Genomic DNA, 50,757 nt, shown 5'->3' on the forward strand with positions numbered 1-50,757 from the left:
AGGGACAGTGAGGGTGGGGCCACAAGCCTTCGGGTCATGGAAGAGGCAGAAGCTCTCAGCAATTCTGCCTTCTCTGTCCTCACCTCCCCACCCCCCCGCTGCTCTCCCTCCACCTCCCACCCCCCTGCACTACTCCCACACTACCCTGGGGCCACCGATCCGTGCCTGGGCCGGCCAAGCCAGCGCGCAGGGCGGGAGGCCCTTTCTCCTTGTGCCTTTGCCCCACAACTTCATAACCTGAACGACAGGTTGCCACAATCCCACAGGAACAAGGAGGAAAGAAACTTCCAGTTTGCGTGGCTGCAGAGGCAGCTCTTGCCCCACCCTGCTTATCTGTCCCCAGTGCCTTTCTCCCTCGGGCCCCACCCCAGCCAGCCAGTCCCGGGCTCCAGCTCCAGAGTGCACATGGGCTGCCGCAGGGAGCCGGTGGGGACTCGGACCCGGGAGCCTGGCAGGGGCCGCGTGCGGGTGCTGAGCAGATAGCCGGGCACTGGGCCTGCAGGGATATCAGGCTGCAAGAGCCCTTGCTGTCCCTGCTCCTCCTCACCCCCCCGCCCTGAGGCCAGAGCCCTGCTGGGCGTAGGCGGACAGCCAGGGTCAAGCCCCTACCAGGTATGTGCGCCACCCTCTCCGTCCCGTCTGTCTCCTCTCTCTCCTCTTCCTCTCTCTCTCTCTCTGAATGCCACTGTCTCCCTACCTCTGAATCTGGGTGCATGCACATTGTATTCTTGTCACCCTCTCCCCCTTGTCCTACGCACGTCTGTGGCACACTATCTCTATGAATATCCCATCTGTCCATGCATCTGTCCACCCCCGTCTGTCTGACCCTGTCCCTGTCCTTCCACTTCATCCAGCCCCCAGCTTTCCTGGAACCTCCACACACAGGGGAACCCCTTCCCCAGAAGCCCCTTCGAACCTCATCCAGGGCCCTGGTCTCCTGCACTGGAGGTCACAAACCCAAGAACATTCAAAAGCATAATATATTTTTATATCTGGGGGTAAAAACAAACGTTTGTAATTTGCATTTCAGGAAGTTAAAAGTTCTACAAAATCTCTGTGGGTGGGACCAGGTGACAGCTCAGCTTTTTCACCTGGAAGGCCTGAGAGGGCAGGGTGGGGATTTCTGCCCCAGCCCAGCCACCTCGGTGCTGGGCGGTAAGTCCGGCTCTCCTGTGTCGCCGGGGTCCTGGGCAGTTGGGCTTCCAAGGTGGCCTGGTCCACATCCTGCCTCTGACCCTCGTCAGCTGACTAGCCCTGGGCTAACCCGTGTGAGTCTGAGCTTACTCACCCCTAAAACGGGGGGCTGTTAGGATGAAAGGAGATAATAAATACACAGCACTCGGCACAACCTTGCGTGCAATATGCAAGCTCTGATTACTATTGATTTTGGGGCATCAGCAAAGATCACTTGAGTCGCTGTCCCCTGATGGTTCCACGGAGGCTAGCTAGCTCGGTGCCTCTCAGCTGGCTGGCGAACCACCAGGGTGGGTGGACGGCCGGCCGGCCGGGTGAGTGAGTCAATCCTCCGAGAGACAGCCTCTGGCCGACCGCAGCTCCCCCCACCCTCTAAGCTCTGCACTCAGAAAAAGACATGTGGCACTGAATGTAAAATTCCAGGGGCAAAAGGCAAGGAGAGGTGGAGGCAGAGGGAGAGCAGACGGCAGGTGGCGAGGAGCGACCCTGAAAGGATATGATCTGTGCCGTTAAAGAAACCTGTCCCTGATCTTCAGTCTTGTTCACTCTCAGACCCCAGATGCCAGTTTCCAAATGGATTTTTCTTCTCCCCACAGGCTATCACTGACCCCAAGCTGCCCCTCAGCTGGACAGGATGCGAGTCTCAGGTAGGGTCAGGCCCTGGGGATGCTAAGGCTCAAGGCTCAGTCTGAAACTGGCTTTGGAATCAGTCGACCTGGCCTCGGAGGTCGATTGGCTGCCTCTGTTCTCAAATGGTCAGGCCAGAATTCCAGGAGGAAACCGGCCCAGGGGCGCCACTTCCTGCCTCTTGGCTAAAGGGCTGGACACGCTTGGCATAGTGGCCACCCCTGGCTGGGAGCGTGAGGCCTGGCCCCGTCTCGGGAACACCCGTACCTGGATGGAAATCAGGGAGAAGATATTTGCCTCCAGGAGGGCTATTAGAATTGTCACACCACAGGGCTGGACACAAGGAGAGGCCTTTGTCTTCTGACCCACACCCTCACGCTGAACCTTCTTTGTGCACATAGAGAAACTGAACACCAAACAGGAAGTGGGCACAATTCATTTGCATTCCCAAACAGCTGTGAGGGGGTTAAGAGCACGAGTTTTAGAGTCGGCTTATGTCCCTGGGTTCAAACCCCACCTCTGTCACTCACTAGCCAAGCAACCACCTCTCTGAGCCTCAGTTTTCTCATCTGTAAAATGGGGACTATTGATAGCATCCAACATGAAGGGTTACTGAGAGGATGAACTGAGCTAATGTGTGTAAATGCTGTTTGCCCAGTGCCTGGCACAAGGGGCTGTACAATGTGCGCTGATACCCAAGAGGACCTCTGGGTGCCTACGGCTGCACTGGGCCCTAGAAGATGAGGGCACCCAAGGGCCCAGGAGGCCTTCCACCCCAGGTAGCCAGAGGCCAGCACAAGGCCACAGCACTGAATCTGGGGCTGAGGAGAAAGGTGACACTCTGTGAAAGGCAGGGGAGCAGCGAGGGGATGTGGCCTGATGGCTGGATTTGACCCCAAGGCATCAGGGGCCCCTAGTGTCCTTGAACCAGTGGGTCAAGTGCAACCGCCTGCTCTGGCCTCACAGAAGAGAGGAAAGGGAGTGGGACAGGGAGCTCTGGGCGCTCATCCCAGGCGTGGGCTTGCTCCCCAGGGATGCACGGGGACTCAGGAAGCAGCCTGGCTGCGAGACAGGGCAGGCCGCGTCGGCAGGGCTGCTGAGTGTTCCTACTGACAGCACTGTGTGGTTATGTGGGGTGGCTTTCTCTGGGAGTTGGTGGACAATGTGGGAGTCCAGCCCAACCCCCCAAGCCACCCTAGAGGCTGCCTACTGGTGACAGTTATAACATCCCCCCGACAAGCCACGGGCTCAGGAGCAAGGGTGCTGCTGTATCCACTCTGTGACTGAGGGCCTCCAGCTCAGAGAAGCTGAGCTCCTGCCCGAGGTCACACAGCGGCAGCTGGCTGCCCAAGCAGTAGGTGCAGCCCCCCCTCCCCGACTCCCATGACAGGGCTCGCCTCCCAAGGCTGGCTGGCTTTCCTGCCACACTTCTCAGCCCTTACCTGTGGGCTGGCTAATGGTGCAGATTCCCAGGCCTCATACTGGAGTTGCTCTCTCTGGGGGGTGAAGTGGGGTCCAGGAAGGGGCATTTCTAACGTTCTCTCCCAGTGGGCCCAGCTTGGGAGATGCTGCCGTGTAATTCTGCAGTGTGATATCTCCCCCCGGTCATCACACGGCGTCCACCGATACGGTCCCGTGACCCGGACACCACATGGGGCTCCGCCGTGGGCATTCAGTAGGTCTCACCTGCAGCCCCGCTGCGCGGCCTCGGGGTGCGCTGCTTGACCTGGGCCCTCGCTCTGCAGGACTGCTTCGCATCCTGGCCCTCATCTTCGCCATGGTCACTATGTGGATCTTCATCCGCAGCTTTGGCAGCTTCAACGTGAGAACCGTCCGCCTGCCGCGCTGGCTGGGTGAGTGGGGCTCAGGGCTGGGAGCTGGGCTTGCACCCCAGAGCCAGGGCCAAGCCCTGCGTGGTCCTCCCTTCATCCCTGGGGGACCCAAGAGATGGCCGGACATGGCGGTGTGTGGGCCTGCCTTTGGGCCCCCAGGAAGGAGGAAAGGAAGGACAGGGGGAAGGGAAGGAGGGAGGGAGAAAACCCTCTCCGCACGGGGTGGCTTCAGCTGCAACTGCCGTGCCTGCTCCTGGAACCTGCTCGCGCACCCCTCCCTATCGCCAGCCGCCCCGTAGCCTTCAGGTCTCCACTCAGAGGTCACCCCCTCAGAGGGGCCTTCCCTGACCACCCGGCTACAGCCACGCCCTTCCTCCTACCTCAGCCTCCTTCCTTCTGAGCGGCAGCAGCAGCGTCGCTGTGTTGTTCATTTACTGCCTTGCTTGGTTGTTGCCTATCTGCGCCCCCGAGAACGTGAGCCACCTGAAGGCAAGGGTCTTACCTTGCATGCATCCAGCTCTCTAATACCTGGGGCAGAGCAGATGCTCAGCAAACATTGATGAATGAAAGAAAGATGGATGGATGGTGGATGGATGGGTGGGTGGATGGATGGACAGATGGATGATGGATGGACTGATGGATGGATGGATGACAGGTGGGTGGATAATGGACAGATGATGGGTGGATGATGGATGTTGCTTACATGCATAGTCTATTTAATCTGCACAAGTGCCCCACGGGGTGATCCACGGTGTGGTTGCAGAGCGGACTCATTCATGAGCTCATGCTGTGATTTTGTGTAGTCTGAGAAAAGAGAAGCTCAGAGAGATTAAGAAACTAGCCTAAATTTCTCTTGTAGATGCCAATAGGAATGGGAACCCAAGTCTCCCACATTCAGATACTTTCAGAGGAAGGAGGGAAACGGCAGGGCTTTATACCTCTGGATCTGTCCTTGAATTCAAAGAACCGCCACCAGTGACACTCAAACACGGTAACCTGTGTGGCCTCCAGCCAGCTCACAGCTTCCCAGCAGCAAGAAGCCAGTCGCCCCATCTTTGACACAAATCCCCATAGTGAGGTCTCAGATCCCTCATCTCATCCACTTCTTGTCAGGCATGGCCCCCACCCAAGTCAGGATGGTTTATATAGATGCATGGTGGCCCCCATGTCCCCAGCCCCAGGACACTGCTTTTATGGATAAAGGTGGACTTGGCTGTGCTGATGGCCTTGGAGGAGATGGTCCTTCAGTGGGGGAGGCTCACAGCAGGTGTGGAGCTCAGGGGTGTCCTCTAGAGGTGACAGAGTGTGTAGTGTTTGAAAGGAAACCCCACAAGTTGTTTCCCTCCCAGATCTCAACTACCTGTGTTTTGATGAATCAATACCTGCAACCATCACTGAATGACTACCCTGTGTTAGGTCCTAGGGACCCCGAAATGAGGAACACTTGGCCACATCTCATCCTCTGAGTCAAAGGAGACAGACAGACTTGATTACAGAATATACAAAAACAGAAGTGCATTAACATGATCCGGAGTCTCGGGAAATGTTTGCAGCGGTGGAAAATGGAACCAGTGGGAAAAGCAGCTGTCAAGGCCTGTCAGTGTCCAGGCCAGGGGAACATTCGTTTGTGTCAGAAGTTCCTAACCTTACTGCACAAGTCACCACCTCATTATTTAATGCATTAATATAGAAGCACTATAATTACTACAGCACAAATTTGTTTTTTAATGTTCTTAGTATTATATTGATTATATAGTTGGTTTCCTTTCTAATCAAATCTGTTTTATTTTATGCCTTTAATAACATGGACTCGGTTAGAGTAGGAAGCGCTAAATGTCTCAAGAGAAATGGGAATAAATTTATTCTAAGGGGAGTTCACGGGCTTTTCCAAGCCACCAAAGGGATTCATGGCACAGAAATCAGGAGACTAAGAACTCCTGATTTACCTGACAAATGAGGCAGGGTTCTTCCAGATGGCCTGACAAACCTACCACTAACTGGTTTAAATACTCTAGGAAGTCCATGGGCATCAGGCTTCAGGTATGGCTGGATCTAGGGGCCCTCATGGCACCCCTAGAGTCTTTCCTTCTATGTCTCTTGGCTGTACTTGTTGCTAATCAAGCTCATTCATGGGCAGCTTTCTCTCCAAGGCAGCCGTCTGGATGCTCATCTCCCAGCTTAGCTGAAAGAGGCCCTCCTCTCTTCCCCAGAAGCCATATATCACCCCAGGGAAGGGCTCTGTCTCCCGAAGAATGTAACGTTACGACCGGCCCAGTCTGGGTCACATACTACTCCTAGGGTCTTGGAGGCAGGAGGTAGGAGCCCTCCAGGATGGACAGACCCCTGAGGACCAAATGGAAAGTGTGTAAGTGTGAGGGACCCCCAAAAAGGGAGAATGCTCTCCCCTGGCATTCCTTGGTCACTGGGGGCCCTGTGCTCTAGGACTTACTGCCCCCTGTGGTAGGGGACTTGACACAGAACTGCAGAAACAAGCGGTTATAGTGTAAAGAAGACGGCAGGAAGTGACCAAGGGCCATAAAGCCCAGTGCAGGCAGCCATTGCTGCAGTAAGTCAGGAAAGGCACTCCCACCCAGCCGAACACCATCAGCTGCATGGGGCCTGGGCACCGGACCCTCTCACAGCCTGTGAGGGGGGGTGTGATGGCCTCCCCTGTGCAGCCAACCAGACTCAGTCTCCAGGAGGCTAAAACTCACATGCGGGTACACAGCCAGGAGTCAGGCTCAGACCCCAGTGGGTCTCACAACAGAGCCCTGCTTCTTTTTAACCAGGAGAGTATCGTGTGTGTGTGTGTGTGTGTGTGTGTGTGTGTGTGTGTGTGTGTGTCTGTGTCTGTGTCTGTGTCTGTCTGCGTGTGCATGTGTGTAAGTGTATCTGCATGTGTGTGGCGGGGTGTTGTGAAGCAAGTGAAGTGAGGGAGGAATCCCAGATGAGGTGGGGCTGTCAGAGCTCATTTCAACCCCCTGCGTAGGTGGGGGACGCTGCTTAGCCAGGCCCATGCCACCCTAAAGTCCCTTCCTCCCACTCCCAAGCCCCCAACCTCCATCCCGCGGGCGCCCAAATCACTTCCCTGCTAACCAAATTCTGTCTTCTCTCCAACAGGTTCAGTCACCAAGCAGACCCGTGAGTACCCCCCAACCCCCTTTGCCTTAGGATGACATGTCCCAGGGTCTCTGCTCCCAGCTCTGCCAGTCTAGCACGTGCCCGGCTCTCCCTTCCCAGGGCCTCATGGGGCCTTCAGAAGCCCCGAGCCCAGCAGCAGGGGTGGACCCCTCAGCCATTCAGACTGATAGGGACAGCGCAACTGTCCCCCTTTCCCAGTCCTGCAACTCCCTGCTCTGGCCTGAGCCCCACCCCTGCCTCCCCTCTCTGCCTCCCCCACCCAACTGGGAGCCCTGAGAACCGGGAACTCTGCTATTATCGTCACTGCCACGACCCCCTGCTTGGCTCATGGCTCCTACTCCAAAGTACCAGAGGCCACGTCAGGCTGAGCAGAGGCCCCCAGGGACAACGAAAGGGGTGCAGATTGTCTGCTGGGGTGGAAGTGCCAAATGTGCCAAGAGAAGGTGGACAGTGGCTGAGGGCCTACTATGTTCCAGACATGGTATTTGGAACTTCACAGGCATCCCGTGCAATCCTCATCACAACCCTATGTGGGTGCTATAATTATCCCCATTTTATTGATGAGGAAACTGAGGCTCAGAGAAGTGAAATCTTTTGGCCAGATCAATGTAGTCATAAGTGGTGGAGCAGGAATCAACTTCCTGTCTGGTCCAAAGCCCAGCCTCTCAGCACCTCCTTGAAAGAGGAACATCTCCAAGCCTTCCTCTCCCACCCTGACAGGGCAGTGACTGAAGAAGGATGTAGTTCCAGGCACAGGGTTTTACTTGACTGAAAAGGGCATGGGGGCCCTGGTGCACTGCAGGATTACAGCAAGCAAAGACTGCGTGAATCAGTACGAACCATTCAGCCCCCATCTTCAAACCCATCTCCCTGAAGCCTTCTGAGTAATATTCTGAGGTGACAGAGTTGTGGCCGAACAGCATCTTGGTGCTGAACACACACGCAGACATCATCTGCTGGGGCTGGCAAATCCAGGCACGCATAGTGCACTCCACCCTGCCTGCTCCCGTGGCAGACATTACCAATCTGTCCCGGCACACCTCCAAGTCCGCAGGTCACTTCCTAAGCCTCTAATACTAGATGCATTGGTGTTCAAGAGGAAGCCCATTGACAACCCTGATCCAAACCAACTCCATCATTTTACCGTTGGGAAAGGTAAAGGGAGAGATTTTTTGAGGCAAGTCACATAGCAGATTACTGATGAACAGCCCAAGTTTCCTGACTGCACCCCGCTCCAGCACTCGGCTTCATGCCCTGAGCAACAGCACTAGGGCTTCCCAGCAGGCTTGTTTTGAGACAGCTGCGGTGGCAGCCCCCAAGCCCAAACCCAGAGAGCAAACCCCCTGCTTCTCTGTGGCTGAGACCCCTGGGCATCATCCCCTTCATCCAGTGGCCTGACCGTGAAGGCTGAATGGTCAGAAAATCAATTCTGGAAAAGCCTGCTTCGTGGCGTGTTGACAAGGGGTTTATCAGACTTGGCTGCAGTTCAATAGGCTCTGGGCAAACTCCAGGGTGGCCCCCAAGGCCTGGAAGTACCCCTCCAGACTAGGTGAGAACTCTCATGAGTGACCTGGCCTCTCTGCGAGGGGGCGGGTGACCAGAGGTGGGGCTCCAAGCCAGCCGCGTCGGCAGGCGCTGGGCCCCTTTGTGGGGGGTCCCGTCCAGAGGGTGGGGAAGGGAGTTGGGTCCACATCCCTAGCCCTCGCTCTCCTGAGCCACAGGCCTGGACACCCTCTCAATCCTGAGCAGCCCCCTGTGGATGTCTTCACCCCCTGGTGATAATGCCCCCTTTTGAACTCGGTTGCACCCATCAGGTGGGTGTGCTGACAACGGGGCGGGAGAGGAGGCCGAACGCCTCAGACAGGCATTCTGCTCAGATCCCCGGGGCAGGCCACTCAGCCAGTGAGCCCATGTCCAGCAGGGTGCCCTGGTGCGGGCCTGCCAAGCCCTGCACGGTGGGTTATATCCCCCAAGGGCACTTTGTCCCGATTCACAGAAAGGCTCCCTATAGGCTGGCGAGGGCCCTGGACCCCCTAATCACCTTGACGACTTCATCCCTCTCAGCCTTGGGCTCAGTCGTGCCCAGATGCTCTAGGTGCTCATCCAGTGAATATTTATTGAGTGCCCACTATGCCAGGCACAGGAGTCACTGGAACCATATAACCAGATAATACATACAAAGTGCTTGCCACAGCGCCTAGCACACGGCAAGCCCTTGGCATGCGCCAGCCTCTCTCAGGAAGCCTGTGGTTTGCTCCAAGCATGCACTGGCATAGCTCAGCCAGACGCCTGGCATGGGCTGGAGAATAGAGGGGCTGCCCAGTCTCCCTTTTCCTCTGCAAGAGAACTTTCTCTAATTCCGTGTTTACCCAGTCCTCCCTAGTGGTACTTTCTAAACTGTCAGAGGGTGTTAAAAAACACACGTTAGTATAAATTAGAACCTGCCAGGCTGAATGTACATGAGACATCCCGGAGCCTGCGGAGGGCTGAGCGGCTCAGCAGCTGTACTGGGGGGCCCCAGCTACATCCCCTGCATTCAGAGTCCTGGGCTTGCCCAGTGAGGGCCGCGTGGAGAGGATGCAGGTCTCAGTGGCGGCCACAGTAATCAGAGGGGCTGCATACTGAGTCCTCGGTGGGTTCTACACACCAGGTGGAAGGGCTAGGGCCGCCTGCCTGTCCCCTGCTGTATCCCAAGGTCGAGCCCATAGTAGGTACTTAGTAAATATGAGGGATGAATGAATGACTGGTAAGAATGGCCAGTGTGTGCTGGGCATTAACCTGCCCTCACGTATTCCTCAAAGAACCCAGTGGGGAAGACACCCTTTCATGGGCAGTTAGCCCACTTCACAGAGAGGAAGTGAAGGAGAAAGGAGGGGAAAGACCTGCCCAAGAGCCTCACCCACACAGGCTAGCACCCCACTTGGAGCTGAGGGCTTGTGAGAGGCGCCCCCCACCCACCAGGCCAGGGTCCCCAGGAGGCTGTCAACAGGGGTCTCTGGGAGCTCCGAAGGCGGCTGTGGCCCAAGCGAAAGGCTCCCAGGAGAACACCGTAATCACGGGAGCTCTGGCTGCTAACCGCCACGTTACTCCACTCCGTTTAAGGGCACGGTGCCCACACTGCGCCGCGCACTGTGCTGGAGAGCCCAGAAACAAATTCTGGAGTGGGGTGGGGGGCCAGACACAAAGCCGGCGTCCTGTGTCTTTGATGGGGATGGGGGGGCCCTGTGGGAACACAGAGCAGGGGGGGGGGCCGTCAGCGCCGGGAGGAGGCCTCGGAGCCGGGAACTGAGCCTGCTCGCAGGCCCTGCCCCTCCCCTCCTTCCGGGCCCCTTTCTGGGCTGCTGCCACCAAGGCTGACCTGTCCCCTCCCCTAGCGGTCGTGAAGAACAAATGTGGCCTCAGCAAGCCCTGCCCAGGCAACTTCTTTGCATTTAAAATCTGCAGTGGGGCCGCCAACGTCGTGGGCCCCTCCATGTGCTTCGAGAACCACATGTAAGTTTCCTGTTTCATTTCTTTTCTTTTCTTTCCTTATTCTTTATTCACAAATTCAGAGGCTGCAGGGGCAGACCCTGACACCAGCCCACCCCTTCCACAGACTCCCTTTACCTCTGGCGGGTGAGTCACCAATAACACGAACTCTAACAGCTTCCCTTTCCAGCACGTTGCTAACTGCTTTGTGGCATCACCTTGTGGGGTCGTCAGCACTCCCAGGGGTGGGGCCACAATGCTCACTTTTGTAATGATGAGGAAATTGAGACTAAGACCGACCCCGATCCCCAGCTAAGCAGTGGTGGAGCCAGGATTGGAACTCAGGTCTGTCTGCCAGCCAGGCTGCAGGGCTTCCTACAAAGGGTCATGCCCGTGAGGAGGGTTCAAGGTCAAGATCAAGACCCAGGTATCAAAGCCCAGAGGCAGCAGGTGCAGGAAAAAGACTGTGTACCCATTATCCAGACCAGGTAGTAAGGCCCGGGGATGGCAAGCCCATCCTACAGAAGAAACTGGACATGGGTGTTTGAGTCAGGATTCTGAACCTGACTCCAACTCGCCTGGCAAAATAAGGAAGCGGGCGGTTCACATACCTGAAAGGCCTGAGGCATCCATTTCCAGGGCCAGCTGGATTCGGGGGTTCAGACCGTGCTGTCAGGGCTCCCTCTCACAGCATCTTCATCGCTGCTCTCCTCTATCCGTTAGATTCCATTTTCTCTACTGAAAATGGGCTTCTTGGTGTGGCGAAGGAGGGAGGCCACCAGCTGGACAGACATACTAGCCCGGGCTAGCACCCCGCCGGGAAGGGAGCTTCCCCAGATGAAGTACCCCGAAGTCCCAAGACTGGGTCCCACTGTCTGGCCTGGGTCACATGCCCCCACCTGGCCAGTCACTGCGGCCACAGGAGCTCTGCTCACCCAGGTCGGGACGAACGGTCTCTCGCCGAGAACTAGCTGGTCTGAGAGTGGAGGGCAGGGACACAGCCCGGCTCCCCCTGGCAATCCCAGCCTCTGCAGGATGGCAGCCACTTCTGCGCTCTGCCTTCTGGCCAGCAGCGAGCCTCGTGGCCTAGAGAGACGGCTGCCCCACCTCCACCACCTCGGAGCCCGGCCAGGGGCCTTTCCTCTTTCCTGCGCAGACTGTTCTGGTCCAGACGAGCCCTGAGAGACGCCTCGGGGAATCCAGCCCACCGCTCACTTCCAGGAGAAAGCAGGCGGCCCAGATGATTCTGCGGGTGTCCTGACGCTCCTGCATCGCGCTGTGGGGGCCCTCTTGGAGCTCTAGGGCTGCGAAAGCAGAGTGTTCGTCCCACACCCGGGACTGACTGTGGTGTTTTGTTTTTCTTCTTCTTCTTCAGGATCATGAGTCCTGTGAAAAACAACGTGGGCAGAGGCCTGAACATCGCCCTGGTGAATGGTGAGTTGCTGACCCTCCCCAGACGGCCCCCACCATGATCTTAGTCCTGGTGGGCAGGAGGGGGTGTGGTTGGGCATTCATCCAGCCAACATTGGCTCAGCCCTTATCATGTGTCCAGGGTAATCCTGGAGCGCTCAGAGGGGAGGCCTGGGTGGCCGGTGGGAGCAAAAGGCCTAAAAGACCTGGTCCTGCCTGCTGGCATCCCAGCCAGGCCCCTGCCATGTGCGCCTATCCCAGGAGGATACACGTCTTCTATGACGCATGACCCCATCCTCAGGGCCACCCTGCCTTAAACCAGCGCACATGAAGCCACAGGGAAAGCCAACAAGGCCGTGAGCTGAGTGCACGCCTTCATTCACTCATTCAACAGATATGGCCAGCAGCTCCTGCGGGCCAGGGTGTGCACCGAGCCCTGGGGGTTGGCTGTGACCTAGAAGGACAGGCCCTGGCTTCACCACCCCTGTGGGTGTCCATGAAGTTTACAAGCCATGACAATGTGCTGGGCATCTATGAAGAGGAGGAGACACAGCTCCCAGAGCAGGGGGAAAAAGTAGTCAGGGGATGTTTCCAGGGGGAAGTGATGGTCAGCTGAGGCCTGAAAGACAGTAGGGGTTGGCCAGGACAAAAGATGGAGAGGCTCCTTGGAGGCAGAGGCGGCACTGTGCAGGGAGGGGGAAGGGAGCAGGGAAGAGAGGAGGTTGGAGTCCATGTGGGGTCTTCCTGAGTGCAGTGTGGGAGCAGGCAATGGTGAGAGGCGTGGCTGGGGAGATTAAGGGGCTAAATGTCCAGCTAAGACATGTGGCTTGAGGCTGAGGGTAGCAGGGAGCCTCAGAAAGGCTTTGAGCAGGGCAAGAGGGTACAGTGCTGTATTCCAGAAACTTCCTTCCAGCCTGGAATAGGAAGGCTGGAGGCAGGGAGACCCAGCAGGAGGCCCACAGTCTCACTAACCCTGTACCTCCAGCAAGGAGACTGACTACAGGCCAAGCCTGAAACAGACACAGTTCAGGAGGGGGTGGGTTTGCAGGGATGTAGTAAAGACTGGGTGGTCTGGCCACAGCCAAGACCCTCCATTTCCTGGAAATCCATCTCCCTGGATCTAAGAGCCACTTCCTGGGTCAAAAGTCAAAGCAGATGGAAAAAAGGCAAAACAGGTGCTCAGGAGGGAAAAGGTCAAGCTTGTACATGGTGGGACCACATGACCACACTTGTAGGTAACGGAGTGGGCTGGAACCCTGGCCTTTTGCTCCTGGGGTGCCAAGAAATCCTGCTGGGTCAGGGCAAAGGTCAAGGCCTGGAGCAAAAACGGAGCCTTGCCCTAGTAGGGGTCAGAGGGCAGCCCAGGAAGGGTGGGGGCTGAGAAGGGTCGGCGGCTGAGGCCTGCCGAACCCCAGCGGACTGAAGTCTCCACTCACATTGGCGGCGCCACCCAGTCTCCACAAACCCCCATGCGGAGGGCAGGAAACCTGCTCCACCGCAGCAGATTTGACTGAAACCTGCTGGTTTTCTCTTCCCCAAAATGGGTCGCTGTGGAAGAGGACCTCTTCAAGCAGTCTTATGAGAATGGTCTCAGACTGGGGCCTCCTCCTCCACATTGCATAAGCCTAAAGTTAAAAATAACCATCCCTCACACTGAAAGCAAGCTAACATTTACTGAACGCTCACTGTGTGCTGTTTCATTTACACTCATGCTAGAAGGGACCTGTGCTCATCTCCTCATGTTGCAGGTAAGAAATGGAGGCTCGGAAGATTAGGCAACCTGCCCAGGTTACACAGCCAGCGGAATCATGTAGATCTGAATCTGGATCTGGCTGACTCCGGGTGTCACCACCCAGCTGACCTCCCTCGACTAGAAACCTCTCCAAGCCTACTGCCTGCCTGCCGGTTGTGGGAAGTTCAACAAATCACTCTCGGGCCCTCAGGGTCCTCCCCTGTATAATGAGCCAGAACAAAGGGTTGCTAAAAATTAGTGGTGCTTAACCTTTTAGGGGGCAGAGATTGCTTTGAGAAACTGCTGAAACTACACCTTCTCCCTGATTCTCAAAAAATGTACAAATGCCTATGATCACAGTTTTAGGGATCACAGATCCCTTCCAAACGCCCCAGGTGAAGTGCCCTGGGGACTTGGACACTAGTGGCTCGGAGAATCCGGAAGGGGCTGCAGTGTGAGCTCCCCAACCCCGCAGAACTGCTACCGCCCAGGCCCCGGTCCCCACCCTCTGCAGGGATCCACAAGCTGCCCCAGCGGGGATGGGTCGGGCGGCGAGAGCGCCGCGCTGCCATCCCTTCGGCAACACCCCCATCTGGTGGCAGAGAGTGAGAACTGCTACTTCCTTGCGGAACACCTGCTTCCTGTAGGAAGGAAGGACTTGGACCGTCTGTAAAAGCCACAAACACAACAGATTACTGGACTCAGGATATCAAGTACAGTTCAGCCCACTGCAGATCCCTTGTGTTCAAGAGCTGGAGGAATCAAATTACAGGTTTCCTATTTAGGCAGGAATAATGATAATGACTGTAGTTATTTGTATTACTATTTTGCACCTTATATTTTATCTTGAATGCTTACTATTGATTTTAAACACACCTCATTTAGTTCCCACAGCCCATTGTACAGATGCAAAAATTGAGGCCAAAATGGTAAGTTGTGCATTAGGAAGTGGCAAGGCAGAATGCAGACTCAGATTCGGACCCCATTCAATTCCAGAGATCCTCCACCACTATGTTCTTGGACCTCTCCAATTAGCCCAAAAGCATTAGGCGCTTACTCAGTCCTGCATGCTTTCCACAGGACCTGTCTTTATTCCATTATTGTTCTATTTTTACACCTTAGCCTAAAGAGTAGTCATTTTCTGAAAAATGACATGTTACAGGAAATAATACTGCTCTCTCACCCCTTAGGAAGCACAGGAATGGTGTACAGACAGAGCTCTTTCGACATGTACTCTGGAGGTAGGCGCCTGTTGGCACTGACATCACAGGGTGGACTGGGTTCCTCCCTGCCGAACCGCAAGGGAACTATCGGGGTGCTGGGGTGCTCTTGCTTCCACAGAAGGCAGCCAGAAAGAGGCTGGTGGGTGCTGAAGATCAGGGGCTCATGTGTTCAGGTGGGTACAGTAAGGCAAGCTCTCCCAGGAGGTGGAGGCAAAGATGGGGCCTTCAGGGTTCCTCTCTGCCGGGGGCTTCCTGGGGTGCATGGGCTGCTTTCTACTGTCTCAGCTGGGCTCTCCGAGACGCAGGTCGTGGGACAAGGATTCAAATGCCCTGGTTCCTGTGGGAGGAGGTGATCTCAGGGCTATCAGTGAGGGAGAGACAGGGAAAGGAAGGCAGCCTGTCCAGTGCGTTATCAAGGCATCGAACATGCAGGCAGCTGGAACTCAGGAGCAAGCGTTGACCACATGCCTCAGAGATGTCGCAGAGTGGCAAGAGAGCCGAGGGGCCCCCTGGTGCCCTGGCGCTTCCCACACTTCTGGCCTGCCCCCAGGTGCAGAGGAGGACCGCAGGCCAAGCATGTGTGCACCGAAGCGCTAGGGGCGAGATCAGATGGTCCAGCTTGCTCTGCCAGGTTAAGGGTATTTTATTTTGAGGCCATAGGGGTGTCTCCTGGACCCAAGAACAGCACAGGCCTCCCAAGGCCCAGAAAGGCTGCTCTGGGGCTCCAAGCTCTCTGCATCTTTCTGCAGTGTTTTCTCCTGTCCACACAGACATGCTACCTGAGCTTCTCAGGGCACAGGGCCACCCCCCTAGGAAATTGCTGTCCTCCTTGTCCTTAGCACAGCCTGTGACAGGGCTCTGACCCACCTGGGCTGGAGGCCCAGGCATCTAAGTTCCCACCAGCAGCCTCCTCCTCACAGGCTGCCCGGCAAAGCTGGGACAGGACTTGCCCAACACTCCCAACACCTTCCAGATCGTGGTGGAGTCAGTCCTAGACCCGTGTGCCACCAACTTTCCTGCTGGCAAACCAGCCTTCCTCCAACACAGGAACCTCATCGAGGAGTGAAAAGGCAGCAGGGCAGCCGTGCAGATGGCAGAGTCGGGGCCCCACGAGGACAGTTTCCACTGGGTAGATGAACTGAGCTCAGGCCCCTTCTTGGAGCCCAGCTTGACTCAGTTTCCCTCCCACCTCCCTGCAACCACAGGGTGCTGACCATGTGACCACCACCCCAGGAAGCCCCTGGCAGAGTGGAAGAGGCCCGTGGCTGCCGATCAGCCGGCTTCTTCTCTCCTGATCCCCCTTCTTTGCCTCCACCTCCGGGAAAGCCTACCTTACTGCTCCCACCTAAACTCATGAGCCCAAGAGGGGAGAAAGTCACCAGGAAGCAGAGAGCAGGGAGCCCTCTGGGCTTTGCAAACAAAGGAGAGGCTGAAATATAGGCAGTGGGAATCCGCTGCCCAGAAGTCCCAGCTGGAGAGTGTTTGGAAGTGATCTGCAGCATCCCCCTTAGAGACAGGAACGAGGGCCCAGGGCTTCAGAGGGTCCCATGGTGGCCATCCCCCAGCCAAGTCCCACTTCATGGGCAGGGTCTGCAGGGCCAAAGGATGTGCAGGCCCCCTCACATTCTTCCAGGTGTGCCCCCAAGGCTGCAGACACACCCCCTAGGACCAAGATAGCCAGGACATGGCTGTTGCTGAAGGGGAAGGTGGTGTGGATGGAGCTTAGACTGGAGTGCCTATATGCAGGCATGCAAGGCCTCTCCTGGTGCAGGATGGAGCTGGTGATGAGGTGAGAAGAGAGTGGAACAGGCCATGGGCATGGGACCAGAGGCCTTCATTGCTTGTCTGTCCAGGACTCTGGAAATTATGTAGCTGATGCTGCTGATAATTATAATTCCATTGCAGTGCACTTACTGTATGCTCAGAGCCACTGTCACATTTGATCTTTACAAAAATGCTATGAGCAGGGCTATTAATCATCCTCATTTGACAGATGTAGCCCTACTTTTCCCAGGAGGTCAGTCTCACCCATACTTCTTCAATCAGTCAAGAAGACCCCCTGCACAAGCTACACCTATTCCTGAGCACCGTCTGAATCATGAGTATTTTCCTTTAAATTGGCTCACTTTTTTTTAACCTAAATAAATGCATCTTAAAAGGAAATTATATCACTGTCCTAAGTAGAAAGCTATTATCTTTTTTATGCAGGCAGGATGACCACAAAATAAACACAATAGAAACAAATCAGTGTCCTTGAAACAACCTAGATGTTGATGGCTCACTTACCGGCTCTCCGTTAAATTCAGAGATTCCACAAGTGTAGGGAGGCATTAATGATGCACAGGGAACCCTGCTTCTTGACGGAGGCTGGAGAGTTGTAAGAGACTAATGTTCTCCCTTGGTGACCCAGGCTGCCTGTGGCCCAGTGGGCGTACCCTCTAAAGTCAGCACAGACAAGACGGGTTCTTAACCAACACAGATGAGGGCAGCAGGAGCATGCAAAGACCCAGAGCACCGAGAGGTGACTGTGCTCTGTCTCCTGGGGGTAGGCCCCCAAGCGCCCTTAGCCCAGTGGTTCTCACCTCCTGCTATACATCAGCATCACCTGGGGAACTTTCAAACCCCAGTGCCACCCCAGACCACCTGAATGAGGATGCCCACACTCTGTGCACTTTGCTCTCCCGCAGGACCGGGCTGCAGGTAGGGCAGGGCCTCCTGTTGGCCCCTGAGCTTCAGATGGGTCATAAAGGCAGTCAGAGAGAATGAGCATGACCAGGTCTTTGCCCCTAAATGACAGGCACTTCATTTTCCTCCTTTCTCCAGATACGAAGTTCCTAGTAAGATTCCTTAGAGAAATTCCAGATGGCACACTGGTGCTGTTGGCCTCCTATGATGACCCAGGGACCAAGTAAGTGGGGACCTCCCCCTGCCAAGTGATGGGTGAAGTGAACCAATGCTTCTAAGCCCTGCGTGCCTCTCTCCTGCCAGCTCCTCATCTGGCAACTTCTCCTAAGGAAATAACCAGGCATGTGCCCAGAGAGATGTTCTAGAAGGCTCATTACAGCTTTGGTTACAACAGTGAAAAACTGGACACATTCTCCCTGTTTCATAATAACTGACTGGTTATAGAAATCAGGACATACTGTAATATATGATATGCACACATAAAAGAGGATGTACTGCATCTAAAATGATGGTGATGAAAACATTTATGGACATGGGAGAATGCTTACCCTTTATCATTATGCAACAAAAAAAAAAGTTATAAAAGCATTGGTGTGATCCCATGCATAGGGGAAAAGACATGAAAGAAATGTATTAAATTTTTACAATGATTAGGTCAAGGGGGGGTGAGACTACTAATTATTAGTAGTAATAATGTCCCGCATTTTCCAGATGAACATGTACATTTGTAAACCGAAGCAAAGCTGTTCTAACACCTCTCCGCCCACCTTCAAGAGGTTTCAGGAGAGAAGTCCTGGCCCCTCTGCCCTGCTCCTCCCCAGTGTGACCCTGTGCGGCGAGGTGACTGGGCAGGCTGGGGCAGGGCGGGGCGGGGCCCTCCTCCCGTTCAGCACCTCACTGTCCTCTCTGGTCCTCTGCAGAATGAATGCTGAAATCAGGACGCTCCTCTCCAACTTGGGCAGTTCCTATGCAAAGCAAGTGGGCTTCCGAGACAGCTGGGTCTTCTTAGGGGCCAGAGACCTCAAAAGTAAAAGCCCCTTTGAGCAGGTGGGTGCCTGGTGGCCTCCCCATCCCAGTGAAGGGGGGAGGGAGGTGCCAGGATGGATGGACAAGGACACAGGCAGATTGAGAGGGACACGAGGGCCATGTGGGGACAGCCACCTGGCTGTCATCCACCCCAGAGGTCACCCAAATGATCCCCCAGCAGGGTCAGTGGCCTTGACCATTTTGCAAGGAGGTGGGTCACATATAAAAGCATAGATACATAGATAAGCACCACCAAAGGAGAAGGAAAAGGAGAAAGGAAGACAGGAAAGTGAGGCATGGAAGCAAGAGGAAGGCGTGTGGAGGTAAGCCTGTGCGACGGGAGGACGGGGTGCCCAGGGCGGGACGCCTGGCTTCTGGTCCCAGCTGCAGCCTTACCGAGCCCCGTCTCCCTCCAGGCCCCAGTGTCGCCATCTGTAAAGGGGAAGGCATGGACCGGGGAGCCCCGAGGCCCCTTCCAAGCTCCCTGTGCAGAGGGTGAACTGGCACCAAGGGGAGGACACAGGAGAGCGCCCCAAGTATGTGGAAGGAGTCGGGGGCTCTGTGACATGGGGTCCCATGGTCAGCACCCACGTGCCCCAAGCAGACAGGCCGGCAGCACAGAGGAGTGGGAGCTGAGGAACACTCACAGGAAGAGGGAGTCAGTGGGGAGCTGGGGTCCCTGGAGAATGCTGGGACTTCTTCCCCTGGCCAGGGCAGCCCCCAGCTGTGCATCCCCAGCTGAGAGCAATTCCAAAACCCGGGATAACTGGCCAGGACATGAAGTAGGCCTCTGGGGGTGAGAACCCTCAGCTCTGCCCAGATCCTAGATGGGGAGCCGGGGCCGATGATTCGGACACACGGGACCACTGGGGAGAGTGGATCTGTCCTGAAGGCAGTGGGGAGCCACGGCAGGCTTAGGCGGGAGAGTGCCAAGAACAAACAGATAACAAGCCTCGCATCCAGCAAGCGCGTGCTCTGCGCGGGTGTGGCTGGGCCGGTTGCCTGTGGGTCTTATTTCACATCGGCGGTGAAGTAGGCATGACCGCCTCCCATCTCCCAGACAAGGATCCCGAGTGTTGGAGAGGCTTTAACCCGCTTGCTTGAGTCTCAGAACTGCTCGGTGGTGGGGAAGCCCCGCTCATCCAGCTCTGTCCAGCTCCACAGAGATCTCCTGTCCTCACGTGCTGAGGACGGCCTCCCCGGCTGAGCACAGGAACGCTGTGAAGGCAGGGAGGAGGCCGAGGCACCAGCCGGAGGAGACATGCGGCAGCCTGCAGCGGGAAGGGCTTCAGGAGGCAGGGAAGGGAAGAGGCGGGGAGCTGAACTCCAGGGTGCGGGGACACAGTGGGCTGCAGCGGGTTAGCTCTGCCTGGAGAACGCTGGCTGGGTTTGTATGTGTGTGTTTCTAAGAGAATTCAGGTGGTTGGAAATTATTTTTTTAAAATAACGGATAGTACAGAGCGGTTTGTGTGAGAGAAGGCGAGGAGAGGAGCTTGTGTTCAGACGGCAGGGAGGGCCAGGCAGCAGAACGTCGCTGAGGGAGGTGCCAGGGCAGGACCCAGACAGAGGCTGGAGGCTGTGCAGGCAGGGCGGGCGCCGCCCTTCCTAAGGCGTAGCTTCCAGACCCACCAGAACCAGGCCGAACGGCACAGAGGAAGCACATAGTCAGTGAGGAGTCAGCCCATCTTTCACCTGATTTTATGATCGACTGACCCGGACCCATCACCCAGAAATGAACCAAAAAACAGGTCGTTAGTAGAAACATCATGGCCTTTGTTCCCACACAAGGGAAACTGGGTGGCCATAGTTACTGTGGCCCTCTGTGCCTCGGTTTCCCCATCTCCAGAATGGGATGATGATTACAGGCACTTCTTAGGGGCTACTGTAAGGATTACATGCATAGGGCACTTTGGGCCTGGCACAGAGCAGGTGCTCATGCAAATGCTAGGATGCACCCTTTAATTGTTGTTGTTATTGTTAGTTTTTAATTTTTATTATTATTTAAATTATTTAGAATGTCCTGGGAGTGCTGACGCAGAATTTGGGAGAGGGGCTAAGGTTCTCCACCCCCATCGCTCAGTGCCTCCCCAAGGCATGCCAGGCAGTGGCTGGGCTCTGATCCCATCTCTGAAACCTTGGGCAAGCTGCATTCCCTGCGCACCTCGGTTTCCCCATCTGTGAAATGGGCTAGTCGTACCCCACACTGCGCCACGTCCACGGGGCTAAAGCCAGGATGAAGGGAATGGAGGCATTCAGGTTTTCAAGCCCAGGGAATATGCAGGTGTGACTCCTAAACGGCCCCCCAACTGATGGCGTTTCTCTCTTCTGTCTCTCTAGTACTTAAAGAACAACCCAAACACAAACAAATACGAGGGCTGGCCGGAGCTGCTGGAGCTGGAGGGCTGTGTGCCCCGGAGGGTGTTCTAGGGCGCTGCGGCTCCCCTGGGCTGGGGCCTCAAGAAGCTCGGGCCTGACTTAGGGGTCAGGGCCCAGGTGCTGGAGGCCGGCTGGCAGGAGCCGCCAGGCGGCAGAGCGGGGCGCAGGAACGGCAGTGGCAGCACGGAAGGTGCTGAGAGGGGCCTCTGTGCTCCGCGGCCTCCGCTCTTCACACAAACCCTCCTGTGGGCTGAGGCGGCCTGCCTGGGTGGCCAGCCCCCGAGGGTCCTCAGGGGCTGCTGTCTGTGCAGAGGACAGGACTGCTTCCCCTTGAGAGTGCTGACTGCCTCCGGGGGAGCCATGCACCACCCCCACACCTGAGCACAATTACATTTTATTTTGGCTGGTTTTGAATGAACTCTGGACCACTCACTGGACAATACCTCCCTGCCATCAAATTGGTCTAGGCTGGGTTTGCCTGGGCCACAGGTTTGGGCAGGTGGGTGACAGCTTCGGGCACAGGGATAGGCAGCCTGAAAGGGGGCTGATTTCCCAGGGATCTTGTCGAGGTGTGAAAGATCCTGGCCCCCTGTGTAGGGCCTAAGTCCGGCGGGAGCAGAGCCAGAGGACGGATGCGGAGGACACTGTCTTCCCCTGCCGTCTGCAGGCGACTGCAGGAAGCCCAGAGCTGCGGAGGCGGGGAGCCGGAGGTCTGAGAACGGCTGGAAAGAAGAGCCAGACTGGGAGGCAGGCTCCAGGGAAACTGTCCTGGCTTCTCGGGCTGGGCTCCCCAGGGGCAGCCCCTAAGATTTATTGCGGGGAGGAATTCTAGAAGGGTGCAGAAGTAAGACAGCGAGCAGAAGGCAGCCAATGGAGGGCGTGCTGTTGACTCTTGCTGTGGGTGAGTGGAGACCCTAGGAATCAGTGTAAAACACACCCCAGAGATCTCCTAGTGTGCGGAGCTGAGAGGCTCCTGCCCCGACCCCCGTCAGGCCCTGCGGGGGCACTGCTAGTGCCGGGGCGATGGGATTCCTGGGTACGTCTCGTGTGTCCCGCACAGGAGAGAGGGGCCACCGTGCTCTCAGTGATAGCAGCCGCCGGGGCCCCTGGAGTGGTGAGGCCCAAGGGCTACAGAGCTAAGACTACACCTGGGGTCTCTGAGGAGGGCTGGGGTGCGGGCCTAAAACGAAATCCTGGAGGGTGGGGCATGGTACCCGGGCTCCTACAGGAGCTGCCCAGGCCTCAAGGACAAATACCCCGAGCAGGAGAACAGTGGGAGCTCATGTGCTTGCCAGTGGAGTGGGCTCACAGTTCCCAAGCCCTGGAGACAAATGGGCCAAGAGGGCCTGGGATACAAAGGAGGACAGCACGTGGAACCCTTCGACCAAGGGCTGTGGGGGACTGGGACACGGGCTGCAGTCACTGTGGGATCAAGATCAGTGTGCAAAGCCTGATGGGACAGCTTGGAGCAGGCTTGGCCAAGGAAGTCAGCAGAAGGCAGCCAGCCAGCCACCCCCAATTCCATAGCCCCTCCTCCCAGCCCACCATAGATTACTCAGAGGGTAAAGGGGGAGTTTGCTGATAGCCTCAGCTAACCACTTGCACACACACCCCAGTCAGTGCAATGCTTGGCAGCTTTACATAAGCAAATGAACCGGCTCCATTCCTCCCATTTTGTTCCAAGGGGCAGGGCCCCCTGCCCACACCTGACAGCAGGTGCTGACAACGGGTGGCCACTGAAGCCCAGCTCCCTGCCTGCCCAACCCCAGCACTCAGTGAGGCAAGCTGGGGGAGGGAGCTTCCGCAGGCCCTGGACCCTGACTGAACCACCCTTTCCCGTACCTGGCTCACTCCTACTCTGAGCAGTAGTTACCTACTGCAGGCAGCAGAGCTGAGCAGAAAAACCAGCAGGCCTGGCTCTGAGCACTGGCTTGGCCACTTGCTAGCTGGGCGCACGAGTCACGTCCCCTCTCTGACCCATAGTTCCTCTTCAGAAATGGAGGATTATACCCATCCGTCAGGCTGGTGAACACTCAATATGATAAAATATTCACATCACCAATATATATATAATGTTTCGAAAAACATCTATTTTTAGTGGCCAGGTACCCACTCTGGGAATGAAGTTGGCAGGACTTTTCCATTATTACCATAAACACCTTTGTATGTTTGGAATTCTTCCCTAACAAAAATGAACAATACCCATACAATTAAAAGAACCAAGAAGGACTTCTACAGTGAGTTCATGGCTAGAAACAGGACTAGGCAGAGCTCTTGGCAGTGGCCACTATTTAAAACAACATGGAGCGGCCACCTGGCTGTAAGAGAGGACGCATGGTGCTTTTCTAGAAGCTGTGTTGTGCAACACTTTAAAGAAGACTGAGAAAATGTCAGTGGGATGAACCAGAGAACTGGGAAAAGGGTCTCCTGGGGGTGGGGGAGCTTGGAAAGGCAGCTCAGTAGGACGTTGGCGGCCCGCCTACATGCCCTCTCCAGCTTGCCTCTCCGGCTGGTCAGCCCTCTTCCTTGGAGAACAGCCCTCAGGCTACTCGCACCGCCTTTGCTCCCGGGTGCAAAGCATAGAGTCCAGGAAGTGCTGGAGTTCCCATCGTCTGGAGATGGCTGTAGCTAATGACTGCCTGGCTGGGAACATGGGAGCCCAGCGTCCTGTCTCGGGGCAGGACAAACCACGGAGCGTAAGTCACACTCCAGAGCTCTCCTGGAAGTGTCCCTTCGCTTGGTTCCCTCCCCTCCCCTGTCCGGCTCCCCGACTCCTGATAAGTCTCCTGCACAAGAATCCTTATCCCAGAGTGCGTGTTGGGAGAAGGGAGTGGAGGGGGCCGGCTGGTGGGGAAGTTGCTGTGCCATCCAGGGAGAGAGGATGGTGGCCTGGACCCGGACATGGCATGAGATGGAAAAGGGACCCGTCCCAGGGATATTCAGGAAGTGAAGCAGACAAGACCTGGGGCCTGATTTTCTCCTCATCGCGGTGGACAGGCCTTCAGGAATCTCTGCAAGCTACTCAGGACCTCAGAACCTGGGGCTTGCATTTCCCTCCGTCCTCCCCACCAAGCTACCACTCCTCTCCCAGGAGTGAGGACAGGGCCAGGCAGAGATTCTCTCTTCCCTCGGCCACAGCGGTCCTTGCACCTCTCACCAGCAGGTGGCAGCCCAAGATAGAAAGGGAAGGGTGGCAAGGTCCCCCAGCGCCCACCCAGTTCTCAGGAGAAGTGTGCTTAACGGACTGGCAACCTGGGACTTGGCGACGGGCAGTGGATTTCCCATCACCGTTAACAGCATCAGAGCAGCCCTGCCCAACTTCCATGGAGAACTGCTGTTCCCCAAAGACGCCCCGTGCAGAGCTTTACGTGAATTACCTCATTGCTTCCACACAGGGTTGGGACCATTGTTATCCCCTTTTATAAAGTGGGAACTGAGGCTCAGAGAGGGCAAGTGACTTTTCCAAAGTCACACAGCTACGGAGCCTCAGAACAAGGATTGGAATCCCAGTCTAGCTCCATTGCTACAGGAAATGGCACTACAGGAAACTCTCCACAAACACTCTAAAACTGCTCTGTGGTAAACAATATTCCTCTCCCCTCCTTTTCCCCTTCCCCTGCCTCTTCCTCCCCCTCCTCCCGAAAGCCTCTGAAGACATTTGAAAACTGCTCAGAACCTCAGGCAACGTTCTCAACAGCCACCATCGTTGCTTTAGGAGAGATGCAGAAGGAGGGGGTCTGAGAGATTCGGAACTCCCCTTTTCAAAACCCTCCCAAGTTTGCAAACCTCACTTCCTTGGGCAAGTTTGTAGGTCAGGAAGGAGCAGATGTTTAGCCCCATTTTACAGACAGAGAAAAGGAGGCTAAGGGCTGTGCCTGAGCCCCACAGTGAGACAGGACAAAGCTGGGTCTAGAACACCTGGCCCTTGGCCTTCACCACCGATTGTCGTTCCATAAATCACGTGCCCCTATTCCAAGCACCTCCTCTGTGTGGGGGCCGAGCTCCAGGCCTTCAGCCACTGCAGGCCTCCAGGTAACCAGGCCTTCCGCGCAGCTCATAAGTCATGTTTCAGCAGGACTCCAAGCAGACAGGGAAAAATTAATAAATGTGTAAAATTCCTTTTCTCTCCTCCCATCCCACCAAGAGCCAAGCTGGTGGGTAATTATGGGATGGCTGCCAAAGAGATCTGATCTTCAGGGTTGGTGTATGGCATTTTTACTGCTCTGGCTGGCTGCCCATTTAGTTATCACCCTTTCCAATTCTGTGGGTGCTCTCCTTACTGCAGGGACTCAGAAGCTGTACCCCAGTCATGACCGGAACAGGGAGAAAAGGAGAGGGAAGCATCTCAGGAAGGGGGGTAGAAGGGGGCACATTTTTGCTTGGCTGGCAGGAGCATGGGTGTTGGGAAAATAGAGCAATGCTAGCACCAGTATTAATAATTGCCATACGGGCGCACCTTGCAATGGGGCAGGGCTGTGTTCAGTGCTCTATAAACTTAGACTGTTTCATTTAATCCTCCATCATTTATTCATCCATCCCACCAATATTTCTTGGGCAAATGCAACATGCCAAGCACTATTCTAGACCCCAGGAGTGACTGATGAACAAGACAGACCAGGGCCCAGCCTTTGGGGAGCTGCCATTCCAGGTGGGGGAGACAAACAATAAACAACAATAAACAGAAATGACATCATTTCAGTTGCTGATAAGTACCCTAAGGCTACTTTGCATAGCGAGTCAGGGGATAGAGCCTGAAGGGTAAAAAGGAAAGAAACACACGCAAAGATCAGAAAAAGGGAAGAGAGAGGTGCGAAACATCTGGGCAGAGAACAGCAGGCGTAAAGGTCTGGAGGTGAGGAGAAAGGTGGTGGGATCCAGGAACTGTCGGGGGGACAGGAAGTGGGAAATGCGATCCAAGAAGCAAGCGAGCCTTGGCAGATCAGACCTCTGGACCCTGGGGGTTTCACTCTGTAGACAGCTGCCATTTCACAAATCATCCATGTCCTACATCATCACCGCCACCTCTGTGCCTGAGAACATGCAAGGAGAAAGCAAAGGGTGGCGAGGTTTCCGCCCCCCAAACACCCCTCAAGAAGGGGTGTTGGCTTAACCAGACTGGTAACCTGGGGCTTTGCCAACAGGCAGTGGGTTTATCATCAGGGTTATTAACAGCATCACCTAACATCGATGGAGAAGTGCTGTCCAGTGCTCTGCTCAGAGCTTTCCACAAGTCACCCCATTTCCACAGCCCCGTGGGGTGGGGCGTTGGGAGCAGAAGATTATAAAACAGGAACGGTATGATCTGATTTATGCTCCGACCAAGCAATGGCTCCAACTGCACACACCTTCCCCTTTCAGCCGTCAGAGCCACCCTATGTGGTATGATTACAGGACACCCCATACACAGATGAAGAAACTGAGGCTCAGAGAGGGCCATGCACGCCCCCTGGGTCACACACAGCTGCGTGAGGAAGAGGGCCAGGCCTCAAGGCCAAGGTGACTGCATCCTTCCTCTCACCCCAGGTTCGCTATAAAGGGAAGGAATTGGGTGCAGGTGAGGAGGAGGGTGGCCGCAGGGGGACTCTGAGAACTTGGCCCCGGGCCTGGAATCCGGCCTCCAGATATTTTCCTGGCTTGAGCCCAGACCAGCCGTCCTCCAGCCCTGCCCGCCTGGCCTGCCTGGCCCGCTGCCCCGTTGAGTAAAGAATCCCGCTCTCAGAGTCTTTGCTCTGGGAGAGCCCTGGCCCCCAAGTATCCTCAAAGATCTATTATTAATGGGGCCGTCCAGCCCGAGGTTTACATTCCTCGCAAGCCCGCCCGGAGCCCTGTGCCCCAGCCACCCCACGCAGCCACCACTGCCCAGCCTGGCAAGAAGGCCGGGTCCTGCCCGCTGGGCCCACCAGAGGCCGCCCACCGTGCCCCGGCCACCAGCTGTGTGGTGGGAGGGCTGCTCTCTCTCTTCCCCACCCTGGCTGCCTCCCCTGGTGTGGGGAGTGAGGAGCGACAGGCTCCACAGGAGGACACGTGGCCCCCCTGACAGGCCTGACCCCCCAAAGCCCATCTGAGGAGCTCCGGCTTAGGGGCAGCTGTAGAGCCGCCTTCATGCCTGGGGACCACGAGCCGAGAGAGAATGGGGGGCCCCGGCTTCGGGCCCCAGTCCTGAGATCAGCACCAGAAGGGGGGACCCCCACCCAGGCCTGGGGCCCACTGCGTGCCATGGGCACAGCCCAGGGGAGGAAGTAGGAACCCCCGAGGGTCCTGTTGGGGCCCTGGACAAGGGAAGGGAGACCGGATCTACCAGGTGGGGACCCTCACCCACCTACCTTGGGGTCGCAGCAGGGGCTGCCCGCCTCCCTCCCTGAGCTCATAGCCAAGATTTGCATCCGGAAACCTGGCTGGGGCTTAGGGCAAGGTGGGGACCCCATCTCCCATCTCTGGGGAGCTGCCTGATCCATCTCAGGCCCCCTGGTCTTGCACACGCCTCTCTCCTTCCCTGCATACAGACACCCTGGCCACGGTGCACCCGGGTAGCATGGGCACAGCTGGACGCAGGGGCTGGAGGGAAAAGGATCATGGTGATGAAACCAGCTAACACCCTGTCATCAGATGTAGGGCCCGGGCGAGTCACGGAAGCTTGCTGTGACTTGTTTCCTCATCTGTAAGATGGGGGCGATCACAGTCACTGTCTCAGAGGCTCCTAGTGAGAACTGCATGAATTAAAATATGTAAAGTGTTTGAAACAGTGCCTGGCACGAAGTGGACGATATATAAACTGTGCTGTATTATTATTATTATATTATTATGTGTTACTGTGCAGAAAACTGTGCAGTGTTTCTGAAAAGGTGGTCTGTAGACTGTAGACATGCGCCCGCAATAGAGAAGGGGCGTGTTAAGCAGTCACGTTGGGGCCCAGCTCCGGGACTGGAGCAGGGGTGGCAGTGGGCAGAGGGGAACCTGAATGCTTTCCCCAGGTCTCTTGTACATGCTCACAGCCTGCCTCGGCCCTGGACTGCGGTCCCGGTGGGGCAGTCGGCCTGTCGGGGGGCCCACCTCCCCCACCTCCTTGCCACGGCGAGAAGCCCAGCCGCGGCTCTCAGCGACTGTCTGTAAAGCGGGGCTGCCCCCTAGCCTGTGGGAAGTTCCCTGAGATGATGCCTTGTGCAGTGCTTAGCACTGCTGACACCCAGAGGCCCCCCATAAACAGGGCTCTAATCCTTACACAACCCACGATGCCCTATTACACGGAAGACAGAGACCCGAGCCCCAGAGGAAAGGTGACAGTTCTCAGCCAAGGCCATGCAGCGAATGGGGGAAAGGGCAGGATTCTGAGCCCGTTCTGCTTGACGCCAGATTTTCTGCCCACCCAGCCCAACCCACATTTTTCAAATTTAAAGTACAATAATTCATGGAGGAAGCTCTTTAGACCTCAGTCTCCCCACTTCAAAATGAGTGTCTGGCTAGGTAACCCCTAGGGGCCCCCTGGTGCGGGCCTCTGTTTCCCTCCTGCCTTTGTTTCAGATGAACGCAGGCATGGAAGCTATCGCCTCCCCTAAAACCCACCAGCAGTAGCATCGTAGGAGCTTGGCATCCTGGGGCTGGCCCTTCCCCCTGCCGCAGCGCTCACCCCTGCCAGGGACCAGGGTCACCCGCAGTCAGGGCGGACAGACCCTCTGACCCAGCCCAGAACTGCGGTCTCAGCCAAGCCTTGAGCCCTGGCCCCAACCAACCCCCTCCTTCAGGAACACTTCCTGTTCCACCCCTTTCCCGGGGGAAAATGTGCTCAGCCTCTAGATCCTCTCTGTGCTGCATGTGAATGTGGGGAAATAGGCACCTTAGAGACCAGCTTTCCAGGCCTAGAAACGACCCTCACAAGGTCTAACCCAGGAATGGCAAAACAGAGCTCAGGCACTGCCTCTGCCTTTCCCTCACCCACGGCAGACTTCACAAATCCATCTCCTGACCCCTCACCGCTAAGGCCAGATGGCCTCTGAATCCTTCTCAGCACAGCGTCCCGGGACCCCCCCCCCACTCAGTCAGAACCGGCCCCAGGTTGGAAGCCATGCCTGCCCTGGGCCCGGCCCCTCCCCCTGCCTTCAGGGAAAAGCTCTCTGGGGAAAGGGCAACATGGCACAGTGACTGGGAACATGTGCTTTAGGGTCAGACAGGCCAGAGCTGGTTCCCACAGTCCCTGTGACCTTGGACAAGACAACATACCTCTCTGAGCCTCCGACTCCGCCTCAGTGTACTAACGATCCTCACACTGTTGTAAAACCTAAATGATATTGTGCCTGGGACAAAATGGGTGCTCACTCAATGTGGCCTCCCTGTACTTGATCCTTTCAGACCCACGTCCTCTTCTGAGCCTCACAGCCTCCCTCTGAGACAACGAAGGCATCAGTACCACACCAGAGGCAGCTGGAAGGCCGAGGCCCACAGACATGAGGCCCCCGGCTGGTCCGTGGTGGAGCCAGTCTGCAGCACAGGCTGTGAGCACACCTGGGGCCAGCATCCCCCCCGCCACCCACCCGGGACTCCCCCAGCAGTGGACCCAGCCCCTCACATGCCCACCTCTCTCTCCTCCTGGGAGCAACAGCCCGACTGGCCCCTGTGTGATGCCTGTGACAGGCCTGGCTGCATGGAACATATTGTCCAGCATCCATCCATTATTCTCCCGCTGTTTTGTCCCACAAAGATCACCCTGCTGTCCTCAGTTGTTGCGGCTTAATCATCGACATAAAATAATAGTTTGGAAAATTGGTGATGTGGTCCAATCCCCTCCCCTCTGTACAGCCAGGAAGACTGAGGTGCAGAGAGGGGAAGGACTTGTCCAGGGCCACGCAGCCAGGGTCAGGACATTTCCACAACGCCTGGCAGCTCCAGGCCAAACTCCGGAAGCACCCAGGAAGGCAGCGGGTCTCCTTCGCAGCACCAGGAACGGCGGGACTGAGCTGCCCCCTGGAGGTGACTCCTGCCCACTGCATGCACTCTCCCCTGGTACATACCTGTCCAGCACTTCATTCACAACCGCCCCAGCCTCCCACAGACAAATATTACCTGGGTACCTGCTACCCTGTGCTGGGGGCTGAGCCAAGGATGGAAAGACATGGTCCCTGTTCTCACAGCAACTCCCCTGGCCCCAGACGTCTGCTGAAGACTCAGGGACACTGTGGGGTCTGGGCACTCTGGCCCCAGGCCCCAGTCAGCAGCCAGCGACCCTCTCCAGGAAGGGGGCAGCCCCACAAGCTTCCACAGGCTGTTTCTACCCAAGTCCAGCACCCAGGGCCATGACCTCAATCCCAGCCTTAAAGGGGCTGATACCAAAAAAGATACCAAATGGTACCCTGATACTAAAAAGAAAACATTACTCATCACAGTTCACATGCATTGAAGCTTTTGCACTAATTTTCTCAATGAATCTTCCAACAGCTCTTGGAAGTGGGTACTTTGATTAACTAATAATCAGAGACATGGAGAGATTAAACAAGAAGCTCATGACCACCCAGCTAGTACACAATGGAGACAGGAATTGAACCAGACAGTCTAAAGAGCCTGACCTCTTAGCCAGTGAGCCCCACTGCTGGTGTGCATGAAAGTGGGCTCTTGAGCAGGCACAACGGTGTTCAGATCCCACCTGGGACCCCTCTCAGGGCCACTTCTTAACCTCTCAAAGTCTTGGTCTCCTCATGAGTCAGTCAGGATAATGATCTCGCCTTCCACCCTAGGATGTGTGCAGTGCCTGGCACATAGTAGGTACACAGGGAATGGGGGCAAAATTGTTACTGCTGGTCTAGGAGCTGAAGGTGGATCTTCCACAAGGGTGAACATGCCCCCGGCCGACAGCGCAGCCCCTTGACCACCTGGACAAACACCATTCTCTGAAAGACTCACTCCTCCAGCCCCAGCAGCCTGGGCCGCTCACGTCCCTGAACACAGCCTTATTCTGAGTGTGTTGATGTCTGCCAACACATTCATCGCTCTGCATTCATCTTCATTAGAAGAAAGTTTCCTTGACTGAAACAAAAGGGGGAAAAGCATGAGAGACATAGCTGAATTTGATAAATGGCCTGAGAGGGAATAGTCATTCTTTCAGAGCTCAAAAGGCACACATCTGGCTGGGCCCTACTGGCTCCCAGAGCTATCACCCCACCGACGATGGACGCTTCCCACCGCCGTTGCCCAGCTCAGCAGAGCGTGAGTGAGGACCTTGCTGGGACGGTCTCAGGGCCCGTGCAACTCCACGGCCCCCAACGCACAGAGCCCACCGCCCCAGGCTGCTTCCGAGGGGAACGGGACCGAATGCCCCAGCCCTCTGCACCACGCAGAGTCCACACCATGTTCCCAAAGAACTCCTGGGCCCCGGACAGGAGGCTCAGGGACAAGAGGAGAAGGTGGTCAGGAGAGAATTCCCCCCCAACCCCCGCAAACAGAGCTCTGTCCGCCAGCGGCCCCAGGATGGCTCCCCCTTCCAGGCCATTCCTCGCACTGCCTGGAGCGCCCTCCCATCCGCGGCCCTTCCCTGAGTTCCAGGCCCAGTGCCCAGCCCCCTGCCCCTGTAATGGTGTGGGACCAGGTGTGGACTGTTCTGACTGCACAGCTGAGAGATAGCCTGTCAAGGTGTGAGGGAAGATGAGCAGGAGGAGGAGGGTGTCAGTCCCTGAGCCCCCACCCTCACCAGCCACCATGCTACGTGCATTCGTGGGCTGCCCTCCAGCCCAACCCCCATCCCTGCAAGGGGGGGTGCTGCTCTACCCACTCCTACCAGGGTCACCTTGTACCCAGACGCTGGCGGGGGAGCCCAGAGGAGAGGACGCTGCTCTGTAATTCCACAATGCCGCCCCTTACAGCCCTGCAACCATCTCCTCCAGGACTAAACCTTTTCCGGTCCCTCCTCGTGGCTGGAAGTCCATCCTGGGACAGAAAGGAAGGAAAATGCCAGCTCAGCGGACACTTCTAGGAAGCCTTCCCCAAACTGGATTTCAAATGTCTACACAGGGCAAGGGGCTCAGATAAGGGGGTAGAGGGGCAAGCCTGCTTCAGAGCTGCTTTATATAACCAGGCTGCAGGTTTCACTAAGCCTGGAGGATTATCCAGTAGCTGGGAAGGGGCCAGAAGGATCAGAGTGGGGGAAGGCTCCCCCAGGGACCCCACGGCCCCGCCACTCCCACCGAGTTCCCCAGGCCCCTCCCACAGTGCTCTTCCCACCACACTAACCACAGCTGTGATTTCATATTAGTTCTGTACTTTATCCACGAGGGAAGGGAGACTGATTTGGGGTTCACCGTTGTGTCCCCTGCACCCAGAACATAATAGGTGCCCCAGAATTGAGGAAGGAAGGAGAGAGGGAGGGAGGCTGGTTTCCGTGGGAATAATTTGAGGTGGAGGCTGAAGGCCAAGTGCATGAAGGATCCACAGAACTCTGGCTGGGGAAGGACGTGGCTGGGTGCCTCAGTTTCTCTCCCATGTCCCCTGCTTACCTTCCAATAGCTCTAAGGCCCTGACCCAAACGCCCACATTCCCCACCCTGCCTCCACCTGCCCACCTCACACACACACACACACACACACACACACACACACAGACTTTCCCCTTGCACAGCTTCTGGGCCAAACGCAAACCCCTCACTGGCTGCTCATCATTAGTTCAACAAGCACTGGCTGGGCACCCACCGGGTCTCAGGGCCCCAGGCACTGGGGTCAGACTAGTGACTAGGGCTCAGACTCTGTCCTTGGGGCGCACAGCCCAGTGGGAGAGAAATAGGTGAGCAGTGATGCCCGGGCAGGTGGCAGGGGCTCTGAGGAGGGGCGCGGAGTGAGGGCTGGAACAGAGAGGGCAGGCGGAGGCACGAAGGCGAGAGGAGCAGTCAGGGAGGCTCCCGGGTGCTGAGCTGCGGCCTGAAGAGCTAACCAGGCCAGAGAGTTCTGCAGGGGACAGGACAGATCTTCCTGAAGGGACAAGGGGCCTGGCATGTCCCTTGGTTTGCAGGGGGGAGAGGGGAGGTGGGGGACAATCATCCCTCACAGGGTGTAGAGCCGGGACCTCACGCGGGCCATGTCACTGGCCCCCCTCAGCAGCCCAGCCTGAGCTGTTTCCCCATGTCACAGCCAGGAAGGGATTGGGTGACATTGCTGAGTTAATGCAAGGTGACCTTCGGATTCCTCCCATGTGCATCAAAAACGAAGGGCTTGAAGACACCTCGCAGAGCGCAGCCCGAGCGCGGCCTGCACCAGCGAGCCAACTGAAGCCGCCCCATAGGGTACAGAAGCAGAAGGAGTCACAGTCCCTTTCAGGCCTCCATCCTTCTCATCTGTAAAACGGGCATTTTCTGAAGATAAAAATAAGAATGCTTTCCAACAATCGAACTCCCACAGAATCCTCACCACACACCTGGCCACATGGGTATCTGTGTCCCCATCTCACCAGCGCAAAAACCCAGACTCAGAGAGGCTGAGTGCACAGCTCAAGACCGCACAGCCAGCAGGTGCCAGAGCCGGGACTTGAACCCAGATACGTCTGGCTCCACAGCCCACGTTCTCACTGACTTGTTTTTCAAGTGTCTGGATGAAACTGTGCCTCCCTGGCCAAAATAAATCTTCTCCTTGCTGGGTAGACTTACTAGCTGGCGTGGCTCCAGTCTCTCTGGGACAGCACTGAAAAGGGGCCTTCAAGTTCAGGAGAATTCATTTCCAGCGTGAAAGGGCTTGGAGGTGGGGCAGGAGGGGCCAAGTCAAAAGCCGGCTTTTGAGAAGGCAGAAACCCAAAAACTGTGGTGCCCTCACTGGGCCCCAGGGATCTGCTTTCAGAACATTGCGTCTCCTGAGCTGACATGAACGCGGGGCTTTGTTTAAGGGAGAGATCAGATCTCAGGGCCTGGGGCGGAGGAAAGGGCAGGAGCTGAAACTTTTCTTTTGTCATCTAAAATCTAAGAGGCCCAAAAAATCAGTGAGGCCACCCCAGGGAAGCTGGAGAGCCCGGCCCGGTCTTGCTGACCATCCTGCTCCCCAGGGAACTCAGAGAAGGGCATGGCGTATCCCGTAGGGAGGTCTCACCCAGACCCTGCGGGACTCAGCCAGAAACCAGGCAGTGAGGCTGTTCGGAGGGACACCCGGGGGGCTTTCCTTATGCACCCAAGTTCTCGGGGTCACTCTAGGGTGTACAGTGGGGAATCCTGCCACTGGGACCTGCTGTCGGCGTTTGCGAAGGCCCCAGGGTGACCGCTCACAGCCGGGCACCGTGAAGTGATGTACCGATTTCGTAGGACTGCCGTTGCCACTAACCTGGGGGCTGAAACCAACAGGAATTTATTCCCTTACAGCTCTAGGAGCCGGAAGCCTGAAATCAAGGTGTGGTCAGGGTTGCGCCCCCTCTGAAAGCTCTAGGGAGAATCTGTGTTAGCTTCTGGTGTCGCCAGCAAACCTCCGCACTGCCTACTTGTAGACGCACCATTCCAGGCTCTGCCCCCAGTGTCCTCCCCGTGTGTCTGGCTCCTCTCCACTCGTAAAGACACCGGTCATACCAGCTTAGGGCCCACACTGATGACCCCACTGTAACTTGATTACACCTTCGAAGACCCTATTTCCAAATAAGGTGACAGTCACAGGTGTGAATTTCAACATATCTTTTGGGGAGATGCAATTCAACCCATAACTGGGACCCTTGCCCCACCGGAGGGACAAGGGTCCCTCCTGAGGCCACCCCAGGGAAGCTACTCTTTCCAGGCACCTGAGGTTATACAGGTTAGTCTAGTGGGAGCTATGGTCCAATGCCAGCTGCTGTCCTAAGGCCTGGAGGTCGCTCTAAACTCCTGCTCACTGCAGTGGCTTCCCACACCCTGATCTGACTCAGAGCAGGTATGAGGGAGCCCACAGCCAGGCCCGCCATGACCTTGAGCCCCTGGCCTCCGCCGATGTCGCGCTCTCTCTGCTCCAGGCAGAGAGCTCCTCGGCTCCCCTCGTTTCCCGGTCTGCCACGCTTTTCCCCACCTCTGAGCCTCAGCCTTGCTGTTCCCTCTGCCTGGTGCTCTTCCCTGGCTCTCCCCCGGACTGGCTCCCTCAGGCCTCTGCTCTGGCAGAGCCTTCCCTCACCCCTCCGGCTAAGGCACCCCCGGCCCCATCTGGGTCTCCTGTCTTGCAGTTTCTCCACAGAAATTACCACCATCCCAAAGTACCTTTTTCAAAATTACCCCCATCCCCAATTGCTTTCTTCTGTCAGTTAACTGTCCCCTAGCTGGCTTTGCCCACCAGCACGTTAGCTCCGTGAGGGCTGCCCTGTCCCTCACCCAGGACACTCGGGGCCCAGTGCAGGGCTGACTCAGGGCAGGGCTGACCCAGGGCAGGCCCGAGAGAATGAGGGAGTGGCTCCATGGCTACCACAGAGCGGAACTCACTCCTGCCCTCCACAGAGAGCTCCTGGGCCCCCGCCCAGCCCAGCGCCGGGGCTGCCTGGCGGCCACCGTCTACTCAGGGACACAGACAGCACAGGCCACGTGACAGATGGACGGGAGTTAGGAAAAGGTGCCCTTCCTCACTGAAAGGCTACCAGAAAATGGTACTGCCTATGGTGACCACGGCCAGATGCCAACATGGACATCTCCAAGGCCAGCTGCCCCCTTCCTGATGTCTTAACACTGCCCCTCCCCGACCCCATAATCCCTCCACCCCAACAGCCCAAAGCAGAGGACCAGAGAGCAAGGTCTGAAAGCCGTGGCCATGTAGTTTCTGCCAACCGGCAGGTTCAGGACTCAACTGGCACTTTCCTTCCACCAAGTGCTAGAAGCACCCCAGTGTGCCCCGCACTTTGGCTGGGAGCATGAAGTCATCGAATTTGGTCCTCTCAGCAACACTCCCATTATCCCCATCTTCCAGATGGGAAGCTGAGGCTTGGAGGAGCTAAGCAGGTGACAGAGCTAGGAGGTGTCAGAGTAGGGTCTGCCCCCGGAGCACACGCTGCCTTGTTCCCCACCCTCAGCAAACCCAGACAACTTGGGGGAACGTTCCAAAATTGGGCTTCTGCCACCAAATAAGACAGCAGTGAGCACCCCAGGAGCAGAGCTCAGGCCTCCCCCATGCTGACAGGCTGAGCCTCGTGGATGAGGGATCCTGCATTGGACAAACCTGGGATAAAGTCCCTGTTTGCCACCCGCCAGCTGCGTGGGAAACGTACTTAACATCTCTGAGCCTCAGTTTCCTTACCTGTGAATGGGGACTAATGATACACATTTAGTTTGGTGGTCGTAGGAAGCCAATGAGATAATTAGGCACCACGTCTGGCCCACAGTACTGCACCCAATAAATGGAAGTGGTTGTCATTAGTGCTGCTGTTATTTCCATCCTGCAGGCAATTATGCTGCTCTCAGCTTCGTTAGGAATAACGGTTTCCAAAAGGGAATAGCCTCAGGCTGTCTGGCTCCCATCTAGGAATAACAGCGATGTAATAGTCACGTCAGGGGCTAAGATGCACACTGTGTGGGTCAGGCACCAGTTCTAGGCGCTTTACATATTAAGTAGTCCAGACACAGCCCTAGGAGGGAGCAACAGCTTCCTATCCTGCCCTCCAGGCTGGAGAGACAGGAGTCAGCAAGCCATGCCCAGGCCAGCCCACGTGTGCATGAGGCTGGAGGGGAAGGTCACAGATGTCCCCACCAGGGAACTCCAGGGGCAACTTTGGTCCCACATGCATGTCTGGGACCTGCAAAATGGCTTTCCCTTCTCACCAACTGCTCAGGGGGCTCTGAGCAGAGACTCAGGGCTGGGGGTTGTCGTCACCAGAGGGCTGGAGAAATGAAAGAGGATGTGGGAGGTGCTGGGGGGCAACCTGCCTCCAAGCTACCCCGGGGCCTGAGGCAGAGCTCCATAAACGTTCCTTGACTAGTATTTGTTGACTATAAGTGAGGGTTCCGCTCTTAGAGCACAGTGGCTCGGGTACTAGGCTCTGTCAGCCATTATTTTTACCCATGCATAGAAAGACTGGAAAGATATATGCCAAATGCTAACCCTGATTATCTTAATTGGGGAGGAGCAGTAGGGGAGAGGATATAATGGTCACTTTTGTATTCTTGGTTTTGTAGACTGTAGACTACAATGTCTACAATGAGCAAGTATCACTTTTATGCTCAGAACAAAATTAACTTTTCTCTGAGTTTAGAATGCATCCCGTTTTACAGAAGAAGAAATGAAAGCCCAGAAGGTTTAAGCCATTTGGCCAAAGTCACACAGCAAGACGAGGGTAACTGGGAAAGGCCCATGTCTGGCATCCCATCCCTGGCTCCCCCTAGGTAAATCTTAGCCCATCAGGACTGGAGTCATCTCCAGCTCCCGCGTGGTGGGTCTCTCCTTTTCCCACCCCTGACCCCCATCCTCACCGAGAGAGCCCCCGGACAGGGACAAGAATCCTGCAGATCTCAGTGAAGTGGCCAGTGGAAAGAATACATGTAACCCCCTGTTCTAGCTCCACAGACACACTGCTTATTCATAAATAAAAGACTGCCCAGGCTATTTGGGGCACCTGTAATTTTCTACTTGAATAACCAGGGAAGTGGCTGCCTGCCCGCTTCTCTGCCCTGCTCATGGCACAGGAACAGGGGAAACGTGATCCCTGGCGTAATGGGATCTGGGGCCAGGTCTCACCATGGATTTCCTTGCCTTTCCCCCATTCCAGAAAGCTGAGGTGTCCCACATGCCAGCCCCACGGGGGCCTGGGTAGGGAGAGTCCAGGTTTGGGTACCGTGTACTAGCAGTTGCCTCTGGGTGCAAGAGGCAAATCCCAGCGCTGCCATTTGCCAGCTGTGGGACTTTGGGCAAGTGATTCAACCTTTATGAGCCTCAGTTTCTTCATCTGCCAAAAGGGAATACATGCATCCCGCTGCAGGTTTGCGGCAGGTGAGGTGCCTGGCTCCCAGGGTGGCGGTCGCTGTGCCGCTACTGTTATTTCAGGTGTGAGGAAGGGGCTGCTCTTGAAAGGGCCCTGCACAGCCTCACACACATGTACACACACACACACGCACGCACATGCACCCATGTACACAGGCATGCATGCACACTTTCACACACACACGCCCGTGAGCATGCACACACTCTCTCACACTCACACACACACACACGCACACACACTCTGTCTCATACACATACCTATAGAAACATGTTATTACCATAATTATGAGAGTGACATGCCACCGTCTTTACCACAAACTGTTGTTAGAATCATATCACAGGTCCCACCCACACTCAGGGAACAACAGGAGGTAGGGTTACTTCAGGGTATCTCACACTCCTGTTGCAACAGCCAGCTCCTCTTTTCCCCCCAATTCCCACCCCATCCCTACCCCAAGGAGAAAACTCTGAACCAGCAACTGTCAACTTAGTCTCACATTGCAAACATCTGGTCATATCCTGGGCTGAGAAAAGTGACCCTCATGGGACAATGGCTTGCTACGTTTAAGCTACATCTGAACCCCAGTCCTTGGTACCACATGTATAAAGTCCAGAGGGGGAATAAACATATACAAGACATTGTGCTCAATCTCAGACAACTGATTCGGAGGTTGAAAAGGGGTACCAGCCACGTGTTCTGGTTGCAGAAGCCCTGGGTTAAGAGGGAAGAAACGATCATTTATCAGCTCTTGTTGCCAAAAGTCTAGGAGCAATGGCTTCAGGCAAGGCTGGATCCAGGGCTTTAAATGGAGTTCTCAAGACCTAGTGCCCCTCTTCCTCAAGACTCCACTTTCTGCTGGTTGATCCAATCTCTGGGCCAGTCCCTCCACGTTGAAACTCCCAGTGGCTGCAGGCGTATCTCATTCTTAAAGCTAAAAATATGAAGGCTGAAGGGAGCAATAGGTATAGGCGGAAGGGTGGCTTGTGATAAGAAGTTGTGGAGGTGAAATTGAAAGAGCAGGTTGAAATGTAGAAGGACTGGCATGCAGACAGAAAACACTAACCCTTACTCTGTGATCTACAGCTTTCCAGTCTGTTCTGCAAGATTTCAGCAGGTGTTAGAGGAGCTAAGGGTTTCAGGGCCAACAGATAGGGGTAAGCTCAATTTAGCAAGTTTCTTTACTGCAGAGCCTCTACATGGTCACGTCTCCAGCTGTGAGTCTCCAAGAGGACAGCTGCTGGCTACACATTCCCTAAGGAGCAGCTCTCAATTCCATGCTTTGAGAAGTGCCACTGCGGTTTATAGGGAGCCACCGAAGGCAGTAGAGCAAGAGAGTAAGACAGCAAAGGCGTTCTGGGAAGTAACAGTGGAAGCCCTGTACGCGGCGACTATAATCACCCACGTGACGGGTGATGCCCACCCAGACCAGGGCAGAAACAGGAGCAGAGGCGCAGCACGAGAGACAGCATATGGGAACATGTGCGAACTGGCTCAGAAAATGCTGCTGTTCCGATGGCAGTGATGAAATCTGGTTTTGATTTTAGCTTTTCCACTAAAAGCAGGGGCAGCACAGGGACAAAACAAAGGCTCTGACGTCTAGCAAACTAGTTTTTGGCTTTACCGCTTTGCCATTTGGGCAAATTACTGCACCCCTCTGAACCTTTGCTTCCACACTTGTTAACTGAGGATATGAAGCCCTTCTTCCCCGGCTCTGTGTGCACATTCCAAAATAAACATAGACAGAGGGCACCCGGCTATCAGTCGGACTTCCACTTCCAGCCATAATGGAGGACCTGGTACCAGACCAGCCTTCCCACCAAAAATAACTGACTCTCAACAAAGTGAGACGCAACTGCTTTCAGGCAGTGTAGGACAGGCCATGGGCAATAACCACCGTGATTCTGAGGGAAAGGAAACACAGGGGAGCCACTCTGTACCTCGGTTCACATCCTGGGACAACTTACCTGGCACAGTCCGATGGAGCTCAAACAGCACAGCAGGGAGAGGTCAGAGTTTGGGGCAACAAGAGCAGAGTCAGCAGAACAGGACGCCGAAGAGGAGGGAGCTGCACATACAGGGGAACCTAGAAGTCGGCGGGGGCGGGTGGCAGCCCCTAGGGGCCACCTACAAGCCCTTGCCCACTGGCTAGGCTGTGCACGCACAGGGTGAGACTGTCCAGGGTCCACAGAGAGCTGCTCTTGGGGTTTGAGAGCAAATGGAGACACCACAGGTCAAGCAGTGCTGAAGACACTGGAGAGACCTCCACCCCAGGCATCGAGCTGAGACATCCGGAAGGCTGTGCCTGGAGTGGGGACCGTGTTCTAGAATAAGCGCTGCTCTAGACCTGCCCTAACAAAGCCTGAAGCTGAATCCTTCAAGATCCTCAGAGATAGTTTGGAGACAAGTCCTGCCAAGTCAGGGAGGCTGGGGAAATAGCTTGGGGTTTGTGTGAATCCTCCCTAACCAAGTGTAAAACCAAGCCCATGGGACTTCAAAAGGATCAGTCAGTAATTGTACTGTGTGCTTAAATAAAATGTAACACTCTCCAGAAGAAGGAAACAGAAGCCAGAGTCTCTCAACACATCAGGCACACACAACATCCAGTATATGATCAAAAATCTGTAGACATGCAAGGAAACAGGAAAATGTGATACTTAGGCAAGAAAAAGACAGCTGGCATAAACTGACCCCCAAAATGGTTCAGAGGCCAGATTTAGCAAATGAAGACCCTAAAGCACCTACTCCAGAGTTTGACACACAGTAGATGCTCAGTAAACGACAGCTGCTTGTTTCCACTTGCATGAAGTAATCATTTGTCCCCCAAAAGGCTTTGAAACCCAAAGATGAATAAAAGAAAATGCCCCCAGTCCTCATAGAGTTGCTGCTGTCTCACTACACAGGGCTCAGAGGAAGATGGGGCCATTCCTAGTGTAGTAATGAGAAGATGAATCATGTCACTAACTTGCTGTATGAGTCCCTCAACCTCTGTGCCTCAGTTTTTACAATGGGGAGGGCAAGCAGATCATCTCAAAGGATTCTGAGTTTGTCTGGCATAGGAAGTGCTTCAGCCAGGATATGCTCTGAGCTGGGGCCTAAAAGAACCAGTTGGAGAAGGAATTGGATCTACTTCGAATACCTTGGTGTAAACACATACTGGGATGCCTTTCTCCCAGTAATAAAGTGGGGCTGTGGATAGAGCCTGAGCTCTTTTTCCGAAAGAACCTTTCTTGAGAAATGTCTCCTAGCAACCAGCTCTACTGACATACAGCCTTCAGGGCACCTCTGCAGACATACAAAGGCGTTTGGTGGCTCCCTTCAGAAGCTGAGGTTGGAACTATGTATCAGCTGAGACGCTAATGTGAAACCCAGACAGTAGATGGAGGGGCACTTGGTGGGGCAGGGGACATCTGGAGGGTATCCACCCACAGCCCCACTTTCCTAACCCCTCTGTGAAATTACCAGCAGTCTCTTTTCAGGGCTCAAAGCAAGGGCTTCAGACCTCAACTTCAAAGCCAGCTCCATCTGTTACTAGCTGGGCGACCTTGGGCAAGTTATTTAACCTTGAAGAGCCACAGTTTTCTCAGCTGTAAAATGGGGATAATGATATGTCACCCAGATCCCCTTTACTGGTCCAGCATAGCCATTCCCCCGGCTGCTGGGAGCATTGGCTGCTAACAGCTGCAGTCTTCTGATAACAACTGCCCTTGGCTGATGGGAGTTGCCAGAGATACTTGGAGGGGGGACCCTCTCTCCCAGGTTATCCCTTCCCGTTGCCCTATAGCCAAAGACCCACTGATGTGAGGGGTAAAAGGCCAGTCTCCTTGCCTCAAAATGGGACAATGCTGTGGTACCATGTACAGCCCAGAACTCACTGCGGGATCAGGTTAAAACTAGATTGCAGTTGCACCCACATCTTAGCTTAGCTTCTCCTTCCTTACTCCTAATAAATCATAACCAAAGTCCCCTTTTCAGGTTCTCCTAGGAAATCCAAAGACATGAGAGTACCTACATCCCAGGCCCCTGGGCCCTGGAGCAGATCCCATGAAAGAATGCGTGGGAAGCATCAGCCAAGGCCTGGTGCACAGTATGTGCTCAATAAACACCTGTCACCATCCTGCTCCTCCTTGTCATTGTAAAGACAGTCCTGGGATCGGGGGGCTTCTAATGTGGATGAGAGCTGGGGACAGTCGTGGTATGAGGGGTTAATTTAGACTGGCCAATACAGTTGAGGCAGAGAGATCAGCTTGCTTTATTTCCTAAACTAATATTAAGAAATTATTTTTCCTATTATGAAAACAATACCAGTTCATTGCCAGAAAGAAAAAAATAAAACCCTCTGGAAATACAGAGAATTATAACAATCAATAATCAATAAAATTTCCTTTCACTTGAGGAGAAGTGCAAATTGTAGCGCTCCAAAATCTTACAACTACAGACTATTTACTGTTAAAAGAACATAAGGGATGTGAACATTCCCCAGGAATGGGTTGTTTTAATTTGTCTGATTTCTCTCAGACTGTTCAAGTTCAGTTGGACAATATCCACCATATCATAGATAAGTTTTCACAAATGCCTAAGGTGCCTAACTGGTTTTCTTGGTTTCACTGGAGATGGCTGGTAATTACAGGTATGCTTTGATTATGTAACTATACTCCTATTATGTTAATGTGTGTGCACAATTTAAGTAGTAGCTTAAAACCTATACATGCTGAAGTTACTCTACAAGAAGATATGTCAAAGAAATAATCAATCTTCCCATGTTTTCTTCCGCCTGCTACTTCTATAGCTTTTCTTCTTCCTTCCTAATTACAACCCTTAAATAGAATTCGTGCCTCATATCAAATTTACCGAGTATCATAATTCTTCCAAGTGGTAAAGATACCTCAAGACAAATGCTGGGCATAGAAGCCACAGGGCATAAATATGCAAAGAAGTAAAAAGCTAACTTTTTCAAACAATAAGGCTTCTCTCTCACTTACCAACTTCACATTTCCCTGTATGGCCCCGGAAGATGACTGGTTAGCCAGAGACGGGTAAGATTCCTCAAGGGAGGAACAACCTAAGACAGGCACAGTCGCAGGGGGGGCCAACAGGTGAGAAATTGGGGGTCAACAGAGGTGAGGCTTAGAACCTCACCCCCCCGTTCTGAGAGAAATCTTCTGCATACGTGGATGTTTTATTGCCCTTGTCTAGCTTGGATTAACACATAGTCTACAGGCACACACGTGATCATCTACATTTGCTCTCTTACAACACTAAACTATGTTTTCTACCTTGATCTTGTATCTACCTACCACTTCAGCATTTTATTAAAAATAATAATAATAAAGAGAGAAATGTGGTATCCACATATAAATCAAGTATAAAAATCAAATGAGTATTCATATTTGAACTGACTGTTTATAGTTCATAATGCATGAGCAAAACCGAAGGTTTCTGTGATGACTGCCCTTGTACTGTTCACTATGTAACTTATTCATTATGTAAGAATTTGTTCTACATGTAAGAACTTGTTTGTTATGCCTCAGAAGATTGGAGACTGACGAAAATTAGGCTTGGGGTGGATTAATGATTGTGCATTGAGCATTGACTCCCCTATACAGAATTTTATTGTTGTTAACAACCATTTCATCAATAAATATGAGAGATGCCCTCACAAAAAAAAAAAAAAAAAAAAAAGTATACACTTCCAATGGTAAAATAATAAGTAACCGGGATGTAATGAATATAGTCAAGATATCGTAACAGCTTGGTATGGTGATAGCTGGTACCTAGAATTGTCATGTATATAAATGTTGAATCATTATGTTGTACACCTGAAACTAATGTAATGTAATACTGTGTGTCAACTACCCTTCAATAAAAAATAATTATCTACAAAAAAAAAAAAAAAATTTCCTTTCACTTGAGTATAATCACTAAGGACATTTTCATGCGTACCCTTCCAAACATTTTCACATATATATATGTGAAATTCACATAATATAGATATATAGCCACACACATACACACATATCTACCCATGGAGATGTATATATAATTAATATAGGTAACACACACAAGTATACATACTTGTGTATATATATATATGTAACACTAAATCTGTATCATAACAATGCATATGTATAATATATATATATAACCAGTTTTGCTACCTAAAAAATGAAATCATGAACACTATGCTATAACCTGCTTTTTTTCCACTTTATGTTTCATATATAGGTAATGGGCATCTTCCATGTTAGTAAACACAGGTATACAACATGAATTTTAGCCACAGATCATTTTATGGCAGTAACACAGTTTATTTAACCAACTCCCTCTCCCTGAATATTTGCTTATTGCCAATCTCTTTATCATGTGTCTCTGTGCATGTGTTATTTCCTTCAAACAAATCCCTAGAAATGGAATAGCATAGAAGCGGTAATGCACACATTTCTCTGCAGGGTGACCACCGCCCCCCACTGCCCCCGCCCTGCCCCAGGAGTGCTCTATGTCCATTTCCCCACACTGGGCATCCAATACAAGGGATCATTTTGTTTTAATTTTTGCCAATCTGATAGGTGAACAATAATACTCCATTGTTACTTGAGTTTGTATTTCTTTGGTGCCTGGGGAGGCCAAGCATCTTTTCTTATGATTGTGGGCTGTTTGGATCATGCCTGCTGAGAACCACCATTGTCCAGTCCTTGGCAAGGCCCTGCTGGGTGTCTCCTCTCCTCCCCCTTCCCCACCCTGAGCCACAGGCTTAGTGGGTCCTCTGCAGTGTTATTTTGCAAGCAGAACGCCCAGCTTCCTACTGGACTGGCCTCCCCTGGAAGGCAGAGTTTTCACGTCAGACCTCAGCAGCCAGCAGAGCTGGGGTTAGTGGGGATCCAGTTCCTTGACCCCCAGGTGCCCTAGCCAAGTCCCCTCCCCTGGCCCCATCCACATCCCTACTCCATGGAGACTTTGGAAACCAGATCTGCTTAAAGAAAAAAATCTGTTTTCACCAAAATTCCAGACCCACCCAGCAAATACATTCCGAAGGTGATTATTAGCAGGAATTGAGGAGGGTTTTCACAAGAACCTATTAGGACATTCCTTTATCCAGTGCTCCTGAGAGGTTTAAAGTGAGACTGTACATATGCCCAAATCCATCATAGTTGAAAATATCCTAACCGTTGACCCAGGGAGTCTACTGATAAAAATTTCCCTCTGGGTAGATACGCTTAATCCATGTACAGAAAGACATGTATAAAGTGCTCCTTGGAACAGTGCTCACAACAGCAAAATCAATGGTAACAACGTAAATGTCCATCAATAAAAAACTGCCAAATAAGTTACAAATAATGTTTACCAGGAAACATTGTGGGAACAGTAAAATAATATGGTGAGACTGAATGTGCATGTATGGAAAGACGCCCTTGTGATAGCATAAAGGGACAGAAGTGTATTTAGTGTGACCCCTTTGTGCTTTTCCAAAGGAGAGGATGGAAAAGTTCTAGATGTTCATGGAAGTGGAGACAATTCCTGGGTGGTCACATTAGAGAGTACTTACAATGGTTTCATCTGGGATAGGGATTCGGGCCCGAAGTATTTGGAGGTTTTTAGGTCACACTTTATACCCACCTGCATTGTTTAAATTATTAGCATGAATATGCTTTATCATTATATAATGAAAAAACACTTAAAAGTTTAAAAGTGAGCCTATGATCAGTAATAATAATTATGGTAATAGTATGACTATTAAATAGCTTATTGAACACCACGTATGTGCCGGTTTTCTCAATTAATCTTAAACCCTATTTTGATACCTATTTTATACATGAGGAAACTGTTTTGCTTGCTCGGGCCACATCTGATTATAACGCTCTGGCTCTTCGCATAGGAAATGGCATTGGTGCCCAAAATGAGGTCTCGCTGTGTTCCGACTCTGTCAGGATCCTCTGCATGTGGGTCCCTCCTGGTGGGCTGGACGGCTCCCACTGGGGCAGCTGCTGTGCTCTGACCCCACACCTGCAGCATTTCTCCTTTTTTCTCCTTCTCCTGACCTGACTCCTTAGCATCGCACTGTCTTATACAGGCCACGTAAATTAATTAAAATCAAATAACACTTAGGAGAATATATTCACAAACGACATAGCCGATAAGGGGTTAATACCCAAAATATATAAAGAACTCAGATGCCTCAACACCCAAAAAGCAAATAATCTGATTAAAAAATGGGCAGAGGACCTGAACAGATACTTCTCCAAAGAAGAAATTCAGATGGCCAACGGGCACATGAGAAGATGCTCCACATCACTAATCATCAGGGAAATGCAAATAAAAATAGTAATGAGATATCACCTCACGGCAGTTAGGATGACCAACATCCAAAAGACAAGGAACAACAAATCCTGGTGAGGTTGTGGAGAAAGGGGAACCTACCTACACTGCTGGTGGGAATGTAAACTAGTTCAACCACTGTGGAAAGCAGTATGGAGGTTCCTCAAAAAACTAAAAATAGAAATACCATATGACCCAGGAATTCCAATCCTAAGAATTTACCTGAAGAAAACAAGATCCCAGATTCAAAAAGACATATGTTTATCGCGGCACTATTTACAATAGCCAAGAAATTGAAGCAACCTAAGTGTCATCAGTAGATGAATGGATAAAGAAGATGTGGTGTATATACACAATGGAATATTATTCAGTCATAAGAAGAAAACAAATCCTACCATGTGCAACAACATGGGTGGAGCTACAGGGTATTATGCTCAGTGAAATAAGCCAGGTGGAGAAAGACAAGTACCAAACGATTTCACTCATTTGTGGAGTATAATAACAAAGCAAAACTGAAGGAACAAAACAGCAGCAGAATCACAGACTCCAAGAAGGGACTAGCGGTTACCAAAGGGAAAGGGACTGGGGAGGGTGGGGGGGAAGGGAGGGATAAGGGGATTAAGGGGTATTATGATTAGTGTACATAATATAGGGAGGTCACAGGGAAGGCAGTATAGCACAGAGAAGACAAGTAGTGACTCTATAGCATCTTACTATGCTGATGGACAGTAACTGTAATGGGGTATATGGTGGGGACTTGATAATAGGGGGGAATGTAGTAACTACAATGTTGCTCATGTGAAACCTGAGCATAAGATTGTATATCAATGATACCTTAATAAAAAGTAAATAAATAAATAAAAAGAATTAGCTTTGTGGGGAGACTGGTCCAGCCAACTCCATGAAGAAGGTTTCCTTAATTTCTCTGAGCCTCAGTCTCCTCATCTGTAAAATGGGATGCAGGCTCTTGCCACCACACACATTCACACACTTGTATGCATGGATACCCCATCTGTGAATGTGGCTAAGGCCACAGGGCCCTGCGTGAGACTGCCTCCAGTCTGCTGCCACTTCCCAGCTGGACGCCTTAACCTGTCCAAGGCCTCTGCTCCCTTCCTCATCTGTAAACAGGAACCCCACTCTCCCCTAATCTCAGAGGACTGTTATGAGGCTATGTGAGACCATGTCAGTAAAGCCTTAGCACGGTAGCCAGCTCTAGGACATGGCTCAATGAACATTTGCTATAATTATTAAGCACCTACATGCTGGGAAATGGGCTGAATGTTGAAGACACATCCTGGAATAAGTCACAGTTTAATGGGGGCAAAGACACCCAGAAACACAGGACCCTCTGATTCACTCCAGTTTATAAGGACAAATACTTTTCCCTAATCTCATCCACAGTCAGAATTCAGGCCCATCTACCCACTTGTTTAAGATTCAGTTTTGCTAATACTTTCTTCATCTTCCACACCAATCCAAAGGCTTATGCACAGAAGTGACCTCAATGTCATCCAAAAAAAAAAAAAAGCCACCTAAAAATGTGAAAAGCACAGCACATAAATTGATACCATCACTGTTGACAGTATCTGCTACAGCTTAGCATTCCCGTACCTCATAACCTAGTTGCTTCACCGCAGGGGATTTGCCCAACAGAATGAGCACTGTGTTTACCTGACAATTCACAGCAGGGCACTCACAGCAGCTCTGTGAGTCCTGGGATAAACTGGAGAGCCCCCAGTGTCCGTCCACGTCCACAGGAGCACACACAGCCGCGCTCTGATGTAGCCGTAAGATGGAAAACCGCTCAGCACTGGGGAGGCTGAACTGCTGATACAAGCGACAACATGCTTGAGGGAAGGAAGCCAGACCCCGAAGAGTAAACGTTATGATTCCATTTACACGAAGCTCTAGAACACGAGAAACGGATCTACGGTGATAGGGGTCCGAATAGTGCTTACTCTGGGAGAAGGTGGGCACAGACTGAGCAGGGTCGCAAGGGAGCTTCTGGGGTGCACAGAATGTTTTATATCCTGACCTTGGAGGTGGTTGTGTGGGTCAACATGTATGTAAAACTTCATCAAGCTGTGCATTCAAGATTAGTGCATGCTATGGCCGTGTGTGCTATGCCTCAGTTTTTTAAATGTTTACAAAGAAAGCGAGGCCCCGTAAGCGTTACCTGGTACAATGCGCCTTGTGGGGAAGGCTAAGGTGGATTTTTGTGTGATGGATCCATGGGCTCCCTGACGCTTCTCAAATAGAGGCATCAGCCTCCTGGGGAAGCAGCAGAGAGAAGTGGAGAAGAGGGGATTTGGGGGATAAGCTCATTGATGGTCACCAAGGTCAAACCCCAAAAGATTTTTCTCAAAAACTGAAGCACGAGAAGGAAGCAGGAGGCAGCCACAGGAAGGACAAGAAAAACCAAATGCTTTTGGCTTCTGCCAACATCGAGATGTGTTCATCCATAGTTGGGTATATTGTACAATGGACAATAGTGTTTCCCCTGGAAACTGAGTGGGCTTTCACTAACCAACATCATAACTAAGTCAGCAACTTCCCATCCCTATACGGCGTGAACAAATGAGGACTGGCCGCATTTCTCAGCACAGTCCTTGGGAAAGACTATCAATTACCAGCAACATGTCAGCAAAGATCCAGGCAGCTTTTCAAATCAGCTTTGTCTCCATAAGTCGTTGCACGCAGGTGGAGTGTCTTCTTGCTCACCAAGCTCTGGTCATGAAGGGACAGAGGCCTCTGCCCTGTCATTGAGGCTTTACTACACACAGGTTGGCCTGATTTTCTAACAAGTTTTTCATGCAAGGGGAGCTGGAGGGTGTGCAAGGGACAATTCTTTGAACTCTAGGTCTGGGAGCTGCTCCTTATGAAATTCTGGCTTTGTATTGCTAGTTTGCCCTTGGGACCCAGCCCCAGTCCACAGGTCTGTGTACGGAGATGGGAGAAGCAGCTTAGGTCCTCTTCAAGACCTCGGCAGAAGGTCTTTTTCTATGTCCTGGAATTTTCTTCCACAGATAAAGTTACTTCTCCCCTTAATCCCTTTGTTAAAAACTACAAAAGAGGTTGGCCAGTCCCAAAGAGCCTCCCTCCTCAATGCCCTCTCTGGTGGCAAAGCTCAAAACGAGAGCGCACTGGGGAAATGTCAAGAGCCCAGGCCCTTCTGTCCAGCCCCATAATCCCTGGGCAGGCAGCAGTGGGCATCCCTTGGTTCTGGCCTGGCTGGCTCTCTGTGAAATTATCCAGTTTCCCCCTCCAGCCCAGAGCTACCCGGAGGGTGCATTCATTCATTCATCCATTCACTTCATGCACCTTTCAATAAATCATTACTGGGCATCCAATCCACGCCCAGCTCTGGACTAGGCCCTGGAGAGACATCTGCCAACTCAAGGCAAATACATTGTGCTAGAAGAGACAGCCTGGCTCAAATGACCCTAATTCAGTGGAGAAGATTAGTATAAGGGAGGTTCCAGGAGCCACGGCAGCACATGATCAGGGGGACCTTGATGGCATTTCAGCAGAGACCTCCAGGCTAGGGAGTAGCCAGACATTGCTGGGGAGAGCGCCCAGGTACAGGGAGCAGCTTGGGCCAAGTGTGAGGTGGGAGGGATAGTGGCCCCCCTGACCTTCCCTCACCTGAGTGCCCAGCACCCCCTCCACGGAAGCCACCCTGGACGCCCTGCTGCTTCCTGAACCTTCCGGCACACTCCAGCCTCAGGCCCTCGCTGTGGCTGTTCCCTCCATCTACAACCCTCTTCTCCAAGATATTTGTTTGGCTAACTCCCCCACTTTCTTTAAGTGTGTGCTCACAACTCATCTTCTCAATGAGACCCCTCTGAGCAGCCATTCATAGCCCCATACAGCCCCCACTTACACTAAACCAACCCCTCTCCTCCTCTACTTTTTCTGTTTTCCATAGAATCTATCACCTTCCACCACACTGTCCACTTTACATATTCATTATGCTTATAGTCTACCTCCCCCTCTAGAAGCTCAGCTCCATAAGGTCGAGGACCTCCGTCTGTTTTCTTCACTGCAGCATCCCAAGGCCTTGGACATTTGAAGGTTGGCAGAGAGGAGCGAGTTCGCAGAGGCAGTGGAGGCAGGGGACAGCATGCGAGTTTGATTCCAAGAGCAAAAGGGAGGCACCAAAGGGTCCTGAGTAGGTTAGGATCAGTCTGAGTTGCGTTATAAAAGCCTGCCCTGGAATCTGTGGAGAACAGCTAGAAGGAAGGCCAGGTGCTGCAGGCGTCCCGCGGCGGTGGAGCCCAGGGGAGGGTGAGAGTGCTGGGAGAGGTGGATGGATGGAGATGCATGGCTGAGATCCCAGGGGGCGGACTTGCCGTGGCTACTGACCTGAGGACCGTGGGGCAGCAGGAAGAAAGGGCACCGCAGCCCCCAGATTCCTGCCTGAGCAACAGAGCCAGAGTGGAGCCACATGGCAAGATGGGGGGACAGGGCAGGAACAGGCTGGGTGCCTGAGTGGGCAAGAGCTCTGCCTGGGCCATGGTGAGTTGGGGCTGGTCGACTTTCAAGCAGACATGTCAAGTAGCCTCATGGACCAAGTGCAAGCTCAGGGTGAAAGTCGCGATTGGAAACACACACCTGGGGATCGTTGGCTGAGCGTTGCTATTAAAGTAATGGGAGTGTGGAGCGGGAAGAGAAGATGCCTGGGAGCTGACCTTGAGGACCAAACCCTGGGGCCTTCCAAACTGGCCCTTGAAGGCTGAGGGGTTTGCCAGCAGGAAAGGGAGAAGGCAGTCCAAGTGGAAGGTACAGTGTGGAGAAGACCTCAACATAGAAGCACATGGTCTCAAGGCTCTTCAAAACTGCTACAGTCGTCAAAACACAGAAA

At 53.7% G+C, this 50,757-nt stretch overlaps 1 protein-coding gene across 1 annotated transcript; it reads left to right on the top strand.

Moving 5' to 3' along the window:
- Nucleotides 1-301: 301 nt before the first annotated feature.
- Nucleotides 302-21,132, top strand: FAM3D (FAM3 metabolism regulating signaling molecule D). The gene is made up of 10 exons (XM_057508213.1): nucleotides 302-612; nucleotides 1,791-1,841; nucleotides 3,567-3,674; nucleotides 6,774-6,794; nucleotides 10,169-10,286; nucleotides 11,638-11,696; nucleotides 14,595-14,645; nucleotides 17,451-17,535; nucleotides 18,233-18,359; nucleotides 20,676-21,132. Exons 2-10 carry the CDS (start codon nucleotides 1,829-1,831, stop codon nucleotides 20,763-20,765), a joined length of 672 nt encoding a protein of 223 aa, XP_057364196.1. The 5' UTR covers nucleotides 302-612; nucleotides 1,791-1,828; the 3' UTR covers nucleotides 20,766-21,132.
- The last annotated feature ends 29,625 nt before the right edge of the window (nucleotides 21,133-50,757 follow it).

This window comes from Manis pentadactyla, chromosome 1, assembly GCF_030020395.1.
Source record: "Manis pentadactyla isolate mManPen7 chromosome 1, mManPen7.hap1, whole genome shotgun sequence".
Classification (NCBI taxonomy): Eukaryota; Metazoa; Chordata; class Mammalia; order Pholidota; family Manidae; genus Manis; species Manis pentadactyla.

Excerpts from the sequence above, each read along its gene's own strand:
- FAM3D (XM_057508213.1), top strand. Across the intron at positions 6,795-10,168 it reads TTCAGTCACCAAGCAGACCC|CGGTCGTGAAGAACAAATGT; the intron begins GTGAGTACCCCC and ends CCCCTCCCCTAG. Across the intron at positions 17,536-18,232 it reads TATGATGACCCAGGGACCAA|AATGAATGCTGAAATCAGGA; the intron begins GTAAGTGGGGAC and ends GGTCCTCTGCAG.